General features: G+C 52.8%; 1 protein-coding gene and 2 non-coding genes across 3 annotated transcripts; 2 read left to right on the top strand and 1 right to left on the bottom strand.

Moving 5' to 3' along the window:
- The first annotated feature begins 14451 nt into the window (after positions 1-14451).
- LOC115337603 (antigen WC1.1-like) lies at positions 14452-30637 on the top strand. Its single transcript, XM_041121658.1, is given in 16 exon segments — positions 14452-14485; positions 16141-16446; positions 16675-16996; positions 17574-17899; positions 17986-18133; positions 18135-18289; positions 18647-18946; positions 19434-19450; positions 19453-19483; positions 19572-19885; positions 19984-20023; positions 27536-27571; positions 28445-28582; positions 29314-29409; positions 30130-30282; positions 30495-30637. Coding segments are annotated over 16 exon segments (2559 nt in total).
- A 1419-nt stretch (positions 30638-32056) lies between these two features.
- TRNAF-GAA lies at positions 32057-32128 on the bottom strand. Its single transcript has one exon. It is a non-coding gene; the product is annotated as a tRNA-Phe (tRNA).
- A 23716-nt stretch (positions 32129-55844) lies between these two features.
- TRNAF-GAA lies at positions 55845-55917 on the top strand. The gene has a single exon. It is a non-coding gene; the product is annotated as a tRNA-Phe (tRNA).
- The last annotated feature ends 15120 nt before the right edge of the window (positions 55918-71037 follow it).

The following is a 71037-nucleotide window of genomic DNA, read 5'->3' as shown; positions in this document are numbered from 1 at the left end:
GACTCTTGGGTACGTGAGCATCTACATGACGTACTTTTAGAACCAGATTCTCTAGCCGGGACACAATATCTTGCCACAGTGCGGCAGCCCAGATCAGTTTACCTCTGCGCTGCCAATTGCTCTTCTTCCATTGCTGTAGCCACCCCCATAGGGGCATTTGCCACCATCCATGAGTCAGGATAGAGATAGAAGCACTGGCCCAACTTTTCTCTTTCAGCAATGTCTAACGCTAGCTGGATGGCTTTCACCTCTGCAAACTGACTCGATTCACCTTCTCCTTCAGCAGTTTCTGCCACTTGTCGTGTAGGACTCCATACAGCAGCCTTCCACCTCCGATGTTTTCCCCCACAATGCGACAGGACCCATCAGTGAACAGAGCATATTGCCTCTCATTTTCTGGCAGTTTATTATACAGCGGGCTTCTTCAGCACGCGTTACCTCCTCCTCTGGCGACATTCCATAATCTTTGCCTTCTGGCCAGTCCTGTGATCACTTCTAAAATTCCTGGGCGACTGGGGTTTCCTATGCGAAGCCCGTTGTGTGATCAGTGCAATCCACTTACTCCACGTGGCATCAGTCGCGTGATGTGTAGAGGAGACCCTCCCTTTGAACATCCAGCCCAGCACTGGCAGTCGGGTGCTAAGAGGAGCTGTGTTTCAGTACCAACCACTTCTGAGGCAGCTCGAACTCCTTCATATGCTGCCAATATCTCTTTTTTCAGTTGGAGTATAGCGAGCCTCGGATCCTCGATATCCCCGACTCAAAACCCCAGGGGTCGACCTCGGGTCTCCCCGGGTGCTTTCTGCCAGAGGCTCCAGGTAGGGCCATTCTCCCCAGCTGCAGTACTAGAGCACATTTTTTAACATCTTGTCATGCCCGGACTGGTCCAAGGGCTACTGCATGAACAATCTCCCGTTTAATTTGTTCAAAGGCTTGCTGTTGCTCAGGGCCCCATTTTAAAATCATTCTTCTTCCAGGTCACTTGATAGAGAGGGCTTACAATCAGACTGTAATTTGGAATATGCATTCTCCAAAAACCCACAACACCTAAGAAAGCCTGTGTTTCCTTTTTATTAGTCGGTGGAGACATAGCTGCTATTTTGTTGATCACATCCATTGGGATCTGACGACGTCCATCTTGCCATTTTATTCCTAAAAACTGGATCTCCTGTGCAGGTCCCTTGACCTTACTTTCTTTTATGGCAAAACCGGCTTTCAGAAGGATTTGGATTATCTTCTTCCCTTTCTCAAAGACTTCTTCTGCCGTGTTGCCCCATACAATGATGTCATCAATGTATTGCAGGTGTTCCGGAGCTTCACCTTTTTCCAGTGCAGTCTGGATTAGTCCATGGCAAATGGTGGGGCTTTGTTTCCACCCCTGGGGCAATCGATTCCAAGTGTACTGGACACCCCTCCAAGTAAAGGCAAACTGTGGACGACACTGTGCTGCCAGAGGGATTGAGAAAACGCATTAGCAATGTCAATTGTAGCATACCACTTGGCTGCCTTGACTCTAGTTCGTATTGAAGTTCTAGCATTCTGGAACGGCAGCACTCAGCAGGTGGCGTAACTTCATTCAGGCCACGATAGTCAACTGTTAGTCTCCACTCCCCATTAGACTTTCGCACTGGCCATATGGGGACTATTAAAGGGTGAGCGAGTTTTGCTGATCACTCCTTGGCTCTCCAGTTGGCGAATCAACTTGTGGATGGGAATCAGAGAGTCTCGGTTGGTGCGGATATTTGCCGCCGGTGCACCGTCGTGGTAGCATTTGGCACTTGTTGTTCTTCAACCCTCAGCAACCCCACAAGTCGAAGGGTCTTGAGAGAGACCAGGCAGGGTAGACAGCTGTTCAGTGCCCTCCGTCTCCAAGGCAGCTATACCAAAAGCCCATCGATACCCCCTTCGGGATCCTGAAAATACCCTCTCCTGAGATAGTCTATGCCAAGGATACACGAGCCTCCGGACCAGTCACAATGGGGTGTTTCTGCCATTCATTCCCAGTTAGGCTTACTTCAGCTTCCAATACAGTTAACTCTTGGGATCCCCCTGTCACACCAGAAATACAGATGGGTTCTGCCCCTTTATAACTTGATGGCATTAGAGTGCACTGTGCGCCGGTGTCTACTAGAGCCTTATACTCCTGTGGGTCTAACTGTGCCAGGCCATCGAATCCACACAGTCCAATAGACCCGGTTATCCCTTTCCTCCACCTGGCTGGAGGCAGGGCCCCTCTAATTCTGGCCAGAGTATCCGGTATTCACTTCTCGTAAAATTGGCTCAGAAGTCCCTTCAAGAGGATCAGAAAGAAGATCAGCCCTTCTACTCTGTTTGGAAACTGGAGCGGCATTTTTCCTAGTAGAATCCCCTTTTGTGGTGGTTTTTCCTCGCAGCTCACGTACCCGTGCATTTAGGGACCGAGGTAGGTTTTCCATCCCATTTCCTCATGTCCTCTCCATGATCACATAGGTAAAACCACAGGGCACCTCGCGGTGTGTACCTTCTATATTCTCTCTCTTGGGCAGAGGAGCGCTCACTCCTAATAGCTGAGACATTGGTCCTTACAGGTGGGCAATAGGACATATCCTCTTTGAATTGCTTGGAAATCCTCGGACAGCTTCTCCACAGCCGAAATGCAGGCTTGTAGGGAGGAGGAGAGATTTTCTTCGTATTGACGGAGTTGGCGAGCCACTTCATCCACTGTCGGTGCCTCTTCGTCTTTCCAGGTCATTATTGCCAGTGAGTTGGCATAGGACGATGGTGCGCTCTGTACAAATTTCCGCCACATGGGTCGTGTGCATTGGACTTCGTCTGGATCTTTGGGTAATTGTGGGTTGTCCGGGTCATGATGAATCGTCTCTAGCACAGCTAATTCCCTCAGATATTGGATACCTTTTTCCATGGTGGTCCACTTGCTTGATTGACATATAACATCTTCCTTAAAGGGGTACCTTTCCTTCACACTTGACAAGAGTCGCCTCCACAGGCTGATGGCTTGTGTTCCTCTTCCAATTGCCTTGTCAATGCCACCTTCCCTGGCAAGCGATCCCAGCTGCTTGGCTTCCCTACCTTCTAATTCCAAGCTATTAGCCCCATTGTCCCAGCATCAGAGAAGCCAGGTGATAATATGCTCACCTATACGGCGGCCAAAATCTTTTCGCATATCCCGCAGCTCACTCAAGGATAGGGACCGGGTTATTACCTCTGGTTCTGCCTCTTCCTCTTGTTCCCGTGATGACCCTGGTTCACCTTCATCCTTTGCTAAGCGAGCTGATTTTTTGTATATTTCTTTTTCTGTATGGGGGCAACTGGTACTGGTGCAGGTTGATCCGCTGGTTCAGTTGCAGTATTGCTCGCTGGGTTTTGGTTTTGGATAACCGCAGCGTCTCTCGCCAAGGTTTGGGTAGCAGCGTCTGTCGCCAAGGTTTGGGTAGCAGCAGTGCTCGTTGCCGTGGCTGGAGGGGCTGCAGTGCCTGTTGCTGAGGTTTGGGTATCCACAGTTCTCATTGCCAGGGCTGGAGGGGTCGTGGTGCCTGTCACCAAGGTCTGGGTGGCCGCAGTGCTCATCGTTTTGTTGTTAGGTCCAGAGACCTTCTCTTCCCCTTGAGGGTGCTGAGTTGTGTCGAACAGGGCTCGATAGGCACGGGCCAGGCCCCAGCACGTTGCAGTGATTTGTATCTCTCTGGAGCTGCTGGGGTGACAGCATACCTTTTCCAAATATTTTACTAGTTCTTCTGGATTCTGCACTTGTTCAGGGGTGAATTTCCAAAACATTGGAGGTGCCCGCTTTTCCAGGTACTTGCCCATACCTACCCCACACACCCTGCCACTCATAATTATCCAGCCTCGGGGCAGACCTCTGGGTGATCTTCTTAAATAGTTGTTTAACCTTAAACAAGAGCTGAACTACATTCAGGAGCATGCTAATTCCCAGCAGTAGGGCTAGGACCGTGCTGGTATCAACATCCCAAGAGTATTCAAATTTTTCAAAATTCCCAAACACCATTGTAACTGGACTGAAGGAGAAAGGAGAGGGGAAGAAAGGTATCCCACTCATAGACTGGTTTTCCAAGGAGGAAAGGTAAATGGTATAATTATTAATAGTTTCCCACAGATGGCTCCCACAGTATAAAGGTGACAATGCTGAGTGCAAATACCGGATTAATTCCACAACTGATGACTTTATCATACCATAAACTAGTGTTATACAATACATCAAAGCGAAAACCTTAATCCACCTCCCACGGATGATAAGCAGCAGAAAAGGGACTACATAGAGCAAGCGAGGTGATACATAACAGAACTTTAAAAACCAGAGCAACAACTCTAAGAACACATAAATCAGCATAATGACCAGCGACTATTAGACCAATATAATGAATGCTTATAACAAATTTGTTTTAACGAGCTCTGGTCAGGTTTGTCGTTATCTCAACCTTTCGGGCCCCACGTTGGGCGCCAAAATGGACTGTCGTGGTTTACCCCAGCCAGAAACTAAACACCACGCAGCCGCTCACTCACTCCCCCCCCCACCCAGTGGGATGGGGGAGAAAATCGGGAAAAAGTAGCAAAATCCACAGGTTGAGATAAGAACAGTTTAATAGAACAGAAAAGAAGAAACGAATAATGATAATATACACTAATTAAAATGACAACAGCAATAATGAAAGGATTGGAATGTACAAATGATGCTGCAGTGCAATTGCTCACCACCCACCTGACCGGCACCCGCTAGTCCCCGGGCGGCGATTCCCCGCCCCCCCTTCCCAGTTCCTATACTGGATGGGACGTCACATGGTATGGAATACCCTGTTGGCCAGTTTGGGTCAGGTGCCCTGGCTGTGTCCTGTGCCAACTTCTTGTGCCCCTCCAGCTTTCTTGCTGGCTGTGGACGAGAAGATGAAAAACTCCCTGACATTGGTCTAAACACTACTAGCAGCAACTGAAAACATCAGTGTTATGAACATTCTTCATATACTGAACTCAAAACATAGCACCGTACCAGCTACTAGGAAGACAGTTAACTCTATCCCAGCTGAAACTAGGACAACCTGGTGTCACAATGGGCAGTGGGGGGTAGACCCACCCTCCCTACCTGAAACGCTGGGGTAGGACTGGCGACCCTACCTTATGCTCCGGGGTACTACTGTTACCCCTACTGGTACTCCCGGCTAGTACCGGTACCTCTGCTGGTACTCCCGGCTAGTACTGGTAACCCCACCTGTACTCCTGGGTACACCTGGTGTGCACAATGGGCGCGCGGGGGTAGACCCGCCCTCCCTACCTGAACCTCTTGGTTAGGCCTGGCATCCCTACCTGATGCTCCAGGTTAGTACCGTTACCCCTACTGGTACTCCCTTCTAGTACCGGTACCTTTGATGGTACTCCTGGCTAGTACCGGTACCACTACTGGTACTCCCGGGTACACCTGGTGTCACAGTGTACACGTGGGGGTAGACCCACCCTCCCTACCTGACCCTCTGGGGTAGGCCTGGTGACCCTACCTGATGCTCCGGGGTACTGCCATTATCCCTACTGGTACTCCGTCTCAGTTCCGGTACCACTACTGGTGCTCCTGGGTACACCTGGTGTCACGATGGGCGTGTGGGGTAACGGTACTACCCCGGAGCATCAGGTGAGGACGCCAGGCCTACCACAAAGCATCAGGTAGGGACGCCAGGCTTAACCACAGAGGGTCAGGTAGGGAGGGCAGGTCTACGCCGATGCGCGCACACTGTGACACCAGGTGTACCCCGGAGTAAAAGTGGGGGTACCGGTACTAGCCGGGAGTACAAGCAGAGGTACCGGTACTAGAAGGGAGTACCAGTAGGGGTACAGGAACTACACCGGAGTACCAGAAGGGGGTAAACAGTACGCCAGGTCTATACCCCACAGGGTCAGGTATGGAGGGCGGGTCTACGCCCACGCACCCTTTGTGACACACGTTGTACCTGGGAGTACCAGCAGTGGTACCGGAACTACCCAGGAGTACCAGTACGGGCAACAGTAGCCACCCCAGAGCATCAGGTAGGGATGCCAGGCCTACCCGGAGCATCAGATAGGGATACCAGAGCAACACCAGAAGTTAAGGTAGGGAGGGCGGTCTTCCCACGCACGCCCATTGTGACACCAGGTGTACCCCGACTACCAGTAGGGGTACCGGTACTAGCTGGGAGTACCAGCAGGGATAACGGTACTACCACGGAGCATCAGGTAGGGTCACCGGCCTACCCCAGACGGTCAGGGTAGGGAGGGCGAGTCTACCCCCACGCACCCATTGTGGACACCAGTTGTACCGGGAGTACCAGTAGGGGGTACCGGAAACTACTACAGAGTACCAGTAGGGGTAACGGTACAACCCTGGAGCATCAGGTAGGGTCACCAGGCCTACCCCAGAGGTTCAGGGAGGGAGGCAGGTCTACCCCTGCGCGCCCATTGTGACACCATTTGTATCTGGGAGCACGAGCAGGTGTACCGGAACTACCCCAGAGTACCAGTAGGGGGTAACAGTACTACCCTGAAAGCATCAGGTAGGGATGCCAGGTCTAGGCCCGCCTTTGCCTGTAGGGAGGCCATGTTTACCCAGCCCCTTGTGGGGTAGAGGAGGCCAGGTCTGACCCGCCTTTGCGTGTAGGGAGGCCTGGTCTACCCCCTGCGCAGTTAGTGAGGGCAGGTCTTCCACGCCTGTGCCCGTTGGAATGCCAGGTCTACCCCGTCCGACGGGTGTGGATGCCAGGTCTACCTCACCCACGCTGGAAGGGAGGCCAGGTCTACCCCGTCCGATGGGTGTGGATGCCAGGTCTACCTCGCCCGCACCAGTAGAGAGGCCAGGTCTACCCTGCCCACGCAGGTTGGGAGGCCATGTCTACCCCGCCCACGCAGGTAGGGATGCCAGATCTACCCCGTCCTTGCCGGTAGGGAGGCCAGGTCTACCCAGCCTGCGTGGGTAGGGAGGTCAGGTCTACCCCGTCATTGCCAGAAGGGTGGTCAGGTTTACCCCACCCACTTGGGTAGAGAGGCCAGGTCTACCCCGCTCGCGCTGGCAGGGAGGCCAGGTCTGCCCCGCTCGCCTTCGCAGGCAGGCCAGGTCTACCCCACACGGGAGGGTAGGAAGGCCAGGTCTACCCTGCCCACACGGGTATTGAGGCCAGGTCTACCGTGCCCGCACTGGCATGGAGGCCAGGTCTACCCCGCCCGTGCGTGTAGTGAAGCCAGATCTAACCCAGTCTTTGCATCAGGGAGGCCAAGTCTATCCTGCTCGCGCCGGCATGGAGGCCAGTCTACCCTGCTCGTGCCGGCAGGGAAAGCCAGGTCTACCCTGCCCGACGGGTAAGGAAGCCAGGTCAACCTCTCCCGCGTGGATATGGAGGCCAGGTCTACCCCGCCCGCAGCAGTAGGGACACCAGGTGTACCCCTCCTGCACGGGTAGGGAGGTGTCACGGTCCACTCGCTGGACTCGTGATGGTTCGTTTGCTACGATCTCGAAAGTGCAAAATTAAGGTGAGCAACACCAAAGGGGAGAGCAGTAATCACACAGTAAAACTTTATTGTATTGCCTGTGAAGAGGCACGCGATAGTTAGAGATGGGTGAGAGAAAGGAGAAAAGTAAAGTTAAGTTTAGAGAGAGGAGAAAGAGGGGTTATAGCTACCACCGCTGATCTCCAGACGTCCTAACAGTCCCGGGTCCAGCTAATGCTGCGTCGTCGATCGTCATGGTCCTTGGTGGGGAAGCTTCAAATTCCCATTGTTCAGAAGTCATTTTTTATGTTTAGTAACACACCTTGCTCCACCTCTGCCTCAGGAGTCTCCGCCCTTCTCAGAATACAATTATCATATCTCTGCCCTTCTTGAGCGAGGCTATCACGCAGGTGCAGGGTCAGTGTCTGAGGCGTGGTAAGTCTTGGAGGCGGGTAGCCTTCGACCAGGAGGTGTTGTTTTGGTATTATAAATGAAGCAAAGTTCGTCTAGAGTTTCATGATTTCTTTCATCGATGTTATGGCAACGGTTGCAATCCCATCCTTTTTGACAGTAGCTATGCAGTTATCTCTAACCGGCTCTAGCCAGGTACCCTTCCAGGAGCCTTGTACCGCACATTCTGTCCTTGGGATTGGCCGCTGCGCTCCAAACGGCCCGTGTCAAGGTAATGTCTGTTCATGTTCCTGATGACAATGTTGAGGACAATGCTGATTTTGTGACCGACTCTTACAGGAGGTCAGGTCTACCCTGCTCGCGCAGATAGGGAGGCCAGGTCTACCCTGCCCTTCCCGGTAGGGAGGACAGGTCTACACCTCCTGTGCAGGTAGGGAGGCCAGTTCTACCACACCCGCGTGGGTAGGTAGCCAGTGTATCCCGCCCTTGCCGGTAGGGGGCCAGGTCTATCCCGCAGTGCGCCGGTTAGGGAGGCCACGGTGTACCCTCCCACGCGGGTATGGAGGCCTGGTCTACCCCGCTCTTGTCAGTAGGGAGGCAAAGTCTACCCTGCTCACGACGGTAGGGAGGCCAGTTCTACCCCACCCTTGCCGGTAGGGAGGCCTGGTCTACCCCGTCTGTGCGGGTAGGGACGCCTACCCCAGAGCATCAGGTAGGCATACCAGTCCGACCCCAGAGGGTCAGGTAGGGAGGGTGGGTCTAAGCCCGCGCGCCCGTAGGGACAGCCGGTGTACCCCGAGGTACCAATAGGGGTACCGGTACTACCGCGCAGGATCAGGTAGAGACGCCAGATTAAGCCCGGAGCATCAGGTAGGGAGGCCAGGTCTAGCCTGGAGCGCCAATAGGGACAGCAGGGGTACCCCGGGGTATAGTAGGGGTACCGGTTATACCCTGGAGTACCAGTAGGAGTAACGGTACTACTGCGCAGGATCAGGTAGGGATACCCTGCTGACCCCAGAGGGTCAGGTAGGGAGGCCAGGTCTACCCCGCCCTTACCAGCAGGGAGTCCTGGTCTCTACCATCCGCGTGGGCAGAGAAACCAGGTGTACCCTGCCCGCGCGGGTAGGGAGTCCTGCTCTACCCCGTCCGTGTGGTTAGGGTGGCCTGGTCTACCCCATCTGCGTGGATAGGGAGACCAGTTCTACCCCGCCCTTGTCGGTAGGGAGTCATGGTCTACCCTGTCCGCGCAGGCAGTGAGGCCAGGTCTACCCCACCCTTGCCGGAAGCGAGGCCTTGTCTACCCCATCCGCGCAGGTAGGAAGGCCAGGGCTATACCGGAGCATCAGGTAGGGATACCAGGCCGACCCAAGAGGGTCAGGTAGGGAGGGCAGGTCTACCCCCACGCACCCATAGGGACAGCAGGTGTACCCCGGAGTACTAGTACGGGTACCGGTACTACTAGACAGGATCAGGTGGGGACACCAGGCCTACCCCGGAGCATCAGGTAGGGACACCAGGCCTGAACCAGAGTGTTAGCTAGGTAGGGCAGGTCTACCCTCGCGCACCCGTTGTGGACAGCAGGTGTACCCCAGAGTACCAGTAGGTGTACCGTATGGTGGGTTGACTCTGGCTGGATGCCAGTTGCCCACCAAAGCCACTCTATCACTCCCCCTTCTCAGCTGGACAGGGGGAGAAAATATAACAAAAGTCTCATGGGTCAAGATAAGGACAGTTTAATAAAGTGAAAGCAAAGGTCGTGCGCGAAAGCAAAGAAAAACAAATGATGTTATTCTCTACTTCCCATCTGCAGGTGATGTCTAGCCACTTCCTGGGAAGCAGGGCTTCAGTACGTGTAGTGGTTGCTCAGGAAGACAAAAAAATGCCCCCCCTTCCGTCTCCCTTTACTTAGCTTTTATATCTGAGCTGACGTCATATGGTATGGAATATCTGTTTGGTTAGTTTAGGTCAGCTGTCCTGGTTATGTCCCCTCCCAAGATCTTGCCCTGCCCCAGCCTGCTGTTGAGGGGGGCAAAAATGTTGGAGAGACAGCCTTGATGCTGTGCCAGCACTGCTCAGCAGCAGCAGCCAAAACACTGGTGTGTTATCAACACCTTTCCAGCTACTGCTGCAGAGCACAGCGCTATAAGGGCTGCTATGGGGAGTATTAACTCCATCTCAGCCAGACCCAATACAATCTCCACCCCTTATTCCCTACCATTTGCGTCATGCTCAGGTCCCACATAATTTAATACAGATATCTTCTAACCATGCCATTGTATTTAATTCTCATTACTGAAATCCCTTCTTACCAACACTTACAACTGAAACTACATACTTAAACCACTTTTATACCCACATACAGATTTATACATTCTTATTAATTACTATCCCCTGTCCTTTAAGAGATAGATATTCCATGGGCTTCTTCCACTCCTCCAGCTGTTCACACACAGGTTATGACTTGGGCCTCATCCGTCAAGATGAGTGGTCAGGACAGGAGAAAGCAGTATGTTCCGATCGTTGGGCACCAACACCGGCTTGGTTTGGGTCACCGATGCACTTGTCTGGTTCCTTGCGAAGTTCACTCCTCTGCAGTTCAGGTCATTCCTGCTACATTACTTCCTACAACATACAACTCACATCACAGATTATTTTTCCCCCAAGGTTAAATGTCCTTGAGGCACACACTGGGTCTCCCCATCCTTCCGCATTACCCACCAAGTACACCCAGGTCCCTGAGCAAAGACAATCCCACGAATGGGTTTGCCTTTTCCCATGGGAGGAGAAATCCACACTGCCTTGCCCAGCCGCTTCCCCATGTGCACTACGGGGACCTTATCTCCTCCCACAGTATGTAGGGGTTTTGTTTGGGCAGGACCAGGACGGTTAGCAGATCTTCTGGTGTTAACTAGCCAAGTGGCTTCTGCTAAATTTGTATCCCAATGCTTCCATGTCCCATTGCCTAGCGCTCTCAACATAGTTTTCAACAGTCCATTATAGCTCTCAATTTTCCCAGATGCTTGCGGGTGATAGGGTATGTGGTACACCCACTCAATGCCGTGTTTCTTTGCCCAGAAGCTTATGAGGTTATTTCGGAAATGAGTCCCATTGTCTGATTCAATTCCTTCTGGGAATTGAATTCTACCGTGTCGCCATAGAATTTGCCTTTCAAGGCCTAAGATGGTGTTTCGGGCAGTGGCATGGCTTACAGGATATGTTTCCAGCCAACCAGTAGTTGCTTCCACCATCGTGAGTATGTAGCGCTTGCCTTGGCGTGTTCGTGGCACTGGTCCAATGTAGTCAATTTGCCAGGCCTCGCCATATCGAAAGCTGAGCCACCGCCCTCTGTTCCAGGGAGACTTTACTCTGGTGGCTTGCTTGATTGCAGCACATGTTTCACATTCATGAGTGACCTGTGTGATGGCCTCCATGGTCAGATTCCACCCCTCGATCACAAGCCCATCTATATGTTGCATCTCTCCATAGATGTCCCATGGGCCCATCGAGCTACAAATAGCTCACCCTTACACTCCCAGTCCAGGTCCACCTGAGCTTCTTCAATTTTGGCAGCCTTGTCTACCTGTTCATTATTTCGATGTTCTTCAGTGGCACGGCTGTTGGGCATGTGAGCATCTACATGACGTACCTTTAGAGTTATGTGTTCTACACGGGCAGCAATGTCCTGCCACAATGCCGCTGCCCAGATAGGTTTACCCCTGGGTTGCCAATTGGTCTTCTTCCACTGCTGTAGCCACCCCCATAGGGCATTAGCCACCATCCAGGAGTCGGTATAGAGGTAGAGTACCGGCCACTTTTCTCATTCAGCAATGTCTGGGGCTAGTTGGATGGCTTTCACTTCTGCAAACTGACTTGACTCGCCTTCTCCTTCAGTGGCCTCAATGGCTTGTTGCGTGGGACTCCACACAGCAGCTTTCCACTTCCGATGGTTCCCTACCACACGACAGGATCCATCAGTAAACAAAGCGTAACACCTTTCGTCTTCTGATAACTCATTATATGGTGGTGCCTCTTGGGCACGAGCCACCTCCTCAGGTGTTGCTCCAAAATCTCTACCTTCTGGCCAGTCCATGATCTCTTCTAGAATTCCTGGGTGGTTAGATTTCCCCAGTCAAGCCCGTTGCGTGATCAATGCTATCTGCTTACTCCATGTAGCGCTGGTTGCATGATGTGTAGAGGGGATGTTTCCTTTGAACATCCAGTGTAGCACAGGCAATCGTGGTGCCAAGAGGACATATGCTTCTGTACCAACAACTTCTGAAGCGGCTCGAACCCCCTCGTATGCTGCTAGTATCTCTTTTTCAGTCGGGGTGTAGTGGGCTTCTGATCCTTGGTACCCCTGGCTCCAAAACCCTAATGGTTGACCTCGGGTTTCTCCTGGTGTTTTCTGCCAGAGGCTCCAGGTGAGCCCATGCTCCCCAGCTGCAGTGTAGAGTACATTTTGTACGTCTGGTCCTGTCCGGACAGGTCCAAGAGCTACTGCCCGAGCTATTTTCTGCCTGATGTGCTCAAAGGCTTGTTGTTGCTCAGGGCCCCACTCAATATAGTTCTTTTTCCACGTTACTCGATAGAGAGGGCTCACAAGCTGACTATAACCTGGAATATGCATTCTCCAGAACCCCACGAGGCCTAGGAAAGCTTGTGTTTCTTTCTTGTTAGCTGGTGGAGACATAGTTGCTATCTTGTTAACCACATCCATAGGCACATGACGGCGTCCATCCTGCCATTTTATTCCCAAGAACTGAATCTCCTGTGCAGGTCCCTTGACCTTGCTTTTCTGTATGGCGAAACCAGCTTTCAGAAGAATCTGAATTATTTTTTTTCCCTTCTCAAACACTTCTTCTGCCTCGTTGCCCCACACGATGATGTCATCTATGTATTGTAAATGTTCAGGGGCATCGCTTTGTTCCAGTGCAGTTTGGATTAGTCCATGACAAAAGATAGGGCTGTGCTTCCACCCCTGGGGCATGGAAAATTGTATGGCTGCCTCAGGGTTGTGCATTTCTGCTTAGAGCATAAGATTCTGGGAATTTGAATGGCAGAGAGCTTATTAAAAATCGGCTCTCCCATGATGATTTTACTCCTTTATGATGCAAGAACCTCACTACAAGATGATGTAATTTGAAACTTCTGTGAATTTTCTGAATGAAGGTATTAAAGAGGAGGCACAAAATCATAACCACTGTTCAATTTAATTTCAGGCAATATAAACTTTTTAACAAGGAGTTGTATGCTGGTTTTATCGCTGCTCAAATTAAAACATTGTCTTTTTTGGCTTACATCGAAAGAATTTACCAGGTAGGTTGCATTTTTGTTACCTTGTTACTCTTAGTGCAACAGATCTCTAGTTACTTTATGGCAGGCAAGTGACCAGCAGCATGACTGCAGTGCATCAGGGATTGGAGAGAAGAGCCTTTGTGCAGCAAATCTGAAGATAGGGCTATACTTGGTTGTCCTTTCAGAAGTATTCTCATGTGAATGCAAAGTGAAAAGGTGTCATTCCTCCTGCTCCAGGCATTTATGGAATGGCTATTTTAGTTTAGTTTTACAGATAGACGACTTAAAGAGAAACAAATTAATTTAAATTAAATGTTATCTTGCAAATGTAAAGCAAGCCTTTGCTAAAACACCTAAACCACCTTTCATTTGGTGTTTTGAAGGCTGTGCTCATGGTGGATCCTACCTGGGTCTGTAAAGCCCTGCGCCTCCTCATGCTGTTATCTTGGGAGAGACACCACCATCAGGGTGAGCTATCTGCACACAGGCACTAACAGCCGATAAAATGGAGCTTCAGTCCAGAGGGCCCCGAGAAACTCTGGGACTCTGGCCAACAGAAACCTCTTGAAGTTTATAAGGAGGAGTGGACAGTCCTGCATTAGGAGGAAGAATAATCTCGTTCATGAGAACAGGCTTGGACCTGACCGGCTGAGCAGTGACGCTGAGGAGAAGGCCCTGGGCACTACAAGGGACACCATACCAGCCAGTGGTGCATGCTTGCCATGAACAAGGCCACCTGCATACAGGTCTGCCTTAGGATGAGCATGGCCACCCAGAGTATCCTGAGACTGGTTGAGGTGTGGTTTCATGGTTTCAGAGGTGGGGGAGTTTTTCTCAAAATTGGGAAACAATACGAGAAAAAAATAATGGCACAAACTGGAGCCTTGGAAGTTGAGGCTGGACATGAGGATTTCACGTCACTTTGAGTTACCGGAAACGTCACTCCAAGTGCAGTGCTGTGGTAGAATAGTCCACCCAGAAAAAGTCTGGATTAGCTGGAGCTTTGTATTTCAAAGAACAGCCTGTGAGGATGGAGAGACAGCAGTAAGGGTAGGAAGATGCTCAAGTGAGAGCAAGGTTGGTAAGCACAGTGGACATCAACAGCCTTCAAGGAAACAGGTGCAGGCATAGGACACCACAGGACAGCCTGTGGTGGAGATGGTCAAGGGAGCTGACAAGGTTGAAAGCCCCCAGGAGAGCGGAATTCTTTCTCCAGGTGGCTGTGGCTGTTGTCTGTGTCACCAAGGCCTATTGGGAGACACCTAACCCTTACAGCACTATGCCGTCATGGCCTCCTTGTCTCCACCCAAGAGCCTGGGAGGTGTCATACCATAGTCCTGCACTTGGCATTGCAAGTCCTTACAAAACACTGCAGCAGGAAGAGCCCTGAGCCATGGGTGTGGGACAGGATCTCCCTTCCCAAGGGCTAGGGGCCAGAGCCTGGCCCTTTGGCTTGATAAGACACATGCCGGTTTACTCAGCCTCCAGAGCCACCTTTACATTGCCGTTGCCTACCTTTCATCACTGCCTCCTGTTTTCTGCTTTAACCAGCCCCCAGGGTTGCTTTGTCAGTAATGTCCCTCAGTGGGACCCATTAATGCTCCAAGACACTTTGGAATTTGCATCTGACTTTGAGTGCTTGAGAGGTTTCATCAACTTTCTCTCAGGGTCTGAGGCTCATGGACTTAGCGTCAAAGCCACCAGAGGGGTCATTAAAATGCCTTGGGCTGGGCCTCTGCTGCTGAGCTGATCCAGGCTGCTGGGAGGGAAGGAGTTGATGGCAAGTGGGCTGCGCTGGAGAGAGACAGCTCTGCCCAGGGGCAGCTCCTCTGCAAAGAGCAGCAGGGCGAAGGGCACTCCCAGGGTATCTCAGGGCAATGAGCAAGGCAGATTAAGAGCTTAAAGGCAGTCAGGATTGGGAGGATGACTGAGAGCTCAAAAGAGGAGAAATCATTGCAGCTCTTGACACGGTAAGTCTCTGGGTGCAGGGCAATGCAGCTGTAGTTCCTGGAGGCATCTCCTAAAGCTGGCACAGCCCACAGCTTGTGTTATCTGTAAGGAGGGGGCTTTTTTTAGGCAATTTTGAATAGCTGTGAAGCCCCAGTGTGTGGCTAGAGGTGCCCAGGGCTGTATTTCAGAGCAGGCTCCCTGCACTCCAGGGGACTGTGTGCTGGGGCAGGGACTCTGCTGCCTTCCAGGTTCAGCACTCAGCCTGCCTGGGGAGCTCCCCATGGCACTGCAAGGAGAAGCTCTGGGTGGAAGGAGCAACCCCCAGTAGTGCAGGGCAGGGTCGTTCTGCTCTCAAGAGGGTGCTGTGCAGGTCAGGGCTGTTCACAGCTCCAGATCACCCCTGGGACACTTCACAGGGCACTTTTCAAGACGGACATCAAGGCAGGGGCTACCTGGGAGTCAAGGTGCTTTCCAAGGTTGGTGCTTTCACTTTCCAGCTGTGATGGTGGGTGGAAATGGTAATGGAGCTGTCAGGTTTGCACAAGAGACCGAGACTCCTACGGTATTACAGTGAGTGATGAATAGGTTTATCTGTCTGGGATCAGGGGGTGCTTCTGGTTGCATCGGGGTCATGGTCCTGCCTGGCCCAAAGCTCTGCAGAGGCTGAGCAAGCTGCAGCAGTCATTATCTTCTGGGCCAGTTCTCCTCGATCCAAACTGCTCACACTACTGCGGTGCTGGGGAGACCACACCAGGCAACACAGGGAACCTTGTGTGGGAGCAGTTTGTCTGAGCAGTACCTGTGGCTGTGAGTCTGCGACAGACACATTCCCTCAGGTGCTCTGATGGTGTAGAGATGGGGTGCGTGGGGGTCTGGATGTGCCTGTGTCACCAACACTCCCCCAACAACTTCCTCTGGGATGTGTGATGCGCAGTTTGGTCATGGCTTGCTTGGAGATGATGCGGGACGTGGGCATTTAACTGCCAGAGGGCTCTGGGAACTCCCAGTTGTTTTGGTTTTTTCCAGGATTTGTCCGGCTGGTGAAAGGGAAGAGCTGCTGCTCAGGACGTGTGGAGATCCATGACGGGCGCCAGTGGAAAACTGTCTGTGATTCACACTTTGGTCCCAAAGATGCTGAGATGGTCTGCAGGGAGTTGCAGTGCGGCGTGGCCCTGCCTGTTACTGGGCCAGCTCACTTTGGAGAAGGGGTCAGTCCCATCTAGGATGGAGAGCTGCAGTGTGTGGGGAATGAATCCCGCCTCATCTCCTGCCGCAGAGGGTCCTCCAGGGACCAGCCCTGCACCCACGCAAACAGCGCTGTTGTCACCTGCACACGTAAGGACTCAGGGAGGGGTGCTGAACACCGGGGCTGTGCCAGGGGTTGGGGAATAGAACAAGGACGGTGCTGGGCCAGGTGTGAGGACAGGAGGGATGATGGGATTGTCTGCAGCATGAAAATAGTGCAGAAGGAGAAGAAAGGCATGCTGTCCCTCTGGCCTCTCTGCCAGCTACTGAGGGTACATGAGCACCAATCCACCCTCTCTCCTCCTCCTCTGTCCCCACAATACACAGGATTCAGGCTGGTGAACAGCAGCACAGCGTGTGCAGGGAGGGTAGAGGTCCAGGTGCTGGGGACCTGGGGGACACTCTGTGCCTCCCGCTGGGATCTCTCGGATGCCCATGTTCTCTGTCGTCAACTCAACTGTGGGTTTGCTGAGTCCATTCCTGGAGGAGAGCATTTTGGGAGAGGGACTGGCCCTGTCTGGAGAGACTCATTCCACTGCGATGGGACAGAAGCCCACCTGGGACAGTGCCCAGTGATCACCCTGGGGGCCTCACCATGCTCCCACGGGAACAACGCTGCTGTCGTTTGCTCAGGTGAGTGCAGGAAAAATGCTGCATTAACTCCATTTGCCCTTTGTGTGTGACGTGGCCACCCAAAACAGGGATCCCGTGGCAGTGCAAAGCTGAATTTCTCCCTGGAGAAACCCTGTCTTCCCCAGGAGCCATCTGGAGGGCTTTGCCTGCTCAGAGTGACCGCTCTACTTTGGGAGAGCTGAGGGCTGAATGGAGGCAGGCATCTGCCCCCCGGGCAGTGGTTTAGGCCCCAGCACCACCACCAGGCCTGGGCTCCTCCGTTCTCCTACTGTGGGACAAGCCCAGAGCAGGGCTGCAGGGCTGCGCTCCACCTCTCTGGCTGCAGACAACTGCATCCCATCCCCAGAGAGAGCTCTGCAGAGCCTCATCCCACCACGCAGGCAGCAGGTACCTGGGTGCCCCCAGCAGCAGCAGACCTGGGTGTGAGCTGCAGAGAGGGCCCGGGTCTTGCCCTCACTTCTCATCAGAAAAAGGCTTAATCTTGTCACGTTTGGTCGGAAAATCCCCCCTCGCCCTGCTCCCTGAAGGATGCCATGCTCCCCGGTGCCACCAATGGCTGTGGCATCTCTGCTCTCCCCAAGCTTAGCCGGCTTTGCATTCCTGTGGCTGGTGGGTGGAGGGAGCCGGTGCAACGGACGAGTGGAGATCTTCCAGAATGGGATGTGGGGCAGAGTCCTGGATGACCAGTGGGACGTGCAGGAGGCCAGCGTGGTGTGCCGGCAGCTGCGGTGCGGAGAGGCAGGGACAGCCTACAACCCCCCAAAGCCTGAGCGAGGGACGGGCCCCGTGGGGCTGCGAGGGGTCCGGTGCGCAGGGCACGAGGCCAACCTGGCCCTCTGCAACACCTCCCTGCCCGAGAGTGCACCGGCGGCAGGGGTTGCGGAGGACGTGGGAGTCATTTGCTGGGGTGAGCGGCGCTGCACGGGCCCCCCAGGTGATGGGGTGGGTGGGCAGCCGGCCCCTGACAGCACCTGGGGTTTCTGCCCACTACAGGGAGCCGGAGGGTCCGGCTGGTAAACGGGTCCGGGCGCTGTGCTGGGAGAGTGGAGATCTACTACCAGGGCATCTGGGGGACTGTCTGTGACGATGGGTGGGACCCGTCTGATGCCGCCGTCGTTTGCCACCAGCTGGGCTGTGGAGGGAGCCGGCTCCGCTCACTTCGGGGAAGGCTCCGGGCAGATGTGGCTGGAGGGAGTGAACTGCTCTGGGGCCGAAGCTGCTCTCTGGGACTGCCCTGCCAGGCCCTGGGGGCAGCACGACTGCGGGCACAAAGAGGATGCGGGAGTCATCTGCTCAGGTCTGTGGCGGGAGCTGTAGTGGGAGCCTGGCTTTCGCAGAGGCCAGGACACAAGGAAAGACGGGCATGGCCAAGGCTGTCCCTGGCTGCCTCTGAGCTCCTGCCCCAGCATGTCCTGTGGACACCCATGCACAGGTACCCTCAGTCCCACTGCGGGTCCCTGGGGAGCTCAGCCGTACCCAAAGATTATCAGGAAGGGCAGGGGTGTCTGTCCATCAGGGACTTCTCTCTGCCCTTGTGTGCAAGGGGGACGTGCTGGCCCTGGCCCTACCCAGCTGTGGGCCTGGGGGGTGCAGAGGTGTCCTGGCTCCCACAGCCTCAGACCAGCCTTTTCCCCCTTGGTGCCTTTCCTCCCAGAGTTCGTGGCCCTGAGGCTGGACAACAGTGATGGCTGCTCCGGGCGCCTGCAGGTTTTCTACAACGGGACGTGGGGGAGCATTTGCTCCAACTCCATGACTCTCGACACGGTGTCACTGGCATGCAAGGAGCTGGGCTGCTGGGATTGGGGATCCCTGGAAGGAAGGGTGTCTGGCCCTACGTGGCTGGATTACGTGCAGTGTGGGGAGAAAACCAGCTCCTTCTGGCAGTGTCCCTCTGCTCCCTGGAACCCATGGTCGTGTGAAGACCTGCGAGAGGAGACCCACATCATCTGCAATGGTAACTCTGAGCCACCCGGGCACCCCAGTGTCACCCCAGCTCCTGTTCCTTGCTGGGTATGGCCAAATGCAGAGAAAGAGCTTGGAGGAGCTTTTCCTTTCCATGTCAGTCCCTTCTGCTGCTGATGGCAGAGAAGCAATCACAGCCACACACGTCCAGCAGCAGTTGCCACCCAGGTTGCCAGCAGCGCCTGGGGGAGGCAGAGGCTTCTCCAGGTGAGGTCTCAAAAGATACCAGACAGGGTTCAGAAGAGGATCCCCTCCATAGACATGCTCCAGCTGCTCTGTTAAACAGGGACCTTTTGGGGCTGGGCAGTCGGGGTCCCCCCACAGTTCCGTGCGTGTCCCCTCAATGACCGGGGTTCCGTTGCTGCCGTGATCGAGATGGCAGAGGGAGGCACAAGCAGAGCTCAGCCCTGCTCTCTTCTGCACGATCTCCCAAACCAGCCCTTTCACCACAGTGTTTCCTTCTTCAGGGAGACGCCCAGAAATGCCCTCGATCCCGCTGCCCCATGCCCCAACTCCACGAGGTGCACAGGTAGGGAGCTGCTCCTCTGTGGACGCTTCTTGTCTGGCAGGGCTCTGCCTGCTGCCTCCATGCCATGGGAGGTCTTTGCCTTCTCCAGACAGGGAGAAGATTCGTGCCGTGGGAGGTGAGGACGGGTGCTCGGGCAGAGTGGAGGTCTGGCACCGTGGCTCTTGGGGGACGGTGTGCGACGACTCCTGGGACATGCGGGATGCTGAGGTGGCGTGCAGGCAGCTGGGCTGTGGCCCCGCGGTGTCTGCCCTGCATGAGGCTGCATTTGGGGAGGGGATGGGCCCCATCTGGCTGGAGCAGGTGGAGTGCCGGGGGACAGAGCCATCTCTGCAGGACTGCTGGGCCCGGCCTGGGGACAGCGGTGCCTGCCGGCACAAGGAAGATGCTGCTGTGACTGCTCAGGTGAGTGGCAGGGCTGGGACCCCTTGCTGGGGTATTGGCAGGGAGCTGGGGAAGGTTTTTTGCCCCCTTGGTCCTGGCATGGCCCATGACCTACCAAGAGCAAGAAGGTTCCTGCGGAGTGCAGGAGCCTGGTGCCAAGTGGGGAAAAGCCTCGGTGGAACTGGATGTCTTCTGGCCATTGCCCGTGGGGCCCTGCAGCCTCAGGGTTACCCCTGGGCTGCCTGTGCCATCCTGCCTGCCACCCTGTCGTGGTTTAACCCCAGCCAGCAACTAAGCACCACGCAGCCGCTCACTCACTCCCCCCCCACCCAGTGGGATGGGGGAGAAAATCGGGAAAAAGAAGCAAAACCCACGGGTTGAGATAAGAACAGTTTAATAGAACAGAAAAGAAGAAACGGATAATGATAATGATAACACTAATAAAATGACAACAGCAATAATGAAAGGATTGGAATGTACAAATGATGCGCAGTGCAATTGCTCACCACCCGCCGACCGGCACCCAGCTAGTCCCCCGAGCGGCGATTCCCCCCCCCCACTTCCCAGTTCCTATACTAGATGGGACGTCATATGGTATGGAATACCCTGTTGGCCAGTTTGGGTCAGGTGCCCTGGCTGTGTCCTGTGCCAACTTCTTGTGCCCCTCCAGCTTTCTCGCTGGCTGGGCATGAGAAGCTGAAAAAATCCTTGACATTAGTCTAAACACTACTAGCAGCAACTGAAAACATCAGTGTTATCAACATTCTTCTCATACTGAACTCAAAACATAGCACCATACCAGCTACTAGGAAGACAGTTAACTCTATCCCAGCTGAAACTAGGACAGTATCCACCCCTTATTCTATACCATTGACGTCATGCTCAGTTCCCATACCTTTAGTTACATCCTGGTCAATCATCAACACCTTATCTATCACTTTGAGACATATGAACAATGAGATATATATATATATATACACATACACAGAGATATCATTCCTTTAGTTTATGGGTTATGTTCATTAAATGTTCATTGAGTTCATTTAGTTCCTGACTCTGGGCTCCATCCGTCATACCAGTCTTTCTGGGCAGGAGGGATGGTGCAAAGTCCTCTCAGTCGGTAGAGCAGAGTTGGGCTTCAGTGCAGTATGACGAGCAGTTGACATTGGACGCAGCAGGAGGATGGTGTGCACCGTTGGATTGTTGCATGCTGGAGTCAGTTCTGGTTCCATCACTACTGCGCTTCGCTCAGTTTTATCACAGTTTTTCTTGCTTGATCTAAGTGATTCTTACTATAGTACTATGGATATAGCATATAACAATTATAGTAATGATAACATACAGTAGCAGGGTTATATAGCAACTAGTATCATACAGTTTAATTCTGGCTATTCTCACCTAAAATTAAATCCCCTTGAGGCACACATCGGACTTCCCCATCTTTTCGCATCACCCACCAAGTGCACCCAGGCCCTTGAGCAAAAGCAATCCCACAAATGGGTTTACCTTTGCCTGAGGCAGGAGTAACCCAGACTGTCTTCCCTAACATATTTTTTGTGTGCACTACAGGGACTTTATCCCCTTCTACAGTACGTAAAAATTCTGACTGGGCAGGGCCACCCTGATTGGCAGATCCTCTGGTGTTGACTAACCAGGTGGCTTTTGCTAAATGTGTATCCCAATGTTTGAAAGTTCCACCCCCCATTGCTCTCAATGTAGTCTTTAACAGCCCATTGTATCGCTCAATTTTCCCAGAGGCTGGTGCATGATAGGGGATGTGATACACCCACTCAATGCCATGCTCTTTGGCCCAGGTGTCTATGAGGTTGCTTCGGAAATGAGTCCCGTTGTCTGACTCAATTCTCTCTGGGGTGCCGTGTCGCCACAAGACCTGCTTTTCAAGGCCCAGGATAGTGTTCCGGGCAGTGGCATGGGGTACAGAATATGTTTCCAGCCATCCGGTGGTTGTTTCCACCATTGTAAGCACATAGCGCTTGCCTTGGCGAGTTTGTGGGAGTGTGATATAGTCAATCTGCCAGGCTTCCCCGTATATATATTTTAGCCATCACCCTCCATACGATAGGGGCTTTAACTGCTTGGCTTGCTTAATTGCAGCACATGTTTCACATTCATGGATAACCTGTGCAATAGTGTCCATGGTCAAGTCCACCCCTCAATCATGAGCCCATCTACATGTTGCACCCCTTCCCTGATGGCCTGAGGTATCATAGGCCCACTGAGCCATAAATAGCTCACCCTTATGTTGCCAGTCCAGGTCCACCTGAGCCACTTCAATCTTGGCAGCCTGATCCACCTGTTGGTTATTTTGATGTTCTTCAGTGGCCCGACTCTTGGGTACGTGAGCATCTACATGACGTACATTTAGAACCAGATTCTCTAGCTGGGACGCAATATCTTGCCACAGCGCGGCAGCCCAAATGGGTTTACCTCTGCGCTGCCAGTTGCTCTGCTTCCACTGCTGTAACCACCCCCACAGGGCATTTGCCACCATCCATGAGTCAGTATAGAGATAGAGCACTGGCCACTTTTCTCTTTCAGCAATGTCTAACGCTAGCTGGATGGCTTTCACCTCTGCAAACTGACTCGATTCACCTTCTCCTTCAGCAGTTTCTGCGACTTGTCGTGTAGGATTCCATACAGCAGCCTTCCACCTCCGATGCTTTCCCACAATGCGACAGGACCCATCAGTGAACAGAGCATATTGCTTCTCATTTTCTGGCAGTTTATTATACAGCGGGGCTTCTTCAGCACGCGTTACCTCCTCCTCTGGCGACATTCCAAAATCTTTGCCTTCTGGCCAGTCCGTGATCACTTCTAAAATTCCTGGGCGACTGGGGTTTCCTATGCGAGCCCGTTGTGTGATCAGTGCAATCCACTTACTCCACGTGGCATCAGTCGCGTGATGTGTAGAGGAGACCCTCCCTTTGAACATCCAGCCCAGCACTGGCAGTCGGGGTGCTAAGAGGAGCTGTGTTTCAGTACCAACCACTTCTGAGGCAGCTCGAACTCCTTCATATGCTGCCAATATCTCTTTTTTAGTTGGAGTATAGCGAGCCTCGGATCCTCGATATCCTCGACTCCAAAACCCCAGGGGTCGACCTCGGGTCTCCCCGGGTGCTTTCTGCCAGAGGCTCCAGGTAGGGCCATTCTCCCCAGCTGCAGTACAGAGCACATTTTTAACATCTTGTCCTGCCCGGACTGGTCCAAGGGCTACTGCATGAACAATCTCCCGTTTAATTTGTTCAAAGGCTTGCTGTTGCTCAGGGCCCCATTTAAAATCATTCTTCTTCCGGGTCACTTGATAGAGAGGGCTTACAATCAGACTGTAATTTGGAATATGCATTCTCCAAAAACCCACAACACCTAAGAAAGCCTGTGTTTCCTTTTTATTAGTCGGTGGAGACATAGCTGCTATTTTGTTGATCACATCCATTGGGATCTGACGACGTCCATCTTGCCATTTTATTCCTAAAAACTGGATCTCCTGTGCAGGTCCCTTGACCTTACTTTCTTTTATGGCAAAACCGGCTTTCAGAAGGATTTGGATTATCTTCTTCCCTTTCTCAAAGACTTCTTCTGCCGTGTTGCCCCATACAATGATGTCATCAATGTATTGCAGGTGTTCCGGAGCTTCACCTTTTTCCAGTGCAGTCTGGATTAGTCCATGGCAAATGGTGGGGCTGTGTTTCCACCCCTGGGGCAATCGATTCCAAGTGTACTGGACACCCCTCCAAGTAAAGGCAAACTGTGGACGACACTCTGCTGCCAGAGGGATTGAGAAAAACGCATTAGCAATGTCAATTGTAGCATACCACTTGGCTGCCTTTGACTCTAGTTCGTATTGAAGTTCTAGCATATCTGGAACGGCAGCACTCAGCGGTGGCGTAACTTCATTCAGGCCACGATAGTCAACTGTTAGTCTCCACTCCCCATTAGACTTTCGCACTGGCCATATGGGACTATTAAAGGGTGAGCGAGTTTTGCTGATCACTCCTTGGCTCTCCAGTTGGCGAATCAACTTGTGGATGGGAATCAGAGAGTCTCGGTTGGTGCGGTATTGCCGCCGGTGCACCGTCGTGGTAGCAATTGGCACTTGTTGTTCTTCAACCCTCAGCAACCCCACAATCGAAGGGTCTTGAGAGAGACCAGGCAGGGTAGACAGCTGTTCAGTGCCCTCCGTCTCCAAGGCAGCTATACCAAAAGCCCATCGATACCCCTTCGGATCCTTAAAATACCCTCTCCTGAGATAGTCTATGCCAAGGATACACGGAGCCTCCGGACCAGTCACAATGGGGTGTTTCTGCCATTCATTCCCAGTTAGGCTTACTTCAGCTTCCAATACAGTTAACTCTTGGGATCCCCCTGTCACACCAGAAATACAGATGGGTTCTGCCCCTTTATAACTTGATGGCATTAGAGTGCACTGTGCGCCGGTGTCTACTAGAGCCTTATACTCCTGTGGGTCTAACGTGCCAGGCCATCGAATCCACACAGTCCAATAGACCCGGTTATCCCTTTCCTCCACCTGGCTGGAGGCAGGGCCCCTCTAATTCTGGCCAGAGTATCCGGTATTCACTTCTCGTAAAATTGGCTCAGAAGTCCCTTCAAGAGGATCAGAAATAAGATCAGCCCTTCTGCTCTGTTTGGAAACTGGAGCGGCATTTTTCCTAGTAGAATCCCCTTTTGTGGTGGTTTTTCCTCGCAGCTCACGTACCCGTGCATTTAGGACCGAGGTAGGTTTTCCATCCCATTTCCTCATGTCCTCTCCATGATCACATAGGTAAAACCACAGGGCACCTCGCGGTGTGTACCTTCTATATTCTCTCTCGTGGGCAGAGGAGCGCTCACTCCTAATAGCTGAGACATTGGTCCTTACAGGTGGGCAATAGGACATATCCTCTTTGAATTGTTGGAAATCCTCGGACAGCTTCTCCACAGCCGAAATGCAGGCTTGTAGGGAGGAGGAGAGATTTTCTTCGTATTGACGGAGTTGGCGAGCCACTTCATCCACTGTCGGTGCCTCTTCGTCTTTCCAGGTCATTATTGCCAGTGAGTTGGCATAGGACGATGGTGCGCTCCGTACAAATTTCCGCCACATGGGTCGTGTGCATTGGACTTCGTCTGGATCTTTGGGTAATTGTGGGTTGTCCGGGTCATGATGAATCGTCTCTAGCACAGCTAATTCCCTCAGATATTGGATACCTTTTTCCATGGTGGTCCACTTGCTTGATTGACATATAACATCTTCCTTAAAGGGGTACCTTTCCTTCACACTTGACAAGAGTCGCCTCCACAGGCTGATGGCTTGTGTTCCTCTTCCAATTGCCTTGTCAATGCCACCTTCCCTGGCAAGCGATCCCAGCTGCTTGGCTTCCCTACCTTCTAATTCCAAGCTATTAGCCCCATTGTCCCAGCATCGGAGAAGCCAGGTGATAATATGCTCACCTATACGGCGGCCAAAATCTTTTCGCATATCTCGCAGCTCACTCAAGGATAGGGACCGGGTTATTACCTCTGGTTCTGCCTCTTCCTCCTGTTCCCGTGATGGCCCTGGTTCACCTTCATCCTTTGCTAAGCGAGCTGATTTTTTATATTTCTTTTTCTGTACGGGGGCAACTGATACTGGTGCAGGTTGATCCGCTGGTTCAGTTGCAGTATCACTCGCCGGGTTTTGGATATCCGCAGCGTCTGTCGCCAAGGTTTGGGTAGCAGCATCTGTCGCCAAGGTTTGGGTAGCAGCAGTGCTCGTCGCTGGGGCTGGAGGGACCGCAGTGCCTGTTGCCAGGGTTTGGGTAGCTGCTGTGCTCGTTGCTGCGGCTGGAGGGGCTGCAGTGCCTGTTGCTGAGGTTTGGGTAGCCACAGTTCTCATTGCCAGGGCTGGAGGGGTCACGGTACCTGTCGCCAAGGTCTGGGTGGCCGCAATGCTCGTCGCCGGGGCTGGAGGGGCCGCAGCGCCCATTGCCGGGGTTTGGGTGACCGCAGTGCTCATTGCTTTGTTGTTAGGTCCAGAGACCTTCTCTTCCCCTTGGGGGTGCTGAGTTGTGTCGAACAGGGCTCGATAGGCATGGGCCAGGCCCCAGCACGTTGCAGTGATTTGTATCTCTCTGGAGCTGCCGGGGTGACAGCATACCTTTTCCAAATATTTTACTAGTTCTTCTGGATTCTGCATTTGTTCAGGGGTGAATTTCCAAAACACTGGAGGTGCCCACTTTTCTAGGTACTTGCCCATACTACCCCACACACCCTGCCACTCATAATTATCCAGCCTCGGGGCAGACCTCTGGGTGATCTTCTTAAATAGTTGTTTAACCTTAAACAAGAGCTGAACCACATTCAGAAGCATGCTAATTCCCAGCAGTAGGGCTAGGACCATGCTGGTATCAACATCCCAAGAGTATTCAAATTTTTCAAAATTCCCAAACACCATTGTAACTGGACTGAAGGAGAAAGGAGAGGGGAAAAAAGGTATCCCACTCATAGACTGGTTTTCCAAGGAGGAAAGGTAAATGGTATAATTATTAATAGTTTCCCACAGATGGCTCCCGCCATATAAAGGTGACAATGCTGAGTGCAAATACCGGATTAATTCCACAACTGATGACTTTATCATACCATAAACCAGTGTTATACAATACATCAAAGCAAAAACCTTAATCCACCTCCCACGGATGATAAGCAGGAGAAGAGGGACTACATACAGCAAGCGAGGTGATGCATAACAGAACTTCAAAAACCAGAGCAACAACTCTAAGAACACATAAATCAACATAATGACCAGCGACTATAAGACCAATATAATGAATGCTTATAACAAATTTGTTTTAACGAGCTCTGGTCAGGTTTGTTGTTATCTCAACCCTTCGGGCCCCACGTTGGGCGCCAAAATGGACTGTCGTGGTTTAACCCCAGCCAGCAACTAAGCACCACGCAGCCGCTCACTCACTCCCCCCCCACCCAGTGGGATGGGGGAGAAAATCGGGAAAAAGAAGCAAAACCCACGGGTTGAGATAAGAACAGTTTAATAGAACAGAAAAGAAGAAACGGATAATGATAATGATAACACTAATAAAATGACAACAGCAATAATGAAAGGATTGGAATGTACAAATGATGCGCAGTGCAATTGCTCACCACCCGCCGACCGGCACCCAGCTAGTCCCCCGAGCGGCGATTCCCCCCCCCCACTTCCCAGTTCCTATACTAGATGGGACGTCATATGGTATGGAATACCCTGTTGGCCAGTTTGGGTCAGGTGCCCTGGCTGTGTCCTGTGCCAACTTCTTGTGCCCCTCCAGCTTTCTCGCTGGCTGGGCATGAGAAGCTGAAAAATCCTTGACATTAGTCTAAACACTACTAGCAGCAACTGAAAACATCAGTGTTATCAACATTCTTCTCATACTGAACTCAAAACATAGCACCATACCAGCTACTAGGAAGACAGTTAACTCTATCCCAGCTGAAACTAGGACACACCCGGAGCAGAGGCACTGAGCCCATTCCCAGCCTCTCTTTCTACCACCGCAGGAGGGGCAATTTGGGTGGGATGTGTCAGGGACATCCACAGACACACACACGGTGTGTTGGGGAGGAGGCTCCCTGATACCCGCACACCCACCCTCTCAGCCCAGCTCTCCTTTTCCTCCTCTGCAGCTACAGCCAGGACAGCAGCATCCCCACCCCGAGCAGGTAACTTGTCTTCCCCCTGGGGCTGGGTATCCCCAGGGCAAGACTGGGACCCACAGCTGGATGGAAGGGGCTCCTTGCTGGGGTGTGAAACTCCCAGGAGAAGGCACTGGTCTGGTGGTGAGGGGCGTAGGGAAGGTTGTCATTTACTCATCAGGGTAGAAGATTCTCCATCGCTGTCCTAGTTTCAGCTGGGATAGAGTTAACTGTCTTCCTAGTAGCTGGTATGGTGCTATGTTTTGAGTTCAGTATGAGAAGAATGTTGATAACACTGATGTTTTCAGTTGCTGCTAGTAGTGTTTAGACTAATGTCAAGGATTTTTCAGCTTCTCATGCCCAGCCAGCGAGAAAGCTGGAGGGGCACAAGAAGTTGGCACAGGACACAGCCAGGGCACCTGACCCAAACTGGCCAACAGGGTATTCCATACCATGGGACGTCCCATCTAGTATAGGAACTGGGGAGTGGGGGCAGGGAATCGCCGCCCGGGGGACTAGCTGGGTGCCGGTCGGTGGGTGGTGAACAATTGCACTGCACATCATTTGTACATTCCAATCCTTTCATTATTGCTGTTGTCATTTTATTAGTGTTATCATTATCATTATCCGTTTCTTCTTTTCTGTTCTATTAAACTGTTCTTATCTCAACCCGTGGGTTTTGCTTCTTTTTCCCGATTTTCTCCCCCATCCCACTGGGTGGGGGGGGGAGTGAGTGAGCGGCTGCGTGGTGCTTAGTTGCTGGCTGGGGTTAAACCACGACAATCGCTCATCCCTGTGGCCCTCCACCCCCTGCTGCCTTGTGTGATGGGGGTCAGGAATGGTGCTTTTTCCACCTCACCCAGGGCTGGTGCTGGCCTTTCCATATTCTTGCCCACACAGATTCCCCCTGGGGCCGCCTGAGTGGCAGCGGGAGAGTCTCAGTGCCCGTCATCATCTGCATCATCCTGGGGGCCCTTCTCTGCCTGCTCCTGGCCCTCCTGGCTGGGCAAGCACTAAGCACCAGGGCTGGGTGCAGAGGTTGGTCTTTCCACAGCAGTCCCAGGGGGAGATAGATACCTCCTGGAAGGGCTGCAGGGTGTCAGTGAGGGGCACAGGCAGAGCTGGGGGGATGAGACTGTGTGCTGCCACCAGTCCCATGCACCACCCCATTGAGTGCCTGGCCGTGGGGCACCAGCAGCAAGGGGTGGAGAGAGCCTAGAGGCGGGGGGAGGTAGCGATGGGGCAAGGAGAGAAATGGCAGAGTGGGTCTGGGGGAGATGTGAGCAGAAGGGAGATGGCCAAGGCTGGCAGTGCTCTGGGTAGTGCTGGGGGTGTCTCTGGGACAAGGAAGATGATGGGAGGAGTGCAGGGCAGCAGGGTCCATCTCCGTGGTGTCAGGCCCCCAGGCCGTCTCCTCTGCCCAGCCCTGCCCACCCCCTGGCTACCCTAGACCCATGGGGCAGATAGGGGAAAGCTCCAGGTGGAGGAAACATGGGAGCTGCTCCAGGGTCAAACAAGGGGGGCATGACCCAGGGACCAGAGGGGCATGAGCGCTGTCTCCGAAGGGATGATGGGAGGGAGACGCTGCCCCAGATAATCTCCACAGCGATGTTGCCCTCACTGGGGACGTGGCAGCTGTGCCTGGACAGTGCAGTGGGGCTGTGCCGTCGGGCCAGTCCTGGCCTGGCCCAAGAAACAGGTTTGGGGCAGCGCAGTGTGATCCCATTGCCCCTCTGCCTGTCCCTCTGCCAGCCCTGCCTCTGCCCCAGGCTCCAGGAGTGCTCAGGAGCCCTTCCCTGAGGCCCTGTACGAGGAGATCGGTTACAGCCCAGTGTGGGAGAAGCAGGCGAGGTTTGGTCGCTCAGGTGGGTGTGGGTCCTCCCTGGAGGCGCATCTGCAGGACCCTTTCCCCTGGCCCCAACCCCAGGCTGATTCCCTGAAGCCCCCCAGCCCATAGTCCTTGTGACACTGGGGCCATGTGGTCTGTGGGGAAAGCATCCAGGTCCTGGGCCTGGAAGGGGAGCTTTCTCCCAAACAGCTTTGCCTGTCCCAGCTGGACAGCCCCTCTCTTCCTGCCCCTGCACCCCATGTGACACCCGCAGAGTGAGGGAAGGGGCTGTCCTAGGGCAGCTCTGGGAGCACCTTTGAGACAGGGTTTGCCCCAGGGAGGCAGGGTGATTTCCCAGCCCTCCTCCCCATGCAGCCCCAGCTCTGTGGGTCCCCCTTCCCCAGCAGCACTGGCCACGAGCCAGGTCAGTGGGGCTCACTTCATAATAGCCACTGTGCATCTCTGCAGGCTCCTATTCAGAGGAGTCCCTGACCCAGCTGCAGCCCTACCCGGGGGTCAGCGAGGAGGAGGATGGTCTGGGATCAGCGCCAGGTACCAGAGGCAAGAAGGAGTTGATCTCGCTGAAGACAAGTAATGGACAGAGGTGTGACTCAGTGTCACCGCTGGAGATGGGGAGGACATGGGGGTCTCCTGTGGTGCTGCCAATACCCATGTCTCAGCCCTGTGTCCCTGCGCATCTTCCCTCTGCTCTGCAGGACGTATCTTCTCACTGGCACCAGCTCCCCTCTCTTTTCAGATGTTCCTGTCCCACCTGGAGGTGACCCAGAAGAGGGTTATGATGATGCCAGGGAGGTTTCTGATCCCGTGGAGGATGTTGCCCCTGGGCAGGGAGAGAGGGAAATGCCCAGGGAGCCAGAGGAGGGAGCAGAGCCCAGGGATGCACCCGGAGGTGAGAGGGAAATTTAGCACAGCTGGTTCCTGGGGTGCAATCCCTGGTGCCACCCAAGTCACTGCTGTCCTGAGACCCCAGCCTCCTGGGAAGGGGGATAATTGTCCCAGGAGTTTTCCTGGGAGGCACTAGGGGTAGGAGAAGGAGCAGGGAGGAAGATGATGTACAGAACCCATGGGCCAAACTGCATTGTCCTGCCTTGCTGCTTGCAGGGGCCAGCCTGCGCTCCTGGAGAAGTGCTGGGGTCCCTGGAGCTAAAGGAGAGACATGTGGCCCCTGTCCCTGGGGAGCCTGGGCTATGATGATGCTGAAGAGGTGTCTCTGGCACATCCCCCTGAGGACACAGCGGCTGTGACACCAGAGCTCTGTGCACAACACTCCCAGAGCCCCAGGCCATGAGAGCGCATCCCTGCTGTGCAGCTGGGTGCAGCCAGGAGGGAGAAGAGGTCTGTGGAGCTGGGAGAGCCGTGAGCACCAGGGAACCATGTCCCTTGGCCCATGGGCAACAGAAACCGCCTGGAATTTCCTCTATTTTTATTCCCATTTTTATGCTGTGCATCATCTTTGTTCGTAATAAAAGTCTTTGGGGGCTTTGACCCGGAGCTGGTGCTTGCCTGCCCAAGTGTCAGGGCATCTTCCTGAGGCTGATCAGGAGGAGCAGAGAACAAAGTCATGGAGGTGGGGAAATGGGCATGTCTCAGGGACAGCAGGCAGGTTCCCTGAGCTGAGGCTCTGCTCAAGCCAGTGGTGATGGTGGAAGGATGGTGGAGAGAAAACTCCAGCTGGGAGTCCCACAGCCCTGCCCATGTTCGTCCAGGCCAGACAGCCTTACCTGCTGGCACAGAGTGCTTCCCATGTGGTATGGGATCTCCACCTGGAGTGGAGACAGGACAATCTCAGCCCCTTAGCCCTGGAAAGCCACCAGGGCAGTGTGCCTATAGTCCCAAAGGACACCTGGGCTGGACCAGCACCCTCACCACATCTCCCAGTGCAGCCAGAAAGGATTCCTGAGCGTGCTGCTGCTGTCTATGCCCCCCCTGAGGTCTCCTCACAGGCACACTCTGCTGCCAATCATTGCCCCTGGGTAGTGGGTGGGGTGGGCCTAGGATGCAGGGCAGTGACCTGGGCTCAGGTCCAGCACAGCTGCCTGCTTCTCCTCCAAGAGGGGACTCAGCAGGGGCAGCACACACAGCCCTCCCCACCTGACAGCCAAGCCCTGGGTGGGCAGGGCAGGCGCACAGGGCCTGGAGAGGAGCAGTGCCTGAGCTCCAGCCCACACCTGCCTGAGGCTGGGCAGTCAGGGCAAAAGCAGGATCCCTGGAGATGCCAGGGATTGAACCCAGGACCTCCCACATGCGAAGCAGGTGCTCTTCCACTGAGCTCCATCCCCTTGATGCCTGCCAGCAGGAGACACACTCTTCTCCCGTGATGTGTCTATGACAAGGGGAGCAGTCTGTGCCCCGTTGAGAATGACAAAGAGGAGAGAGACAGGGTCTTTGCAGAGACCCCACAAAGGAGAGATGCCAAGTGCTGTGGAGCAGGGAAGGAGGGATGGCAGGAGACCACCCCAAAGAAGCACTGAATGGAGAGTCCTGTCCAGGGGAAGGCTGGGGGCTTGCAGTGCAAGAGGAAGGCTCATTCTAACCTGCAGCTCTGCAGCTCCAGTGCACGGGCAGTGCTCTGGCAAGAGGTGAAGGAGCAAGGAGGGCCAGGGCAGGCTGGAAGAAGGCAGGCAGGCAGGCAGTCTCTGCAAAAATCTACAGGAGCAAACCATTGCTGAAGCCCGGGGTTGAACCAGGGACTTTAGATCTTCAGTCTAACGCTCTCCCAGCTGAGCTACTTCAGCCCTGCCCCAGCAGCCCTTGTCCCAGTTCCACCCCTGCCAGGCCACACGCCGACACACACATGAAGAGAGCTCCTGGGGGACATTCCCAGGGAAAAGCTGTGCCCAGTGCTGGGCAGAGCGGACCTGGCCTCTCCCTGCCTCCATGGCCAGGTAGACTCCAGGTGTGGGGTGGGTGCCAGCTTACAGTGGGAGTGCCAAGATATGTGTCAGGCCTCAGTTACAAAGGTGAGTGGTGAAGGCAAGTGGGCAGGCCAGGCACACACAGCAGCCAAAGCTGGAGGTGGAAGAAGGGTGGGGTTGGTGGAAGACCTCTGTCATAGGGGAGAGAGGGCCCAGGGGAGGCAGAGCTTTTGCTGGTGCCATAGGCTTTTGCTTCCTTCTTGCATGAGCAAGAGTGTTCTGTTCAATGTTTGGAGACCATATTTAGGGGGAGAGAAGGCTTGAAAACCTCCAAGCACTGGGACTGCACAACCTCTCAGGGCAACCTCTTCCAGTGCGTAAGTGACCTTATGGTTATGACCTCATGGACCTCATCTCCTGCCTGAACATTCTTTCAACTTTTGTCCCTTGCCTCTCATTTTCCCACCATGCACCACGACGAAGAGCCTGGCTCTCTTTTCTTAACTGCCTGATAGGTACTGAAATGAACCTGTGAGGTTTCCCGAAGCCTTCTCATCTCCATACTGCACAGTGTTCCCTCAGCCTTTCCTCAGGTGGAAAGGTCTCCAGCCCCGTGCACATCCCCCCACACCTGTCTGTATTGGTGCCCCTTCACTGAACTTGCTCCAATTGATCAATGTCTTTCCTGTACTGGGGGCAGGAGGCCCCAAACTCAGTGCAGTGCTGTGCATGTGGTCTAGCAAGCAGTGAATGGAGGGGGAGAATCCCTGCCCCTCATCTCCTGGCCATGCTTCTGTTCATACAGGCAGGCTGCTCTTGGCCTTCTTGGCTGCAGGGGTTCACCGCTGACTCATGGGCAGCTTGTTGTCCACCATGACCCCCAGGGCCTTTCCTACTGAGCTGCACCCTACCCTGGGCTGTTGCCCAGGGTTAGGCCACCCCAGGGGCAGGACTTGGCATTTCTTCTCTCTGAAATCTAGTAGGGATTTTTGGCCCTCTCTGCCAACCTGCTGAGTTTCCTCCAGAAAGCAGCACTCCAGTGTATAGACTGGTCCGCACCTCAGGTTTGTGTCATCTGAAAACTCTGTCAGCTCCTCCGGGACACTGATAGCATCATTAAGCCCCAGAAGACACCCTGATGCATCCAATCAGTCTTTTACTCTTTGCCCATCTGTCAAGACTGTAGCTTCCTGGCTTTGATGTAAGAAAACTGTGGGACACTGTGTGGTGGGTTGACCTTAGCTGGCGGCCAGATGCCCAGCCAGCCACTCTCTCACTCCTCCTCGTCACCAGTACAGAAGGAGAAAAAAGGAAAAACAATGCTGAATTGCTTCTTATGAAATCAGGGACATCACTTCCCAACTAGTCATGAGCAAAACAGGCTCAACAGGAGGAAAACTAACTTATTTTATTACCATTTCAAATAGGGTTGGTGTCGTGGTTTCAGCCCAGCTGGTAACAAAGGACCATGCAGCCACTCGCTCACTCCTCCTAACCCCCTCGTGCATTGAGATAAGGACAATTTCCTGGGACAACACAAAAAGAGAAGTTACAACCAGAACAACAACGGTACTAATAAAAGAATATACAGAACGAGTGACGCACAGTGCGACTGCTCACCACCCGGATCCCGACGCTCCACCACTTCCCCCACCAAAAGTCGAGAGACCCCCACCCCCAGTCCGCTTCCCATTTATATAATGAGCATGATGTCACATGGTATGGAATAGCTCCTTGGCTAGTTCATGTCAGCTGTCCCAGCTGTGCCCCCTCCCAGGTTCCTGTGAAAATTAACTCTATCCCAGCTGCACCCTGGACAGTTGGATAGTGAGAAGAAAAGATAAATACTACAACAGCACCTCCCCTTTCCCCTTTTTCCCAGGCTCAGCTTCATTCCTTCATTGCTGACCACTCTAACTCCTTTCCCTGTGAGTGGTAAAAGGAGGAATGGGGACTACAGTCAGTTCCTAACAGGTCGCCTCTGCTGCTCCCCCCTTACACTTTTCCTGTGGCATCCTTCCCACAGGCTACAGTTCTTTCAGGAAATATCCAACTTCTCTGGCATTTGATCCTCCACAGGCTGCAGGGGAATCTCTTCTGCATCATATGCAGCTCCTCCTCCCCCTCTTCTTCACCGATCCTGCTGTTTAAAGGAATTTTCCTCACGCTCTTTTTTTTCCTTGCTCCTGTTCCAGTCTGGCATTTGTGCCCTTTTTTAAATACACTTTCACAGAGGTGCCACCAGCTTTGCTGATGTGTTAGCTTTTGCCAGCAGTAGGTCTGTTGCAGAGCTGGCTGGACTTGGCTGTGTCCGGCATGGGATAACTCATTGTCTCTTCTCCCAGGGGCTCCTGCTGCCCATCTGCTACCAAAAACATGGACACAGACACCAATATAGAGCAAGAAGCTTGGCCTTGCTAAATGTCATCCTCTGCTCTTCTACTGTCAAGCAATGCAAACTACTTGTTGAGGGGGTATAGAGAGAAACAGAGAAGGCCTTGACACTGTGCAAGCACTGCTTAGCAATAGCTTATTCCATAGCTTTTCCATCATGCTCAGGACCCACATTGACTGATACACCTGAGCGTACACATTCAATATATACACAAGCACCCCATTCTTATATGTTGTTGCATTTCTACACCCTACTCAAACCTTTCCTTTCTCGTCTCTTGGTCCCAAAATCCCCTTACCAACACTTACAACTTGTACTACATACTTAAATCATCTTTACTTCCAACAGTCATGTTTATACACCCTCATTAACCACTGTCCCCTGTTCCTTGACATGCACTGACATTATTCACCCATTGCAGCCCCACCCCCTCCAACCCCCCGCAAGTGTCCTTATACCAGCCAATGACTTGGGCCGCATCTGTTGCTTTAAAGGGTAAAGAAAATAAACTCCCTTGTCTTCCACCTTATCCTCAGATGTCAGAGGGCCTGGGGCGGCTAGGTTTCATTTCTGAGTGATGTCCAATTCAACGCTGTAAGTCCGGTCGCATTCAATACGTTGAACTATCATGATGACAGATGCACTTAATAGCGTGCTGCACTCTCAGATTAGCCCCGTTCAATGCACTAGGATAACCAGACTTGGGGAGTTTGGTTTTGTTAAAGAACTATCATGACTAGATTAATGAGCAGCGCAGTTTATTAAAGCAGCAGTACAGGTTCTTTTGGATCGCCAGTGATAAACACACTGCCTGCAAAGCATGTGCAAATAATAATACAGTCGACTACAAGTGCATTAAATTATGAAAGAATAAAGAGCTCCAAAGAATTCTAAGTTTCCTGGGGAAGCACTTGGTACAGCCGAGTGTTCAAATCTCACCCAATAGGCATCCCTATGTGGGGGAAGAAGGTTTCGGCCCATCGACTGATCCCAGAAGTCAGAGATGTCCTCCCGACTTGTCTATGATGGTATCTTCCCTAACATTCCTCCTCTCTTAAGTCCTTTTACAGTCTCTTATTTTTTAGGTGGCGCTTGAGTGACTCTAGCCGTACATGCCTTTACTTTGCTTGGTATAAAGTGAGCATCTACGTGACATACTTTTAGCACTAGCTTCCCTAGCCAAACAGTAACATCTTGCCACAGTGTGTCAGCCCAGATGGGTTTGCCTCTGTGCTGCCAGTTACTCTGCTTCCATTGCTGTAACCACCTCCACAGGGCAGTCGTCACCATCCATGAGTCAGGATAGAGATAGAGCACTGGCCACATTTCTCTTTCAGCAATGTCTAACACTAGCTGGATGGCTTTTACCTCTGCTAATTGACTTGATTCACCTCCTTCAGCAGTTTCTGTGACTTGTCGTATAGGACTCCATACAGCAGGTGAGGTGATACATAACAGAACTTTAAAAACGAGAGTAACAACTCTAAGAACACATAAATCAACATAGTAACCAGTGACTATTAGACCAATACAATGAATGCTTGTAGCAAATTTTTCACAAGCTCTGCTCAGCTCTGTCATTATCTCAACCCTTCGTGCCTCACGTCGGGCGCCAAAAAGGACTGTCGTGGTTTCACCCCGGCCAGAAACTAAGCACCACAGAGCCGCTCACGCACTCACCCCCAGTGGGATGGGGGAGAGAATCGGACCAAAAAAGTAAAACTTCTGGGTGGAGATAAGAACAGTTTAATAGAACAGAAAGGAAGAAACTAATAATGATAATAATAACACTAATAAAATGACAATAGTAATAGTAAAAGGATTAGAATATACAAGTGATGCATCCAAGAGAGCCAAGAGAACATCCCCCCCAGTTTATGTACTAGATGTGACGTCACATGGTATGGAATACCCTGTTGGCCACTTTGGGTCAGCTGCCCTGGCTGTGTGCCCTCCCAAATTCTTTTGCCCCTCCAGCCTTCTCGCTGGCTGGGCATGAGAAGCTGAAAAATCCTTGACTTGAGACTAAACATTACTTAGCAACAGCTGAAAACATCAGTGTTATCAACATTCTTCTCATACTGAACTCAAAACATAGCACCGTACCAGCTACTAGGAAGACAATTAACTCTATCCCAGCTGAAACCAGGACAGGGAGACACATGGCTTGGGTATGTACTTGTGTTGTCACTCTGGGCTGAAGAGCTGATAGGCCAGGACCAGGTAATCCAATCACTCCCGGATTCTCTACCAACCCCCTCAGCGGCGCAGGGGGACAGGGAATGGGGTTTACGGTCAGTTCATCACACGTTATTTTCTGCCGCTTCATCCTCCTCAGGGGGAGGACTCATCACACTCTTCCCCTGCTCCAGCGTGGGGTCCCTCCCACGGGAGACTGTCCTCCACGAACTTCTCCAACGTGAGTCCTTCCTACGGGCTGCAGTTCTTCACAAACTGCTCCAGCATGGGTCCTTTCCACGGCGTGCAGTCCTTCAGAAGCACACTGCTCCAGCGTGGGTCTCCCACGGGGTCACAAGTCCTGCCAGAAAACCTGCTCCATGGGCTTCTCTCTCCACAGATCCACAGGTTCTGCCAGGAGCCTGCTCCAGTGCGGGGGTCCCACGGGGTCACAGCCTCCTTCGGGAACCCAGCTGCTCCGGCGTGGGGTCCTCCACGGGATGCAGGTGGATATCTGCTCCACCGTGGACCTCCATGGACTGCAGGGGGACAGCCTGCCTCACCATGGTCTTCCCCACGGGCTGCAGGGGAATCTCTGCTCCGGCGCCTGAAGCATCTCCTCTCCCTCCTTCTTCACTTCTGACCTTGGTGTCTGCAGGGTTGTTTCTCTTACATGTTCTCACTCCTCTCTCCGGCTGCCGTTTTCCGTCTATCCCAACTTTTTTCCTTCTTAAAAATGTTATCACAGAGGCGTTACCACTATCACTGATTGGCTCGGCCTTGGCCGGCGGCGGGTCCGTCTTAGAGCCGGCTGGTATTGGCTCTCTCTCGAACACAGGGGAAGCTTCCAGCAGCTTCTTACAGAAGCCACCCCTGTAACCCCCCCACCGCTACCAAAATCTTGCCACACAAAGCCAATATACAGGCCTACCCTGGAGCATCAGGTAGGGACACCAGGCCTACCCTACAGGGTCACCTAGGTAGGGTGGGTCTACCCCCGCACGCCCGTAGTGGGCAGCAGGTGTACCCCAGAGTACCAATAGGGGTACCGCTACTACCCCGGAGCATCAAATACGGATGCCAGGCCTGGCCCAGAGCATCAGGTAGGGAGGCCAGGTGTAGCCCGGAGTGCCAGTAGGGACAGCAGGTGTACCACGGGGTACCAGTAGGGGTACCAGTAGTACCCTGGAGTACCAGTAAGGGTAACGGTACTACTGCGCAGGATCAGGTAGGGACGCCAGGCCTACCCCGGAAAATCAGGTAGGGATAGCAGGCCGACACCAGAGGGTCATGTAGGGAGGGCGGGTCTACCCCGTCCGCGCGGGTAGGGAGGCCAGATCTGCCCACCGGCGCTGGTAGGGAGGCCTTGCCTACCCCGTCCGCGAGGATAGGGAGGCTAGGTCTACCCCGCCCGCTCGTGTAGGGAGGCGTGGTCTACCCCATCTGTGCTTCTAGGGAGGCCAGGTCTACCCCGCCCACGCCAACAGGAAGGCCTCGCCTACTCCTTCCTCGCATGTAGGGAGGCCAGGTCTACCGTGCCGTGTGGGTAGGGAGGCCTGGTCTACACTGTCCACGCAGGTAGGGATGCCAGGCGTACCCCAGAGCATCATATAGGAATACCAGGCCGACACCAGAGGGTCAGGTAAGGAGGGTGGGTTTAACTCCACACCACCGTAGGGACAGCAGGTGTACCCCAGTATACCAGTAGGGGTACCTGTACTACCCCGGAGTACCAGTAGGGGTACTGGAACTACCACGCAGCATAAGGTAGGGATGCCAGTCCGACCCCAGAGGTTCAGGTAGGGAGGGAAGGTCTACCCCTGCGCTCCTGTAGGGACAGCAGGTGTACCGCGGAGTACCAGTAGGGGTACCAGTACTACCCCGGAGGATGAGGTAGGGACGCCAGGCCTACCCCGGAGCATCAGGTAGGGACGCCAGGCCTACACCAGAGTGTCAGGTAGGTAGGGCGTGTCTACCGCCACGTGCCCGTTGTGTACAGCAAGTGTACCCCAGAGTACCAGTAGGGGTACCCTGTGGTGGGTTGACCCTGGCTGGATGCCAGTTGCCCACCAAATCCACTCTATCACTCCCTTTTTTCATCTGGACAGGGGGAGAAAATATAACAAAAGGCTCGTGGGTCAACATAAGGACAGTTTAATAAAGTGATAGCAAAGGTCGCGCATGTAGGAGTCACTCAGAAAATCAGTATTGTCTCAACATTGTCATCAGGGACATGGACAGTACGTTACCTGACCACGGCCTGCTTGGAGCGCAGTGGCTGATCCCAAGGACGGAATGTGCGGTACAAGGCTCCTGCAAGGTACCTGGCTAGAGCCGTTAGAGGTAACCGCATAGCTACTGTCAAAAAGGATGGATTGCAACTGTTGCCATAACATCGATGAAGAAATCATGAGCTTTAAACAAACTTTGCTTCATTATAATACCAAAACACACCTCCTGGTCGAAGGCTACCCGCCTCCAAGACTTACCACGCCTCAGACACTGACCCTGCGCCTGCGTGATAGCCTCGCTCAAGAAGGGCGGAGGTATGATAATTGTATTCTGAGAAGGGCGGAGACTCCTGAGGCAGAGGTGGAGCAAGGTGTGTTACTAAGCATAAAAGATGACTTCTGAACAATGGGAATTTGAAGCTTCCCCACCAAGGACCACGACGATCGACAACGCAGCATTAGCTGGACCCGGGACTGTTAGGATGTCTTGAGATCAGCGGTGGTAGCTATAACCTCTCTTTCTCCTCTCTCTAAACTTAACTTTACTTTTCTCCTTTCTTTCACCCATCTCTACCTATCGCGTGTGTCCTAGTTTCAGCTGGGATAGAGCTAACTGTCTTCCTAGTAGCTGGTATGGTGCTATGTTTTGAGTTCAGTATGTGAAGAATGTTGGTAACACTGATGTTTTCAGTTGCTGCTAGTAGTGTTTAGACTAATGTCAAGGATTTTTCAGCTTCTCAGGCCCAGCCAGCGAGAAAGCTGGAGGGGCACAAGAAGTTGGCACAGGACACAGCCAGGGCACCTGACCCAAACTGGCCAACAGGGTATTCCATACCATGTGACCTCCCATTTAGTATAGGAACTGGGAAGTGGGGGCGGGGAATCGCCGCTCGGGGACTACCGGGGTGCCGGTCGGCGGGTGGTGAGCAATTGCACTGCGCATCATTTGTACATTCCAATCCTTTCATTATTGCTGTTGTCATTTTATTAGTGTTATCATTCTCATTATTAGTTTCTTCTTTTCTGTTCTATTAAAGTGTTCTTATCTCAACCCGTGGGTTTTGTTTCTTTTTCCCGATTTTCTCGCCCATCCCACTGGGTGGGGGGGAGTGAGTGAGTGGCTGCGTGGTGCTTAGTTGCTGGCTGGGGTTAAACCACGACAGTGTGCCTCTTCACAGGCAATACAATAAAGATTACTGTGTGATTACTGCTATCCCCTTTGATGTTGGTCACCTTAATTTTACACTTTTGAGATCGTAGCAAATGAACCATCACGAGTCAACCGAGTGGACCGTGACAGCTGTGTGCCGCCCCCTGCTCTCTACAGGACTCAGGAACTGCCAGGTCTGTCTCCTTTGCTAGGGGGATTTCTGTCACCCACAGTAATCATTTCAGTCATGTCCCAGATAGAGATCTGTGGCCCCACTGGAGTGGACCACTTCTTCTGTGATTTCACCCCATTGCTGGAGCTTTCACACACTGGCACTGTGACACTCATGCTCTTTGTTGTCATGACCTGCTTTTTGGATCCCGTCCTCCCCTTCCTGTTCACATGGTCATCCTGTGTGCATCAGAGCTGCCACCCTGAGGAACGCCTCCCATCCGGGACAGGCAGGCAGAAAGACTTCTCCACCTGCTTCTCCCGCCTCACTAGTGCCACTGTTTTCTATGACACCCTCATCCTTGGGTGTGTGATGCCCAGAAAAGTCCTCCTGAGATAGGTTGACAAAGCCCCTTAACTACACCATTCTCACATCCCTGTTCACTCCTCTTATCTACAGCCTGTGGCCTAGAAAGGTTGGGGCAGGGGGACACTGAGAAAAATGCTCAGGGAAGCTGTGAGCTGCACGGAGAGCCCATGGGAATTCTGGGCCTGCAGGAAGAGATCGCTTCTGGTTCTCTTTTGAACCAGCCCAGAGGACCTGGACTGGCATGTGCGGTGTCCTGGGCACTCCCCTGCAAGTGTGGGATATGAAGACGGGTTTTGGTGTGCGACGGAGCAGAGAGGTGCTGGTGGAGCTGGCTGGTGTCATCACGAGGCCTCTCTCAAATATCTTGGAAGGGGCAGAGAGATCAGGGAGGTTCCAAGATCCTCAGAAAAGGCAAATCTCAAACCCATCTCCAAGAAGGGCAAAAAGGAGGATGGGGAGTGTTACAGGTTGGCCACCTTCACCTCCGTCCCTGACAAGGTGGCAGGGAAAATGCTCTTGCAGCCATCTCCATCGCTTGAAGGACAAGAAAAGGATTGCTGAACCCATGTGGGAGGGGAAAGAAGGGCATGCTGTGTACCTGGACTTTTGCAAGTCCTTGGATGTGGTTTCCCGTAGTCTCCTTACAGCGGACTGTTGACATGTGGACTGAAGATGTGGACAATGCAGTGCATGGGAAGCTGGCTGGATGATCAGGAACAAATTCCATCAGTGGTACAAAGTCCTCTGAGGAGCTAGATACTAGCAGAATCCCTCCGTGATCAGCAAAATTTCATAAAAGATCATTAAAAGCTGGAAATTAGGACTTTTTCTGCTATTACATAGGTTTCCTTTTCTGCATAGGCTTCAACATTTTTCTAAAATTTACATTCTGGACTTGATTCAGTTGCCCGCACAGAGGTGGCTGTGGTATCCAAGCTGCCCTGTGGTAACTGAAGCAGCCATGTGGGAAAAGTGATGCAGGAATCCTTCGGATGTATGAGTGGGTTTGCAGGCAGGGAACCTCGGGGGTGGTGCAGGGCACCACCTTCCTCCAGTGCTGCTGGGTAGGCTGTGAAGAGGCCTCTCAAGCACAGCAGACACTATGTCCCCTTGGATGGTGGCTGGGAGGTCACTTCTGACTGGTCAGCAGCAGCAGGGAGAGAGATACTCTGAGGTCATGAAGGTCATCAGGAAGCCGCCCTCAACAAGACGACACATTTGGGGAGGTCAGGAGGAGCCTGGGCAAAAGAAATGGGAGATCTGGGGGAGGGAAGAGGGGCTTGACCAACAGACACGAAAGATTTTGAAGAGGTAAAATGGGTTAAGGGGACGTTGCTGTGAAAACACTGACTGTGAAAACATTCCTGTTAAGACCCTACACTATCTCTAACTAGTAAGCTTAAGCCCCTAACCCTACCCCTAAATACTCCTACTCCCCCTGACAGTAATCCACTGTTACTAACCTAACTGAGCTTAGGCTATCGCTAACCTCAAAGCTTACATCTAAGCCAAATCCCAAAGCCATAACCCCTTTCCCTTACACTTACCCAGTTGCTCAGCCTGAACCCTAGCCTCTACCCCTAATATTAACATGTTGGCCTTAATCCTAGCCCTCGCCCCAGACCTAAACAAAACCCTAACCCACCATGCTAGCCCACACCTTAAACGGTAGCCAGGGAACCTCAGCAGGACACCAAACTCTCTCCCTAAGCCTTTGCCTAATCCCCAACCCTGAAAGGTGAGTTCTAATCCCTAAGATCCAACCTCAACACCGAATCCCTGAAGCTCTCTTTCCCACATTCTACTCCCCTCATCTTGGTCACCTCTCCTCAACCTTACTTAAGCTGTTTGGCCCCTTGGGACCAGGGCAGGGATCGTGAGGTCCCAGAACAGTCGCATGGCATTGGGAGAGGAATGTGAGGTGACCTGTATCTGATGAGCTCGTAGGCCACAAGGAGGAGATGGGTAGGAATGCTATGGTAAGATCAGCTGTGCCTCAGGATCTCATGGGACAGCAGGGGGCACAAGGCTGGGAAGGTGGCTGCGAGGTCCCTTCTGTCCTTGGAGTTGATAGGCCAGCAGCAGGAGCACGGCTGGGAAAGGGACTGTGAGGTCACTTCTTTCTGAAGGAGCTGATAGGTCAGCCCTTGACTCATGGCTGGGATATCTGCTTTTACCCTCACATCTGCCAGTGTCTCTGACAGGCCAGCAAACCATGTTGATTGTGAGAATCCCTCTCCCTAAGTACCTGGTAGGCCCGTCCAGGAAGAGGGCTCGGATATGGGTTCTCACGCCTCTTCTGCCTGAGTACGTGACGGGACAGCAGCAGGCACGTGGCTTGGAAGATCATGGTGAGGTTACTTCTGGCTGGTCAGTTGACATGCCACAAGAAGGCTGATGGGTTAGGCTATCACTCTGACACCAATTGTGTCTGAGAAGCTCATAGGCCAGCAGGAGGCACATGGCCATGAAAGCGAGTGTGAGCTCATTGGAATCTCCAATCTCTTGGGGTCATTGGCCATCAGGAAGACACATGGCTGGCATGTCGGCTGTGGCATCACTTCTGCCTGAGAATCTGACAGCCAGCAGCAGGCACGTGCCTTGGTTGTTGTTCTGTAGCTGGAGGTTCTGGTTTGTTACGTCCCCAGTAAGAAGGGCACGCAGCCTCGGTGCAGTATCATTTAAAATACCATTTGAGAGAGCAAACACTACAAACAGTGAATAAGGCCAATTACATACAGGGCTGTATTAGGAGGAGCGTGGCCACCCAGGCAAGGGTGTTCTCATCCCTCTGGCCTCGGCACTGGTGTGGCCACATCTGGACTAGTGTGTCTGGGAGGAGTGGGGAAGAACTGGAGCGGTCCCAGAGAACATCTGCCAGGATGGGCACTGGGGCCACTGGAGAGGCTGAAGGACTTGGGCTTCTTTAGCTTGGTGAAGTGGAGGCTCAGGGCACTATAGTAGTAGAGTGCATCTGCGTGAAGGGTGGCTTCAGAGATGATGGAGTTTTTCTTGGTGAAGTGGGAAGAGAAGGAAACCTGCACAAAGTGCAGCTTGGAAGGTTCAGACTGGATGTGTTGAGAAAGAAATGTCACTCAAAGGGTAGCCTTGTGGTGCAAGAGGTCACCCAGAGAGAACCCGGATCAGCCCATGCCGGATCAGCCCATGGCGTTGTGTTTCAAGGGAAAACCAGCCAGGCTGGAGAGACATCAGCAAAGGAGTAGAAATGCTGGGGTGGGAGGTAGGTGGGAGCTAGGTGGGAAAGCAAGATGGACGTCAACAGCCTGAAGGGGAAGAGATAAGGCATGGGACAGGTTATGACAGCCTGCAGTAGAGATGGCCAAGTGCTCTGGCAAGGCTGAAAGGCAGAACAGGTCCAAGGTATTTGTTGTCTTGGCTTTGTCAGCTGCCTCCGCCACCAAGGCCTACCAGGCAAAACTGTTTTTGAGGGTCTGGACTTAGTTTCTTCCTCACCTTTGCTTGGGGAGGCCGGGAGGTGTTGCACAGTTTTCCTACGCTTGGCCTTGCTCACCCTCACATCCTGCTGACCCAGGAAGAGCCCTGAGCCATGCATGAGGGACAGGATCTGCCTTCCCAGGGCCTGGGGATCAGGGCTTGGCCTTTCTGCTGCACAAAACAAACCAAGGGTTTTCTCAGCATTACAACCACCTGCACAGTGCTTTTGCCTACCTGCAATCACAGCCTCCAATTATCTGCTCTAACAAGTCCCTGGGGAGGCTTTGCCAGTAATGGCCCTCAGTGGGGCCCATTAATGCTTCAAGGTACTTCTGACTTGGACTTCTTGAGAAGTTTCTTTCAGTCTGCTCTCAGTAGCTGAGGTTCATGGACTCAGCCTCAAACACACCATGGGGCTCATTAGGATACAGAAAGCTCTAGGAAGCCATGTTTCTTCCTGCAATTCTCTTCAAGTCTTCAAGACTTGTACAGCTAATTAGAAAAATTTCATAGTGTAGTTAAGGAGGAAGACTTCAAAGTGCACCTATACCCATGATTTTTTTCTTTTAAAGGATAGTTTTTCTTACTCTTCAGTATAGAGAAGAGGTGATAGAAGCATTCTCCAAGTGATAATGATCCAGAGTGTCCGCTCTGGAGGTCTGGACAGCTAGGAAAAGCAGTCCCTTGAGCTCTGACACTGTATGGACACCCTTGGTCCTCATCCTCTCAAACCTCACCACTTCTGACCTTGGCCACCTGGGGCTTACATCTCTGTTCCTTGCCTCAGACTTCTCCACTGATCTCTACAGCTGGAGGTTACAGCTCCATTGCATCATCTCCCCCCTGCTCTCCTTAGAGAACTGCCTGCACACAGGCCCAGAAGAATTTTTCCTGTTTGCAAGCAAAGCAAAGAAAATCAGTGATGAAGTTTCATAAACAATAAGTCACACTCCTTAACCACATGCGATGTACAAGCTGCCCCTAATGAGGCTGTCTTTCTACAGGGGATAGTCTTATGAGAAATGTTTGTGATAGATACTAAAAAGTTAGAGATAAACAAAATTAAAGAATTGGCTAAAGAGACAATTAGGCTACTGGAGGACAGGCAAGCTGTTAGCTCCCTGAAGTTCAAAGCAGCTGCATAGGGGAGGGGTATCTTGATGAACAAAGAGAACGGGAAGGAGAGAAGTGGATCATAATGGAAAGGGCCTTTGCCTAGGCAGTCTGCATCTGAAAAGATGACTTTCAGAAATGGTCATTGTGTCAGGACACGTGTAAGTATATGAAAGACTAGAGCAACTAAATACACCATAGGACAGGCAAAACAGTGGCAACAAAGTTACAGGGGAGGACTGATATTTCTTTGGAATGTCCTCTGTAAAGGGTCATGGAATTGGTAGGGGTCTCTTGAGAGTGAAGGCAAACCAATGTTGCACCCATCTCCTAAAGAGGCCAAAAGTGCAACCCAGGGAACCACAGGCTGTACAAGGTCACTTTGATGAGGAGCGTGCCATTGAATGACTCCTTATGGGTGACACTTCTGGGCACCTAAAAAAGGACAACATTGGCATGGACTTCCCAAGGGTAAATCATGCCTTGCCAACCTGTTTGCCATCATGATGAAGGAAGTGCATTTGTGCATGAGGGGAGCACGGTGGATGTTGTTTACCTCCACTTCAGCAAGATTTTTGTCACAATCTCCCTCAATATTCTCCTACTCAAGTTAGGACAGTACGGTCTGGATGGATAGACAAAGAGATGGGCAAAACACCAGTTGGATGATGAGGCTGAGAGCGCAGTGGTGAAGGGGCCATACCCTACCTGGAGGCCAGTGGGACATATTGGCGCATTGTGGGGCTGCACAGGGGACTCTCCTGGGCGCTGTGCAGTTTAACACCTGTATCCATGACCCGGAGGAGGCAACTCTCACCACGTTTGTTGGTGGCACTATATTGGGAGGACCATTCCTGTGCCTTGGGATGCCATTCAGGGGAACCTAACAGGCAGAAGGACTGTCCTGTCAGGGGCTTTGTGAGATACAAGAAAGACAAAGGTCAGATCCTGCGCCTGGGATAGACTAACAGCCTGCAGTGGCAGGGGAAGAGGACTGTCCGGCCAGAGAGCACCTCTGAGGAAACGGCCCTGGTGGTGCTGGGGGACAGAAGGCAAAACACCATCCAGCAGTGATCCGCATGATCCAGGGCTACCTGGTAGCAGAGGTGGCCAGCAGTGTCCTGGAATGTAGAAAGAAGAGCCTCGCCAAAAGAGTGAGGGAAATACTTGTCTCCCCTGCCCATCGCTTGTCAAGCCACCTGTACACTGCTGTGTCCAGTTTGGGGACCCTGGTTCAAGTGTCCTGGGTCTGGCTGGGGTGGGGTTCACTTCCTTCGTAGCAGCCCCTATGGTGTTCTGTTTTGCATTGGTGCCTAAAACAGTGTTGATAACACACCAGTGTTTTAGTTGTTGCTGAATAGTGTTTGCACAGCATCAAGGCCGCCTCTGTTTTTAACTCTGCTCTGTGGGAACATGTGTAGCTAACGGTCACAAGAGCATTCCATACGCCTTTAGAAGGCCTTGAACGGAATAAACAAGAAGACAAAAATAAGAAAGAAACAAATTAGAAGAACACAGGTGCACATTCCACGATAAAGGGAACTTGGCACAAAGAACCTCAATTCAGCAGTTTATCTTGACCAATTAGACTGAGACAAGTTTCGCATGTTTTAGTTAGTATAACCAATTATGTCTTATGTTTATGCGCGTGTACAGTGTTGATATAACCAATCATTACGTGTAACTGGACGCGTGGACAGCGTGTGAATAAAGTGTGTAACCAATAGTAAAATAGCTAAATGCATGTACGGATGTAACCAATGTATAAAATGATGCCTGATGCTCTAGTAAAGGGTCTTCAACTATGATCATATTGATCTGTCGTTGAGTCCATGATTATGCTCCCGCACTGCTCCCTCCCAGCAAGTAGGCTGGGGGTGGGCAAGAAGTTGGGGGGCAATGGGACACAGCCAGGCCAGCTGACCCCATCTGACCAAAGGGATATTCCATACCATATGACGTCATGCTCAGGAATAAAAGCTCAGCAGAGAATGAAGAAGGTGGAGTTTCCTGTCGTTCAAGGTGTCTGTTGAAGGGAGACTGGCTGGGTGTCAGTCTGCTTGTGGGAGGTGGTAAGTGATTGCCTTTGCGTTGCCTGTTGGGTTGGGTTTATATTTGTTTTAATCTTTTTTCATTCACCTATTATCTGTTTTTGTCCCAACCCACAAGCTGCACAACAGCTCCATGGAGCAGCATGGGTAGAGACCTGGCCGGCTAAGGAGTGCTCTGAGGAGAAGGGCCTGGGCAGCAGGAGGATGTCGTATGAGCCAGTGGGCCTCCCATTTCAAAAGGAGAGTGGAAAAACTGGAGAAGGTCCGGAGGAGGTCTGCCAAGGTGGAGTGAGGGGCTTAAGGCACGAGCTGTGAGGAGAGTCTGAGGGAACTGGGCCTCTCCAGCCTGCTGAAGGAAGCATGGGGCCACCTAAGAAGAGCCTACAGCTACCTGGAGAGATGGTGGAGCCAAGCTCTCTTCTGCAGTGGCCAATGATATGACAGAGGCAACAGCCCCAACTTGCCTCTTGGGAGCTTTAGGCTGAGCCTGAGGAAAAATAAAATGGACTAGGAGGAGTGCTGTTGTGATCTCTACCTTTGGAGCTCTTCTTTGCTCCTTGAAGTCACAGCCAGCTTGGAGGCTGGACTAGACACTCCCCAACAGTCTCTTGCCCACCAGCCCTTCCAGGAGCCTGTGCTTTGCCACACGCTGTACAAGAAGAGATCGAGTTGGAGGTGAGGGTCTCTACATCATACGCTGATCAGACAATTCAGGGTGGAAGGGAGCTCAGGAGGTCTGTAGTCCAATGCCCAGCTCCAAGCAGGGCCAGCCCTGAGGTCAGACCAGGTTGCTCAGTAAATGTCAGCAGCCACAGAGAGAGTTGACACATGACCCAGGCATCTAGGCCACCATTACAGAAATGGAGACGAGGCATTTGACCAGCTCCCTGAACACATCTGTGGGTATGCCACGCCTCCTAGACATTCCTGGGAACATCCACATTCTTGTCCACGGGAGTGGGTTCCTTGTGCAAGTTTCCTGGCATATCTGCAGACCAATGGGGTGCTTTAGGCTGCAAACAGAATTGAAAGAAAGCCTGTGACTGGGGTCCTATCAGCTTACTTGCTACAAGAGAGGGAGATGGAGGGATCTCAGAGCTTCCAGGTTCCTGCTGAAGATTTAAGGCCTCTGAGACAGCAGCAGAAGATAACAGCTTTGAACTGGCATAGCCTTTAGATCATCTCACATGTGATGGCTCTGCTCCCCCATTTCAATCATTGGCACCTGGAAACCACCCCTGCTTTTCCTTCCTCTCCTCCCAAAACCTGACCAAGGGATGACAGGAAGAAAGGAAGCAGAAAGGCCCTAGGCCTCCATGAATCAGCTGGGGTCTGGCACTTGGAGGGCCACAGAGTCCTTCCATTGTGCAACCCATAAAGAATCAAGCTGGGAAGTGAGCCTGCAAATCCGAATCAACAAGGTCCATGGACAGGCAAGGCTGCGCCTATGGCTGTGTCTGGAGACCAGTAGCCCTACAGCATACATCAAGCTGGGGCTGAAACTCAGGCCTAAGCTTCAATGGTCTCCTGGGCCCATGGACAGAGGTGTGGGTGGAGGCCGCAGGTGATGCTGCCCAGGGCCCTGACACTGCCATCTTGGACCCCACCTGCCAGTGCCCTCAATAGGCCAAATTCTCATTCCCTGATGTGCAGGGTCTCCTCTCTGCTACTCTCCTTCTTCCCATCCCTGGGGAACTGGGAGACCCCAGTTTCATGGTCACTATGGCCAAGGCTGACACTGGCCTTCACATCCCTGACCAGCTCTTCCTCTTCTGGGAGTTCCAGGTCCAGGTGAGCATCAGACTGGATGGCTTATTCAGAAGCTGACCCACACAGAAGCTCCCACCTCATCAGTTACCTGTCCCATAGAGAACGTCCACATATATCTGAGCTGCCCTGACATCACACAAGGCATCCCCCACTATCCACCCTCTTTGTCGGTCTCTCCCAAGCATGTTGTGCCTCCATTCACCAAATAACCCGTAGGAGCTGTCCTTCCTCACCTCAGCTTATGCCACTCATGTCACAGCTCTGCCATGGTACGCAGCGCTCCCGCTGTCCACGCCCCAGGCGGTGGGCTTTGATGCCCATGAGGACTGCAATACCTCAGATGTGGCTCCAGGGCCAAGGGCAGACTTGTCACAAGGAAAGCGTCTACCAAGTGATGGGAACCCTTCTCTAGAAAGGCTTTGCTTCTCAGCAGAGGCATGCTGGAGTAGATGGCAACATCACGATGAATGAGGGTCCCACAAAGAGCAAAAGCTGCAGTCCCCAAGGCCAGAGAGAAAGAGGCCTGGGCTGTGCAGCCCTGGCAGGAGAGGGGTTTGCTGTCCCAGGTGACTCTGCAGCGCTGTGGGACCTGTGTCAGAGGTGAAGCTCATCTTCAAGAAGGACAAGTCCCTGGGGGAGGACAGCCTGTGATCCAGCCACACTGTGGACATCATGCTGGGGATCGACCAGCTAGATAGCAGCTCCACAGAGAAGGACCTTGAGGTCCCAGAGGACAAGAAGCTGAGCATGAGCGAGGAATGCACCCTCATGGCAAAGGCCAGTAGCCTCCTGGGCTGCATGAGGAGAAGCCTTGCTGGCAGATGGAGGGAGGTGATCCTTCCCCTCTACTCAGCACTGCTGAGGCCACAGCTGGAGTGCTGTATCAAGCGCTGCGCTGCCCAGTGCATCAAACTTGTTGACCTAAAGCAAGTGCAGCAAAGGGCCACAAAGCTGGTTTATGTGACTGTAGCATCTTTCCTAGGAGGAAAGGCTGAGAGATGTGGGACTGTTCAGCCTGGAGAAGAAAAGGCTGAGGGGGATCTTATTAATGGGTATAAAATTCCATCTGAACCCAAGGAAACAGTGTTTGACTCTGTGACTCTTTGACCCACCTAGATAAGGTGCTGAGTAACATACTGTAGCTGAACCTTCCTCAGCTGAGGGGGTTGAACTGGATGGTCTCCAGAGGTCCCTTCCAATCTCAACATCTCTGTGATTCTGTGAGTATAAAGGAGAAAGGTAGGACAGAAAGAAATGAACACCACATAGCCTTGTCCACAAATATTGTGGGATCTCATGGAGGAGACCCAAGCTGGAACAGGGGAGAAGTGTGAGCAGGAAGGAGCAGCAGAGTTGTTCTGTACCAACTGTTAACCCGTTCACCATCCCCCATGCTCCTCTTGGGTTTCGGATGAGTAGAAGAACTTGGAGCAAGGGCGTAATATGAGCGTGGGGGAAAGTGTGAGGGCAATGGACTTGAATAATTTTGTCATTGTTTCTCACAATCCAAACCTTTTTTACTTGGCATAAATTAAACTGATCTTCCCCAAGTCAACCCTTCTTCACCTGTGACAGTAATTAGTAAGTGATCTCCCTGTCTTCATCATGACCCAGGAGCTCTTCCATCTTATTTTGTCCCTTTGTCCTTTTGAGTTGGAGGTGTGACTGGGCAGCTGGGTGGGTGTCTGGCTGTTGGGCAAGGCTAACCCACTACAGGACGACCACCTCAGGACTGCTGTGTCCAGTATGGGGCTCACCAGCACAAGGAAGACCCTGACAGACTGGAGAGAGAGTTGCAGAGGCCAGAAGGATGGCTGGGGCCTGGAGCACATTGTGTACAAGGAGAGGCTGAGAAAGCCGGGGTTAGGAAAAAAGTCCCTCAGAGCCAAACACTGGAGCAAGGACCCAGACCGGTTGGTGAGATCTCTACCAGTGGAGATTTTCAAAATCTGTCGAGACAAGCACCTGATGTAGCCGGAGGTGTCTGAGAATGGGCTTGGCTGAGAGTCTGGCTGTGGCAAGAGCTATGGGACCTGATGTGTAATGAGTGTTGGTAGGAAACTGGTTCCCTTTGTGTTAGTAATGGCAGTAGAGCTGGGTATCCTAGAGACCTGGAGGAAGACAGGGGTGACCATGCAGCAAAGGTCCTTCCTCAGGGTTGGGCTGTATGGCCACTCACTCTCTGGCTCTTCTCTGTTCATATTATAGGCGATCCCCAACACTGAACTGCATTTGCCCCTTCTCTGCCCCCACCAGCCCCACGACCCAGGGCAGCATGACAGTCCTGGCCCTGGAGCTCCTCAGCCAGCTCTTGCATCTCTCCAGCCCCCTTCCCCTGTGCCAGCTGGGTTCCTGCTGCCTGCCCTGTGATTGCAGAGTCCTCCTTTCCCTGTGAATACCTGGAATTAACACCTTTGCGTGATTCCACCTGGGCAATCTCTCACTTTGTGGATCTCTGGTCACACCCCAGGCACACGCTGCCCATGGAGATCCCCTGGGATATCCAGGCAGCTACAGATTCCCCTCCTGGAAGATGTCTTCTGCCCTGTCACATGTGGGAAAGGACTGGGTTTCTACCTCAGTGGCCATTTGTCGTCTCCACTGTCACCAGGCACCAACAGGTGAGTCCTAAATCCACCCCTCTAGCAGGGCACAAGGTGACAATGAGCTTTTTGCCCTTGAAACCATGGTTCAGTAGGCCTTTTGGAGGTGCAGTATCTCGGGCCTGTTCCTGACACGAGGTTTGGAAAAACAGCCCTACCATCAGGCAGTGCCCAGGGAAGATCCCTTTTTATTACAGAGATGCTATGAGGGAGTCAGCTTGGACCCAGTGCTACAAAGTCGCATTTTTATATGGTCCTCCAGGTGAGACAGAAGAGATTCCTGCTTCACATGAAGTACAGGAAGTCCAAGTATTAGTCTATGAACATGAAACCCCAAAGAGCAGTAACAACAACAATAATAAAAGAAAACATGGGCCTAGTATGGGAGTCACTTGTGGAAAAAGACTGGAAGTTTACTGGTATTGAAAAATGTCCATGAAATCACTTTCCTCAGGGCATTTTTGAGCTCCCTGTTCCTCATGCTATAGATGAGAGGGTTCACAACTGGAGGCACCAGCAAGTACAGCACTGCCACCACCAGATCCAGGGATGGGGAGCAGATGCAGGGGGGCTTCAGATAGCCAATCGTGCCAGGGTTGACATACATGGAGACCACTCAGCCCACAAGTCAGCAGCCCTAGCCAAGAGAACAAGGACCTCAGTTCTGGGTCCCAGCCCTACCAAAGCCCTTGACTTTCCCCACCACAGGCTGTCCTATACTGTCCTATGTCAGTGATCATTTCTCTGCAGACTTTAACTCTCCCCCCTGCTTCCCCAACTCGCTCTGACCCCATGATATCCCAAGGTTTACTGATAACTCTCTGTCCTCACTGTTCTTCAAACATAAAGCTGTAGTTTTCTGAGGGTTAGACAATGGCTCTGAGTTCCCCAAAACCCATCTGGCTTCTTTCAAAGCCTTGTTTATGTTCCTCTAGCCCCCAAGATGTGCTCCTCTAGGCCCAGGCTCGCTTGAATTCTTACGTGCACGGCTCTCTCCCTGCACCACCACGTCTCTCACAAACCCTTCCCTCTTCCCCCGCAGTGATGAAACTTCACCCCAGGAGGTCTGTGCATCCTCCACACTCATAGATGTTTCCTGAGGTCCATCCAAGTAAGGGAAGTGAAGCAGGAAAAGAGCAAGGTCAGCTCATTTGGCATGATAGCCACCCTCAGCAGTGGGCCTTCTCCATTTTTTACGCATGCACATATCATAGAAAAATCTCTTTCACCCCTGACTTGCAGAAGAGGGGTCTTCCTTCCTGACATCTTCCCAGGACACACCTCCTCCTCTTCCCCATCCACAGACATCCACGGCTTTCCATTTCTGGCCTCAGAGAGGGTTTCAGGATTTGCTAAAGCCATCAGCCACCTCCTTGTTTCTCACTGACATCCCTCGACCCTCTCTCTGAGCCCTACACATGGCCAATCAATCAGTGCTGCTCAGAGCTGCTCGCTCTTCAGAAGAGGCCTTGAGATTCCTGCATATTCCTGGTGCTTATTAACTAGCTTCCTGGCTCTCTCCAGAGCTCATGGCAAACATTGCTGTCTACAACAGGGCCTTTACAAACATCTTTTATGAAATCATTGTCTTTTTAAGATCTTCTCTGCAGAAAGAGTAGCCACAGAAAAGCACCAAACACACCAAAGCAGAGTCTGAGTGAAGTGCCAGTAAGAAGCAGCTGAGCAACACCCAAGGCTCTGGCTTCCTGGCAAGGAGTCTCTCCTGTTTGTCACCTTTTCTCATGAAAGGACCCGGAAAACTGTCCATCCCACGGAGCTCTGCAGAAGGAAGATGGAGCTGTACATAGCGTGAGGCGATAGCGTGAGCGTGTGGGATCAGCAGGTAGAGAAGACTCCTATAGGGAAGGCATTTTGAGGGAGCACCCTGACTTCACCCAGATAAAAAAGAGACCAGGCAGTGTGCTGACATGATGGGGAGAAGTGTCCTGCGGTAAAAGAGCATGGATGAGAGAAGGTGGGAGAGATTTGGTTTGCAGAGATTTGAGGTAGTACTTTCAGCGCATCAGCAGCCTGAGGTTTGGAGCCAAGGAAAAATATAGAAGATCTCAAGGACTTTTTGGAAGTAGTGGAACTATCACTAATAGAAGTAACAGGACAGTGCTGCAAGGGAACTCTTTTGTATTCTCGATGATGAACTAAAGCTATTTAGATTTTTTTGTCTTTTTACATGACAAAAATAGCTATGAGTTCTCAGGCATTAGCCTCTGGTATACAATTTTTAGAACAAGTGTCCATGACGGCACCTCCTGGCAGCTGCTTCATGCCCCTGTCAGTGCCCTGTCCCTGTGCTGGCCCAGCCCCACTGACCATACATGGACCCAGGGCCCCACAGTGCAGGCACAGCATGGGAAAGGGGAGAGTCAGGGTTGGGGACCTTCCCCCCATTGTGATCCTAAAGATGGCCTTCAGATCACAGTTCCCCCATGACCCTCCTACTTTTGCAGCTTCCCCAGCACCTGACCCCTGCCCTGCTGCAGCCTTGTCCCATGTGGAGCTTTGCAGAAAGCTCTGCTCCAGGGTCTGCCAGCGTCTTGGGAAGGAGAGAAGCTGGGTAGGGCTGTCTGTTTTCCCAAAACAGCCTTAGGACCAGTGGGAAGGTGGAGGTGGCCTCACAGCAAATCACACCTGTAAACCTGGGGTGACCAGCAAGTGCTGGAAATGGCCAATGAGAGGTGCTGGGGGTGACAAAGGCCCTAAGTCACCTTCGCAGTCTATCCACACTGCCAAGGGCACAGACCAGACTCCTCCTCTCCCCTACACCTGCATGTCTTCCATGCTTTCCACAAGCCCTGGCTCTGAATGACAAAACCCCGGTGTGAGTCCTCGTGCTGCAGGGTCACACACTGCCAACTCTACACTGATGTTTTTTCTCCCCTGGGCACTTTCCAGACCAGCACTGCTCCCCCTAAACTCTCCCCACTTCCCTTGACCTCCCTCCCCCTCCTCTGCCCTCTTCCCAGCACAGCCCAGTCTGGCATGGCCCCACAGCAGTGCCCACCACAGGGTGCGGCAGAGCTCTGGGCACTCACCCCACAGCCCCAGACCCTCTGAAGGGCACAGCAGCTCCTCGGGGGTGGAGAGGGCTGAGCCCCAGGGCTGGGGGGCATCTGTGGCACAAGGCCTGAGGAGATCCCCTTGTGTGATGGAAATGCTGCTATGGAGGCTGACGTGCAGAAAACTGACTCTACAATCAGTGAGGTTATAAAGTAAGTATGTTCATTCAGCGCTGGGCAGCACGGGGGGTAGTCCCACCAAAGTCGTGCGCGCCTGACTCGGCAGTTTGCTTGAAATTTATAAAATCATGTGTTACATATTCACAATACGCCTATACATATGCATGACCTATCCCCGCTGCATATTAAAATGAGTTCCGAGAGGTCATTTCCATTGTCTCCTCTCAACTGTGCTTGCGCAGTGCCTCTTTATGGTGGTTGTCGCAGAGATGAAGATAGATGACTCCGTCACCGCTAGTAACCTCTTTTCTTGCGCAGGCTCAGAGGTTTCTTGGTATTCACCCAAGCTACAAGACCAGTCTTAGCTGGCTCTTGGGGCCAGCTCCTGCTTCTTATCAGGAACTGTCTCTGCCTCATTGGCTGGTTCTTGGGACCAGCTCTTCTCATCAAGGACTGTCTCTATGTCAGCTAATTTCAGCAATGTAAGCGCTGAACATCATCTTTCATCCCCCTTTATTATGTCTACTGAGATTCTTTTGACTCCCCTTGTCTCAGCACCAGCAAAAGCTCTGCCTCCCCTGGGCCCTCTCTCCCCTATGACAGAGGTCTTCCACCAACCCCACCCTTCTTCCACCTCCAGCTTTGGCTGTTGCGTGTGCCTGGCCTGCCCACTTGCCTTCACCACACACCTTTGTAACTGAGGCCTGACACATATCTTGGCACTCCCACTGTAAGCTGGCACCCACCCCACACCTGGAGTCTACCTGGCCATGGAGGCAGGCAGAGGCCAGGTCCGCTCTGCCCGGCGCTGGGCACAGCTTTTCCCTGGGAATGTCCCCCAGGAGCTCTCTTCATGTGCGTGTCGGCGTGTGGCCTGGCAGGGGTGGAACTGGGACAAGGGCTGCTGGGGCAGGGCTGAAGTAGCTCAGCTGGGAGAGCGTTAGACTGAAGATCTAAAGGTCCCTGGTTCAACCCCGGGCTTCAGCAATGATTTGCTCCTGTAGATTTTTGCAGAGACTGCCTGCCTGCCTGCCTTCTTCCAGCCTGCCCTGGCCCTCCTTGCTCCTTCACCTCTTGCCAGAGCACTGCCTGTGCACTGGAGCTGCAGAGCTGCAGGTTAGAATGAGCCTTCCTCTTGCACTGCAAGCCCCCAGCCTTCCCCTGGACAGGACTCTCCATTCAGTGCTTCTTTGGGGTGGTCTCCAGCTGCCCCTCCTTTCCTGCTCCACAGCACTTGGCATCTCTCCTTTGTGGGGTCTCTGCAAAGACCCTGTCTCTCTCCTCTTTGTCATTCTCAACGGGGCACAGACTGCTCCCCTTGTCATAGACACATCACAGGAGAAGAGTGTGTCTCCTGCTGGCAGGCATCAAGGGGATGGAGCTCAGTGGAAGAGCACCTGCTTCGCATGTGGGAGGTCCTGGGTTCAATCCTTGGCATCTCCAGGGGTGGTGCTTTTGCCCTGACTGCCCAGCCTCAGGCAGGTGTGGGCTGGAGCTCAGGCACTGCTCCTCCCCAGGCCCTGTGCGCCTGCCCTGCCCACCCAGGGCTTGGCTGTGAGGTGGGGAGGGCTGTGTGTGCTGCCTCTGCTGAGTCCCCTCTTGGAGGAGAAGCAGGCAGCTGTGCTGGACCTGAGCCCAGGTCACTGCCCTGCATCCTAGACCCACCCCACCCAAGGGCAATGCTTGGCAGCAGAGTGTGCCTGTGAGGAGACCTCAGGGAGGGGAGAGACAGCAGCAGTACGCTCAGGAATCCTTTCTGGCTGCACTGGGAGATGTGGTGTGAGGGTGCTGGTCCAGCCCAGGTGTCCTTTGGGACCAGAGCCACACTGCTAAGGGGCTGAGATTGTTGTGTCTCCACTCCAGGCGGAGATCCCATACCACATGGGAAGCACTCTGTGCCAGCAGGTAAGGCTGTCTGGCCTGGACGAGCATGGGCAGGGCTGTGGGACTCCCAGCTGGAGTTTTCTCTCCACTATCCTTCCACCATCACCACTGGCTTGAGCAGAGCCTCAGCTCAGGGAACCTGCCTGCTGTCCCAGAGGCATGCCCATTTCCCCACCTCCATGACTTTGTTCTCTGCTCCTCCTGATCAGCCTCAGGAAGATGCCCTGACACTTGGGCAGGCAAGCACCAGCTCCGGGTCAAAGCTGAACACAGCTCTTCTATTACGAACAAAGATGATGCACAGCGTAAAAATGGGAATACAAATAGAGGAAATTCCAGGCGGTTTCTGTTGCCCATGGGCCAAGGGACATGGTTCCCTGGTGCTCACGGCTCTCCCAGCTCCACAGACCTCTTCTCCCTCCTGGCTGCACCCAGCTGCACAGCAGGGATGGGCTCTCATGGCCTGGGGCTCTGGGACTGTTGTGCACAGAGCTCCGGTGTCACAGCCGCTGTGTCCTCAGGGGGATGTGCCAGAGACACCTCTTCAGCATCATCATAGCCCATGCTCCCCAGGGACAGGGGCCACATGTCTCCTTCAGATCCAGGGACCCCAGCACTTCTCCAGGAGCGCAGGCTGGCCCCTGCAAGCAGCAAGGCAGGACAATGCAGTTTGGCCATGGGGTCTGTACATCATCTTCCTCCCTGCTCCTCACCACATTCAGCTCCTTCTCCTACCCCTAGTCCCTCCAAGGAAAACTCCCAGGACAGGTATCCCCCTTCCCAGGAGGCTGGGGTCTCAGGACAGCAGTGACTTGGGTGGCACCAGGGATGGCACCCCAGGAACCAGCAGTGCTAAATTTCCCTCTCACCTCCGGGTGCATCCCTGGGCTCTGCTCCCTCCTCTGGCTCCCTGAGCATTTCCCTCTCTCCCTGCCCAGGGGCAACATCCTCCACGGGATCAGAAACTTCCCTGGCATCATCATAACCACCTGCTGGGTCACCTCCAGGTGGGACAAGAACATCTGAAAAGAGAGGGGAGCTGGTGACAGTGAGAAGATACGTCCTGCAGAGCAGAGGGAAGATGTGCAGGGACACAGGGCTGAGACATGGGTATTGGCAGCACCACAGGAGACCCCCCATGTCCTCCCCATCTCTAGCGGTGACACTGAGTGACACCTCTGTCCATCACATGTCTTCAGGGAGATCAACTCATTCTTGCCTCTGGTACCTGGCGCTGATCCCAGACCATCCTCCTCCTCGCTGACCCCCGGGTAGGGCTGCAGCTGGGTCAGGGACTCCTCTGAATAGGAGCCTGCAGAGACGCACAGTGGCTATTGCGAAGTGAGCCCCACTGACCTGGCTCGTGGCCAGTGCTGCTGGGGAAGGGGGACCCACAGAGCTGGGGCTGCATGGGGAGGAGGGCTGGGAAATCACCCTGCCTCCCTGGGGCAAACCCTGTCTCAAAGGTGCTCCCAGAGCTGCCCTAGGACAGCCCCTTCCCTCACTCCACGGGTGTCACATGGGGAGCAGGGGCAGGAAGAGAGGGGCTGTCCCGCTGGGACAGGCAAAGCTGTTTGTTTGGGAGAAAGATCCCCTTCCAGGCCCAGGACCTGGATGGTCTCCCCACAGACCACGTGGCCCCAGTGTCACAAGGACCATGGGCTGGGGGGCTTCAGGGAATCAGCCCGGGGTTGGGGCCAGGGGAAAGGGTCCTGCACATGTGCCTCCAGGGAGGACCCACACCCACCTGAGCGACCAAACCTCGCCTGCTTCTCCCACACTGGGCTGTAACCAATCTCCTCGTACAGGGCCTCAGGGAAGGGCTCCTGAGCACTCCTGGAGCCTGGGGACAGAGGCAGGGCTGGCAGAGGGACAGGCAGAGGGGCAATGGGATCACACTGCGCTGCCCCAAACCTGTTTCTTGGGCCAGGCCAGGACTGGCCCAACGACACTGCCCCACTGCACTGTCCAGGCACAGCTGCCACGTCCCCAGTGAGGGCAACATCGCTGTGGAGATTATCTGGGGCAGCGTCTCCCTCGCATCATCCCATCGGAGACAGCGCTCATGCCCCTCTGGTCCCTGGGTCATGCCCCCCTTGTCTGACCCTGGAGCAGCTCCCATGTTTCCTCCACCTGGAGCTTTACCCTATCTGCCCCATGGGTCTAGGGTAGCCAGGGGGTGGGCAGGGCTGGGCAGAGGGGACGGCCTGGGGGCCTGAAACCACGGAGATGGACCCTGCTGCCCTGCACTCCTCCCATCATCTTCCTTGTCCCAGAACCCCCCCCAGCACTACCCAGAGCACTGCCAGTCTTGGCCATCTCCCTTCTGCTCACATCTCCCCCAGCCACACTCTGCCATTTCTCTCCTCACCCCATCGCTACCTCCCCCCACCTCTGGGCTCTCTCCACCCCTTGCTGCTGGTGCCCCACGGCCAGGCACTCAATGGGGTGGTGCATGGGACTGGTGGCAGCACACAGTCTCATCCCCCCAGCTCTGCCTGGGCCCCTCACTGACACCCTGCAGCCCTTCCAGGAGGTATCTATCTCCCCCTGGGAGCGCAGTGGAAAGACCAACCTCTGCGCCCAGCCCTGGTGCTTAGCGCTTGCCCAGCCAGGAGGGCCAGGAGCAGGCAGAGAAGGGCCCCCAGGATGATGCAGATGATGACGGGCACTGAGACTCTCCCGCTGCCACTCACACGGCCCTGGGGGGAATCTGTGTGGGCAAGAATATGGAAAGGCCAGCACCAGGCCTGGGTGAGGTGGAAAAAGCACCATTCCTGACCCCCATCACACAAGGCAGCAGGGGGTGGAGGGCCACATGGATGAGCGATTGTCGTGGTTTAACCCCAGCCAGCAACTAAGCACCACGCAGCCGCTCACTCACTCCCCCCCCACCCAGTGGGATGGGGGAGAAAATCGGGAAAAAGAAGCAAAACCCACGGGTTGAGATAAGAACGATTTAATAGAACAGAAAAGAAGAAACGAATAATGATAATGATAACACTAATAAAATGACAACAGCAATAATGAAAGGATTGGAATGTACAAATGATGCTCAGTGCAATTGTTCACCACCCACCGACCGGCACCCAGCTAGTCCCCCGGGCGGCGATTCCCCGCCCCCCCTTCCCAGTTCCTATACTGGATGGGACGTCACATGGTATGGAATACCCTGTTGGCCAGTTTGGGTCAGGTGCCCTGGCTGAGTCCTGTGCCAACTTCTTGTGCCCCTCCAGCTTTCTCGCTGGCTGGGCATCAGAAGCTGAAAACTCCTTGACATTAGTCTAAACACTACTGAGCAACAACTGAAAACATCAGTGTTATCAACATTCTTCACATACTGAACTCAAAACATAGCACTGTACCAGCTACTAGGAAGACAGTTAGCTCTATCCCAGCTGAAACTAGGACAGTATCCACCCCTTATTCTATACCATTGACATCATGCTCAGTTCCTATACCTTTAGTTACATCCTGGTCAATCATCATCAGCTTTTCCATCCCTTTGAGACATATGAACAATGATATAATTATATATATGTATACATACACAGAGATATCATTCTTTTAGTTTATGGGTTATGTTCATAAAATGTTCATTGAGTTCATTTAGTTCCTGACTCTGGGCTCCATCTGTCATACCAGTCTTTCTGGGCAGGAGGGATGATGCAAAGTCCTCTCAGTCGGTAGAGCAGAATTGGGCTTCAGTGCGGTGTGACGAGCAGGTGACATTGGACGCAGCAGGAGGATGGTGTGCACCGTTGGATTGTTGCATGCTGGAGTCAGTTCTGGTTCCATCACTACCGCGCTTTGCTCAGTTTTTATCACAGTTCTTTCTTGCTTGATCTAAGTGACTCTTACTATAGTACTATGGATATAGCATATAACAATTATAGTACTGATAACATACAGTAGCAGGGTTATATAGCAACTAATATCATACAGGTTAATCCTGGCTATTCTCACCTAAAATCAAATCCCCTTGAGGCATACATTGGACTTCCCCATCTTTTCGCATCACCCACCAAGTGCACCCAGGCCCTTGAGCAAAAGCAATCCCACAAATGGGTTTCCCACCTTTGGCTGAGGCAGGAGTAACCCAGACTGTCTTCCCTAACATATTTTTTATGTGCACTACAGGGACTTTATCCCCTTCTACAGTACGTAAAAATTCTGACTGGGCAGGGCCACCCCGATTGGCAGATCCTCTGGTGTTGCCTAACCAGGTGGTTTTTGCTAAATGTGTATCCCAATGTTTGAAAGTTCCACCCCCCCATTGCTCTCAATGTAGTCTTTAACAGTCCGTTGTATCGCTCAATTTTCCCAGAGGCTGGTGCATGATAGGGGATGTGATACACCCACTCAATGCCATGCTCTTTGGCCCAGGTGTCTATGAGGTTGTTTCGGAAATGAGTCCCGTTGTCTGACTCAATTCTTTTTGGGGTGCCGTGTCACCATGAGACCTGCTTTTCAAGGCCCAAGATAGTGTTCTGGGCGGTGGCATGGGGTACAGAATATGTTTCCAGCCATCCGGTGGTTGTTTCCACCACTGTGAGCACATAGCGCTTGCCTTGGCGAGTTTGTGGGAGTGTGATATAGTCAATCTGCCAGGCTTTCCCAAATTTATATTTCAGCCATCGTCCTCCATACCACAGGGGCTTTAACCGTTTGGCTTGCTTAATTGCAGCACATGTTTCACATTCATGGATAACCTGTGCAATAGTGTCCATGCTCAAGTCCACCCCTCGGTCACGAGCCCATCTCTATGTTGCATCTCTTCCCTGATGGCCTGAAGCATCATGGGCCCATCGAGCCATAAATAGCTCACTCTTAAGTTGCCAGTCCAGGTCCACCTGAGCCACTTCAATCTTGGCAGCCTGATCCACCTGTTGGTTATTTTGATGTTCTTCAGTGGCCCGACTCTTGGGTACGTGAGCATCTACATGACGTACTTTTACAACCAGATTCTCTAGCCGGGACGCAATATCTTGCCACAGTGTGGCAGCCCAAATGGGTTTACCTCTGCGCTGCCAGTTGCTCTGCTTCCATTGCTGTAACCACCCCCCACAGGGCATTTGCCACCATCCATGAGTCAGGATAGAGATAGAGCACTGGCCACTTTTCTCTTTCAGCAATGTCTAACGCTAGCTGGATGGCCTTCACCTCTGCAAACTGACTCGATTCACCTTCTCCTTCAGCAGTTTCTGCGACTTGTCATGTAGGACTCCATACAGCAGCCTTCCACCTCCGATGCTTTCCCACAATGCGACAGGACCCATCAGTGAACAGGGCATATTGCCTCTCATTTTCTGGCACTTCGTTATACAGCGGGGCTTCTTCAGCACGCGTTACCTCCTCCTCTGGTGACGTTCCAAAATCTTTGCCTTCTGGCCAGTCTGTGATCACTTCTAAAATTCCTGGGTGACTGGGGTTTCCTTTGCAAGCCCGTTGTGTGATCAGTGCAATCCACTTACTCCACGTGGCATCAGTCGCGTGATGTGTAGAGGAGACCCTCCCTTTGAACATCCAGCCCAGCACTGGCAGTCGGGGTGCTAAGAGGAGCTGTGTTTCAGTACCAACCACTTCTGAGGCAGCTCGAACTCCTTCATATGCTGCCAATATCTCTTTTTCAGTTGGAGTACAGCGAGCCTCGGATCCTCGATATCCTCGACTCCAAAACCCCAGGGGTCGACCTCGGGTCTCCCCGGGTGCTTTCTGCCAGAGGCTCCAGGTAGGGCCATTCTCCCCAGCTGCAGTACAGAGCACATTTTTAACATCTTGTCCTGCCCGGACTGGTCCAAGGGCTACTGCATGAACAATCTCCTGCTTGATTTGTTCAAAGGCTTGCTGTTGCTCAGGGCCCCATTTAAAATCATTCTTCTTCCAGGTCACTTGATAGAGAGGGCTTACAATCAGACTGTAATTTGGAATATGCATTCTCCAAAAGCCCACAACACCTAAGAAAGCCTGTGTTTCCTTTCTATTAGTCGGTGGAGACATAGCTGCTATTTTGTTGATCACATCCATTGGGATCTGACGACGTCCACCTTGCCATTTTATTCCTAAAAACTGGATCTCCTGTGCAGGTCCTTTGACCTTACTTTCTTTTATGGCAAAACCGGCTTTCAGAAGGATTTGGATTATTTTCTTCCCTTTCTCAAAGATTTCTTCTGGCATGTTGCCCCATACAATGATGTCATCAATGTATTGCAGGTGTTCTGGAGCTTCACCTTTTTCCAGTGCAGTCTGGATCAGTCCATGGCAAATGGTGAGGCTGTGTTTCCACCCCTGGGGCAATCGATTCCAAGTGTACTGGACACCCCTCCAAGTAAAGGCAAACTGTGGACGACACTCTGCTGCCAGAGGGATTGAGAAAAATGCATTAGCAATGTCAATTGTAGCATACCACTTGGCTGCCTTTGACTCTAGTTCGTATTGAAGTTCTAGCATATCTGGAACGGCAGCACTCAGCAGTGGCGTAACTTCATTCAGGCCACGATAGTCAACTGTTAGTCTCCACTCCCCATTAGACTTTCGCACTGGCCATATGGGACTATTAAAGGGTGAGCGAGTTTTGCTGATCACTCCTTGGCTTTCCGGTTGGCGAATCAACTTGTGGATGGGAATCAGAGAGTCTCGGTTGGTGCGATATTGCCGCCGGGGCGCCGTCGTGGTAGCAACTGGCACTTGTTGTTCTTCAACCTTCAGCAACCCCACAATCGAAGGGTCTTGAGAGAGACCAGGCAGGGCAGACAGCTGTTCAGTGCCCTCCGTCTCCAAGGCAGCTATACCAAAAGCCCATCGATACCCCTTCGGGTCCTGAAAATACCCTCTCCTGAGATAGTCTATGCCAAGGGTACACGGAGCCTCCGGACCAGTCACAATGAGGTGTTTCTGCCATTCATTCCCAGTTAGGCTTACTTCAGCTTCCAATACAGTTAACTCTTGGGATCCCCCTGTCACACCAGAAATACAGATGGGTTCTGCCCCTTTATAACTTGATGGCATTAGAGTGCACTGTGCGCTGGTGTCCACTAGAGCCTTGTACTCCTGTGGGTCTAACGTGCCAGGCCATCGAATCCACACAGTCCAATAGACCCGGTTATCCCTTTCCTCCACCTGGCTGGAGGCAGGGCCCCTCTAATTCTGGCCAGAGTATCCGGTATTCACTTCTCATAAAATTGGCTCAGAAGTCCCTTCAAGAGGATCAGAAAGAAGATCAGCCCTTCTACTCTGTTTGGAAACTGGAGCGGCATTTTTCCTAGTAGAATCCCCTTTTGTGGTGGTTTTTCCTCGCAGCTCACGTACCCGTGCATTTAGGGCCGAGGTAGGTTTTCCATCCCGTTTCCTCATGTCCTCTCCATGATCACATAGGTAAAACCACAGGGCACCTCGCGGTGTGTACCTTCTATATTCTCTCTCTTGGGCAGAGGAGCGCTCACTCCTAATAGCTGAGACATTGGTCCTTACAGGTGGGCAATAGGACATATCCTCTTTGAATTGCTGGAAATCCTCGGACAGCTTCTCCACAGCCGAAATGCAGGCTTGTAGGGAGGAGGAGAGATTTTCTTCGTATTGACGGAGTTGGCGAGCCACTTCATCCACTGTCGGTGCCTCTTCGTCTTTCCAGGTCATTATTGCCAGTGAGTTGGCATAGGACGATGGTGCGCTCCGTACAAATTTCCGCCACATGGGTCGTGTGCATTGGACTTCGTCTGGATCTTTGGGTAATTGTGGGTTGTCCGGGTCATGATGAATCGTCTCTAGCACAGCTAATTCCCTCAGATATTGGATACCTTTTTCCATGGTGGTCCACTTGCTTGATTGACATATAACATCTTCCTTAAAGGGGTACCTTTCCTTCACACTTGACAAGAGTCGCCTCCACAGGCTGATGGCTTGTGTTCCTCTTCCAATTGCCTTGTCAATGCCACCTTCCCTGGCAAGCGATCCCAGCTGCTTGGCTTCCCTACCTTCTAATTCCAAGCTATTAGCCCCATTGTCCCAGCATCGGAGAAGCCAGGTGATAATATGCTCACCTATACGGCGGCCAAAATCTTTTCGCATATCCCGCAGCTCACTCAAGGATAGGGACCGGGTTATTACCTCTGGTTCTGCCTCTTCCTCCTGTTCCCGTGATGACCCTGGTTCACCTTCATCCTTTGCTAAGCGAGCTGATTTTTTTGTATATTTCTTTTTCTGTATGGGGGCAACTGATACTGGTGCAGGTTGATCCGCTGGTTCAGTTGCAGTATTGCTCGCCGGGTTTTGGTTTTGGATAACCGCAGCGTCTCTCGCCAAGGTTTGGGTAGCAGCGTCTGTCACCAAGGTTTGGGTAGCAGCAGTGCTCGTTGCCGTGGCTGGAGGGGCTGCAGTGCCTGTTGCCGAGGTTTGGGTAGCCACAGTTCTCATTGCCAGGGCTGGAGGGGTCGTGGTGCCTGTCACCAAGGTCTGGGTGGCCGCAGTGCTCATCGTTTTGTTGTTAGGTCCAGAGACCTTCTCTTCCCCTTGAGGGTGCTGAGTTGTGTCGAACAGGGCTCGATAGGCACGGGCCAGGCCCCAGCACGTTGCAGTGATTTGTATCTGGCTGGAGCTGCCAGGGTGACAGCATACCTTTTCCAAATATTTTACTAGTTCTTCTGGATTCTGCACTTGTTCAGGGGTGAATTTCCAAAACATTGGAGGTGCCCGCTTTTCCAGGTACTTGCCCATCCTACCCCACACACCCTGCCACTCATAATTATCCAGCCTCGGGGCAGACCTCTGGGTGATCTTCTTAAATAGTTGTTTAACCTTAAACAAGAGCTGAACTACATTCAGGAGCATGCTAATTCCCAGCAGTAGGGCTAGGACCGTGCTGGTATCAACATCCCAAGAGTATTCAAATTTTTCAAAATTCCCAAACACCATTGTAACTGGACTGAAGGAGAAAGGAGAGGGGAAGAAAGGTATCCCACTCATAGACTGGTTTTCCAAGGAGGAAAGGTAAATGGTATAATTATTAATAGTTTCCCACAGATGGCTCCCGCACTATAAAGGTGACAATGCTGAGTGCAAATACCGGATTAATTCCACAGCTGATGACTTTATCATACCATAAACCAGTGTTATACAATACATCAAAGCGAAAACCTTAATCCACCTCCCACAGATGATAAGCAGCAGAAAAGGGACTACATACAACAAGCGAGGTGATACATAACAGAACTTTAAAAACCAGAGCAACAACTCTAAGAACACATAAATCAGCATAATGACCAGCGACTATTAGACCAATATAATGAATGCTTATAACAAATTTGTTTTAACGAGCTCTGGTCAGGTTTGCCGTTATCTCAACCTTTCGGGCGCCACGTTGGGCGCCAAAATGGACTGTTGTGGTTTAACCCCAGCCAGCAACTAAGCACCACGAAGCCGCTCACTCACTCTCCCCCCCACCCAGTGGGATGGGGGAGAAAATCGGGAAAAAGCAGCAAAACCCATGGGTTGAGATAAGAACAGTTTAACAGAACAGAAAAGAAGAAACTAATCATGATAATGATAACACTAATTAAATGACAACAGCAATAATGAAAGGATTGGAATGTACAATTGATGCGCAGTGCAATTGTTCACCACCCGCCGACCGGCACCCAGCTAGTCCCCCGGGCGGCGATTCCCTGCCCCCACTCCCCAGTTCCTATACTAGATGGGACGTCACAGGGTATGGAATACCCCGTTGGCCAGTTTGGGTCAGGTGCCCTGGCTGTGTCCTGTGCCAACTTCTTGTGCCCCTCCAGCTTTCTCGCTGGCTGAGCATGAGAAGCTGAAAACTCCTTGACATTAGTCTAAACACTACTTAGCAACAACTGAAAACATCAGTGTTATCAACATTCTTCTCATACTGAACTCAAAACATAGCACCGTACCAGCTACTAGGAAGACAGTTAACTCTATCCCAGCTGAAACTAGGACAACCTGGTGTCACAATGGGCGTGCGGGGGTAGACCCACCCTCCCTACCTGAAACGCTGGGGTAGGACTGGCAACCCTACCTTATGCTCCGGGGTACTACCGTTGCCCCTACTGGTACTCCCGGCTAGTACCGGTACCTCTGCTGGTACTCCCGGCTAGTACTGATACCACTACTGGTAATCCCAGGTACACCTGGTGTCACAGTGTACACGTGTGGGTAGACCCACCCTCCCTACCTGACCCTCTTGGTTAGGCCTGGTGACCCTACCTGATGCTCCGGGGTACTGCCATTACCCCTACTGCTACTCCGGGGTAGTTCCGGTACCACTACTGGCACTCCCGGGTACAACTGGTGTCACAATGGGCGCGTGGGGATAGATTTACCCTCCCTACCTGAAAATCTGGGGTTGGCCTGGCGACCCGACCTGATAGTCCGACGTAGTACTGTTACCGCTACTGGTACTCTCGGCTAGTACCGGTACCCCTACAGGTACACCTTGTATCACAATGGGCACATGGGGTAGACCCGCCGTCCCTACGTGAAACTCAAGGGTAGGCCTGGCGACACTACCTGATGCTCCAGGGTAGTACCGTTACCCCTACTGGTACTCCCGGCTAGTACCGGTACCTCTGATGGTACTCCTGGCTAGTACCGGTACCACTACTGGTACTCCCGGGTACACCTGGTGTCACAGTGTACACGTGGGGGTAGACCCACCCTCCCTACCTGACCCTCTGGGGTAGGCCTGGTGACCCTACCGGATGCTCCGGGGTACTGCCATTATCCCTACTGGTACTCCGGTCTAGTTCCGGTACCACTACTGGTGCTCCCGGGTACAACTGGTGTCACGATGGGCGTGTGGGGTAACGGTACTACCCCGGAGCATCAGGTAGGGTCACCAGGCCTACCCCAGAGGGTCAGGTAGGGACGCCAGGCTTAACCACAGAGGGTCAGGTAGGGAGGGCAGGTCTACGCCGATGCGTGCACACTGTGACACCAGGTGTACCCCAGAGTAAAAGTGGGGGGTACCGGTACTAGCCGGGAGTACAAGCAGAGGTACCGGTACTAGAAGGGAGTACCAGTAGGGGTACAGGAACTACACCGGAGTACCAGAAGGGGTAACAGTACGCCAGGTCTACCCCACAGGGTCAGGTATGGAGGGCGGGTCTACGCCCACGCACCCTTTGTGACACACGTTGTACCTGGGAGTACCAGCAGTGGTACCGGAACTACCCAGGAGTACCAGTACGGGCAACAGTAGCACCCCAGAGCATCAGGTAGGGATGCCAGGCCTACCCTGGAGCATCAGATAGGGACACCAGAGCAACACCAGAGGTTAAGGTAGGGAGGGCGGGTCTTCCCCCGCACGCCCATTGTGACACCAGGTGTACCCCAGACTACCAGTAGGGGTACCGGTACTAGCCGGGAGTACCAGCAGGGATAACGGTACTACCCCGGAGCATCAGGTAGGGTCACCCGGCCTACCCCAGACGGTCAGGTAGGGAGGGCAAGTCTACCCCCGCGCACCCATTGTGACACCAGTTGTACCCGGGAGTACCAGTAGGGGTACCGGAACTACTACAGAGTACCAGTAGGGGTAACGGTACAACCCTGGAGCATCAGGTAGGGTCACCAGGCCTACCCCAGAGGTTCAGGGAGGGAGGGCAGGTCTACCGCTGCGCGCCCATTGTGACACCATTTGTATCTGGGAGCACGAGCAGGTGTACCGGAACTACCCCAGAGTACCAGTAGGGGTAACAGTACTACCCTGAAGCATCAGGTAGGGATGCCAGGTCTAGCCCGCCTTTGCCTGTAGGGAGGCCATGTTTACCCAGCCCTTGTGGGTAGAGAGGCCAGGTCTGACCCGCCTTTGCGTGTAGGGAGGCCTGCTCTACCCCCCGCGCAGTTAGTGAGGGCAGGTCTTCCACGCCTGTGCCGGTTGGAATGCCAGGTCTACCCCGTCCGACGGGTGTGGATGCCAGGTCTACCTCACCCACGCTGGAAGGGAGGCCAGGTCTACCCCGTCCGATGGGTGTGGATGCCAGGTCTACCTCACCCGCACCAGTAGAGAGGCCAGGTCTACCCTGCCCACGCGGGTTGGGAGGCCATGTCTACCCCGCCCGCGCAGGTAGGGATGCCAGATCTACCCCGTCCTTGCCGGTAGGGAGGCCAGGTCTACCCCAGCTGTGCTAGTATGGAGGCCAGGTCTACCTTGCCCGCATAGGTATGGAGGACACATCTACCCAGCCTGGGCGGGCAGGGAGGCCGGGTCTTCCCCAGCTGTGCTGGTAGGGAGTCGAGGTCTACCCTGCCCTTGCCAGTAGGGAGGCAAAGTCTACCCCGCTCACGCCAGTAGGGAGGCCAGGTCTACCCAGCCTGCGTGGGTAGGGAGGTCAGGTCTACGCCGACATTGCCAGTAGGGTGGTCAGGTTTACCCCACCCACTTGGGTAGAGAGGCCAGATCTACCCTGCTCGCGCTGGCAGGGAGGCCAGGTCTGCCCCTCTCGCCTTTGCAGGGAGGCCAGGTCTACCCCACACGGGAGGGTAGGAAGGCCAGGTCTACCCCGCCCACACGGGTATTGAGGCCAGGTCTACCCTGCCCGCACCGGCATGGAGGCTATGATGTCATCTATGTATTGTAAATGTTCAGGGGCATCGCCTTGTTCCAGTGCAGTTTGGATTAGTCCATGACAAAAGATAGGGCTGTGCTTCCACCCCTGGGGCATAGAAAATTGTATGGCTGCCTCAGGGTTGTGCATTTCTGCTTAGAGCATAAGATTCTGGGAATTTGAATGGCAGAGAGCTTGTTAAAAATCGGCTCTCCCATGATGATTTTACTCCTTTATGATGCAAGAACCTCACTACAAGATGATGTAATTTGAAACTTCTGTGAATTTTCTGAATGAAGGTATTAAAGAGGAGGCACAAAATCATAACCACTGTTCAATTTAATTTCAGGCAATATAAACTTTTTAACAAGGAGTTGTATGCTGGTTTTATCGCTGCTCAAATTAAAACATTGTCTTTTTTGGCTTACATCGTAAGAATTTACCAGGTAGGTTGCATCTTTGTTACATTGTTACTCTTAGTGCAACAGATCTCTAGTTACTTTATGGCAGGCAAGTGACCAGCAGCATGACTGCAGTGCATCAGGGATTGGAGAGAAGAGCATTTGTGCAGCAAATCTGAAGACAGGGCTATACTTGGTTGTCCTTTCAGAAGTATTCTCATGTGAATGCAAAGTGAAAATGTGTCCTTCCTCCTGCTCCAGGCATTTATGGAATGGCTATTTTATTTTAGTTTTACAGATAGACGACTTAAAGAGAAACAAATTAATTTAAATTAAATGTTATCTTGCAAATGTAAAGCAAGCCTTTGCTAAAACACCTAAACCACCTTTCATTTGGTGTTTTGAAGGCTGTGCTCATGGTGGATCCTACCTGGGTCTGTAAAGCCCTGCGCCTCCTCATGCTGTTATCTTGGGAGAGACACCACCATCAGGGTGAGCTATCTGCACACAGGCACTAACAGCCGATAAAATGGAGCTTCAGTCCAGAGGGCCCCGAGAAACTCTGGGACTCTGGCCAACAGAAACCTCTTGAAGTTTATAAGGAGGAGTGGACAGTCCTGCATTAGGAGGAAGAATAATCTCGTTCATCAGAGCAGGCTTGGACCTGACCGGCTGAGCAGTGACGCTGAGGAGAAGGCCCTGGGCACTACAAGGGACACCGTACAAGCCAGTGGTGCATGCTTGCCATGAACAAGGCCACCTGCATACAGGTCTGCCTTAGGATGAGCATGGCCACCCAGACTATCCTGAGACTGGTTGAGGTGTGGTTTCATGGTTTCAGAGGTGGGGGAGTTTTTCTCAAAATTGGGAAACAATACGAGAAAAAAATCATGGCACAAAGTGGAGCCTTGGAAGTTGAGGCTGGACATGAGGATTTCACGTCACTTTGAGTTACCGGCAACGTCACTCCAAGTGCAGTGCTGTGGTAGAATAGTCCACCCAGAAAAAGTCTGGATTAGCTGGAGCTTTGTATTTCAAAGAACAGCCTGTGAGGATGGAGAGATAGCAGTAAGGGTAGGAAGATGCTCAAGTGAGAGCAAGGTTGGTAAGCACAGTGGACATCAACAGCCTTCAAGGAAACAGGTGCAGGCATAGGACACCACAGGACAGCCTGTGGTGGAGATGGTCAAGGGAGCTGACAAGGTTGAAAGCCCCCAGGAGAGCGGAATTCTTTCTCCAGGTGGCTGTGGCTGTTGTCT

The sequence above is a fragment of the Aquila chrysaetos genome (genome assembly GCF_900496995.4).
Source record: "Aquila chrysaetos chrysaetos chromosome W unlocalized genomic scaffold, bAquChr1.4 W_unloc_5, whole genome shotgun sequence".
In the NCBI taxonomy this organism is placed as follows: domain Eukaryota; kingdom Metazoa; phylum Chordata; class Aves; order Accipitriformes; family Accipitridae; genus Aquila; species Aquila chrysaetos.
Note: the sequence above shows the minus strand (reverse complement) of the source record. Positions and strands in the feature narration are given on the sequence as shown.